Here is a 70,056-nt window from a genome sequence, read left to right as displayed (position 1 = left end):
TAAAAATGGCAGATAGAAACCAAACAGTGTCCACTGGTGATGCTATGTCTCTAGAACTCTGGGAACACACCAAAGAAAATGGATTCCATCAACACCCCATGTTCAACATGCACAAGGAATCTTCTTTTGCTGAGAAGGTGAATTATTATGTTTTTCCCTTTTCTCTCTAAACAGAGGTGAGACTGGCAGGTGGTTCGTCTCCATGTACTGGCAGGGTCGAGTTGCTTCATAACCAAAGATGGGGAACAGTGTGTGACAATGGATGGGACTTAGCTGATGCCCATGTTGTGTGCCGGGAAGTGGGCTGTGGAGCTGCTCTAAAAGCAACTCTTGCAGCTAAATTTGGACAGGGATCTGGCCCCATCTGGATGGATCAAGTGAATTGCACAGGGGATGAAGACAGTCTAAGGAAATGTCCACCAAAAACATTGACAGAACACAGCTGTGCCCATAGCAAGGATGCTGGTGTGGAGTGTGAAGGTAACAATCTATGGATTTGTACAATTAAGGAACTATGAAAATTTAAAATAATAATCACATACTCTGTCCCCGAGCCTGGAAGAATATATATTTCAGCTACTCATTTAACCATGGGAAAGTAGTGCCTAGTCTAAAACTAGCAGCCAAATGACATATAACCTTAACAGCATCAAGAACCCAAACTGGAGTGAGACCATAATATGGGCTGTGGTAGGAGAGCTTTAATACTCAGATGTTTGAGGCCTCTGTGCTATGAATTGCTTTGCAAAAAGAAGAAGGGGGGAAAAGAGGGAGAGGAAGTCTCATTCAATGTCACCCATATATATATATATATATATATATATATATATATATATTCCCGTATGCCATGAAGTTTGGGCCAAGTACTCTTTAGTGAAAGAACCCCAACAGAGATGTAACATGGCAAAACAGGTAGCAAAGTAAAGCATGGAAATATAGGCTGTAAAACCTTTAGAAATGTGCCCCTCCAACTGAGCTCCAAAGGTGACCTGCTTGAAAGCTTCTTCCAAAGTTTCCTACTAATCCTATCATACAAAAAACAAACATGTTTTTAAAGCTATGAATTGGTTTACTTACAAACCTTTCTTAAGTCACACTCATGTGCTTTTCCATACAGCAGTCAGATGGGTTGTACAGGCAGTAAAATGTAGCTTGGTTACAAAATGGTAAAAGCTCCTAAACTATTGGCATAAGGAAATGCTAATTTTGGACTCCATTCTGGTCTGAAACAAAAGAGGCTGGTGAATGCCATGCGGCTAAGCTGGAGCAATCAGCTCATATGTCCTCACACACCAAAAAGGTAGACTGAAGGAAACAAAGACTTAATTGTCCATTTTATCCCAAGGTGAGGGGAAGTGACATAGCTAAGTCTGGCTTTAACTTCTTTGTGCATTAATTAGACTTAAGCATTTGGTTAAATGAGGCTGGTTATTCCACACTCATTACAGGCTTGCTCCTCAAATCTAAATGGGTACCAGAATGAAGGGCAAAGCATGGCTGGCCTGTCTTCATTAGCTTTTTACACTTGCTGATTCCAGGAAATTAGTTTCTAGTACACCACTTAATTCACACAGTTAATTAACACTCCAAGCATTGATTAAATGCCAACATATACTAGATCCAGGAATTTAGGGAAATACAGCATTCACAAACTCTGGCACCCACAGACTCATAACACTGTGCATATCTGTAGGCATCTCAGAGAATCAAAATAGGATTGTCATAGTAGCAGAGGACAGGGAATTGGTGGAAACAGTTATGCATGAAACTAACTAAAAAAAATTGTCCATTATTTCTCAATGTTTTCCTCATTCTCAGAACCCCCTGAGCTCAGATTAATAAATGGCCCCAATCACTGTTCTGGGAGAGTTGAGATCCTGCACGATAAACTCTGGGGGACCATATGTGATGACGATTGGGACCTTGATGACGCTGCAGTCGTGTGTAGTTATCTTGGCTGTGGAACTCCTATATCAGCCCCACGAGGTTCTCGTTTTGGAGCAGGAACTGGTCCCATTTGGCTGGATGGCGTTAACTGTACAGGGTCAGAGATTGCCATCAGCAAATGCCAAGCAAAAGACTGGGGAGTACATGATTGCACCCATACCGAAGATGCCGGTGTTGTATGCGCAGGTGAGGCACACTTTCCCCCAATCAGAAATGAAGCAAAGAGCATGGGAGGATATTATTGTTCAACTATTTTGTATTAGTGGATAATCCTCGCCAATAAGAGTCCAACAAGTCTGTACTTCAAAGAATGGAATCATAGAGTGGGGAGGGGTCTCTTGTAAGTCATCTAATCCAAACCTATGCTCACTTCCCCCCGCCCCAAGGTGTTTCAGTGATATTATCCACCTATTCTTGCTCAAGGAATTCTCTGCAGGATTACTTTTTTGGTGTTTAAACTCTTTTTTGTCCCATCAGAGCTTCGCCTAGTGGACGGCACAAGTCGCTGCTCAGGGCGGGTCGAGGTGTATCACAACAAGCAGTGGGGAACAATTTGTGGTTCTGACTGGGATATGAATGATGCCCACGTTGTGTGCAGGGAACTGGACTGTGGACAACCTGTAACAGTGTCAGGCAGCGCACGGTTTGGCCAAGGATCTGGTACTATCTGGCTAGACAGAGTTAACTGCACAGGAAAAGAAGCAGCTCTGAGTGAATGCCAAAAAAGACCCTGGGGAGAGCATACCTGTGACCACAGCAGGGATGCAAGTGTGGAGTGCTCAGGTAATTTTGTACTATGTGATATAGTTCAAATCCATTCTTCATTACAGTCAGGTACTCTACCAAGGTAAATTATCTAGATGAAAGCTCTGAAGGAAGTAGGTTGTGGCCTAAAAAAATGGCAGAAGTGTTTGGCAATCACCCTGAAAGACAATGCAAGTATTTAAAATAGTGCCAGTTCCACCAAAAACAACTGCAATCTTCAGCTTCTTTCCTACCAGCCAAGGACTAGCTAGACTGAAACTTCCATAATTGTTTGTTCTAGTCTTTGTCCTAGAAGACGTGTCTGACAGAACAATAGTTCACAGCGGCAAGCCATTAAAAGCCATCTTGCATCTTCTAGTCTTCAGTGTCCACTGCAGAAGTTTCTTTCCAGCCGTTAGCAAAATGAAAGCCTTAAAATGTAGCACTCTTTAAGTCAAGAGTGGGGAACCTTCAGCTCATGGGCTTAATTGGGCCAAATGGTAGGTTGAACCAACCATGCCCACCTGTTCTACACCTGATTTCATATATGACATCAGGTGCCAGGTTGGTTCAGTTCAACCTGGTTCAATTGAAATAGTGTTTTCAGATGGCACCTGCAGAGCCCTATAGAAAGTGCTCTTCATGGGGTGTCACAATTATTATTACCAATTAAATTTGTTGGTCACTTTTTCTTGCCCAAGGCAACTCAAAGCAACTTACAACCAACAACACTGGCCCCACCCCCCATTCATTAAAGCCAAGGTGAGGAATACATTTAAAACATCCCACCCACTTCTAGGTTTGAAGCCAAAGGCCAAGAGATAGAAGAAAGTTTTTGGCTGTGATGATGATGACGACAACAACAACAACAATTTTGATTATTTATACACCACCTATCTGGCTGGGTTACCCATTCACTCTGGGTAGCTTCCAACACCTATAAAAATATAATAAAATATCAAACATTAAAAGCTTCCTGATGCAGGAGTGCCTTCAGATGTCTTCTATATGTTGTGTAGTTCTTTATCTCCTTAACATCTGATGGAGGGTGTTAAACATGGTGGGTGCCACTACCGAGAAGGCCCTCTGCCTGATTCCCTGTAACTTCACTTATCTCAGTGAGGGAACTACCAGAAAGCCCTCGGAGCTGAATATCAGTGTCCAGGCTGAACGATGTGGGTGGAGATGCTCCTTCGGGTATACAAGGCCAAAGCCGCTTAGGGCTTTAAAGGTCAGCACCAACACTTTGAATTGTGCTCAGAAACGTACTGGGAGCCAGCGTAGCTATATAATGATGGTGCTAGGAAAGCCTTCCACAAGACTTTCAGGTCTTGTGGAGCATGTTGCAAACAGCTTTGCCAAGGTCTTCACAAGTCCAACAATCAGCTGATTGTCAGGTCTTGCAAAGGAAAGACCCTTGCAAAGCCCTCTGCAAGTCCCGGCGATTAGCTGATAGTTGGTGATTTTCCCATCTGTCAAACTTAGACTGCAGTGGATGGGGTAGATAATGAGCTGGGCAACCAACCAGATACTAGTCCTTTTTGCTAACAGCTGATAAAGCATCTGCAGTGAACAGAATGTTCCATATATTCACAACCCTTTAAGAAGTCACATAGAGAGAGGTCACGATGATGATATAACAGCTTGCCTAAGGCTACCACTTAGCTACTACACATAAGTCTGAGGAAAATCAGCCAATCTTTTCCAGTTGAGCCTAGACATCAGCTGTTTGAACCACTATTTGTCCTTTTGGAGACAATAGGGTTTCAGATTTCCAGAAGTCAACCTGCCAGGCCAAAGACACAGTTGTAAAGGAGAGAACCTCTTGTTCACAGTCATCAAGATGACCAGACCCATGTACTGCACCTGCATTGCTTTCACAATGATCAGTTACACACTTGAGTAACCTTAGTATTACTGGATGGATTGCCACAAATGGGAACAAAGGCAAGGGAGGCTGGAGAACTGGAAAGTGGGAAAAAATAACTATTCCTTTGACTGTTTCAGACCCCCATGAGATCAGACTGATGAATGGTACAAGTCGCTGTGTTGGGAGAGTTGAGGTGCTCCACAACCAGCAGTGGGGGACAGTGTGTGATGATGGCTGGGATCTGAACAGTGCTCAAGTCGTGTGCAGGGAACTTGACTGCGGAGTAGCCTTGGGGGCTCCCCGAGGAGCTCAGTTTGGAAGAGGTGAAGGCAACATCTGGCTGGATGATGTCAAATGTAAAGGGACAGAAGCTGCCCTCAGAGACTGCCGCCTCAAAGCCTGGGGAGAACATAATTGCAATCATGGAGAAGATGCTGGTGCTGTGTGCTCAGGTAATGGGAGACCACCAGGGAGTGCCATACTATGGCCTTAGAAAGTGGCTAAAAGTTGAAGGAGCTGTTTTGTCAACAGTGGGTTTCTCCAGAGCTCTACTACTGATAATAATTATCGAAGAAGAACAATCTTCAATGGATCTTTCTCCCTTTCTTCTTTCCTTCCTTCCTTTCCACATCCCTCATTAGATAGGCTCAACACAACACCTTGCTAATTTCATCCACCCCTTTAAACTTCATCTATTTGTTTTTGTTTTTATGGATACATACACAATTTGTTTTCTGAGCACATGTTCCACAGAAGAAGTTCACAACATAAGTAAACAAGCTTGCTATTTCAGCACTCCAGAAACCAGCTAACTTTTTGTTCATGCTTCTTTGTTCTCTGTTTTATATTCAACAACTACACAGGAAGTTGTCCAGTTTCCAAACAAGGAAGAGGAGCACTCTGTCTGAGACATAACCAAATGATACATTAAAATTAGGTAAAAGGTAAAGGTACCCCTGCCCGTACGGGCCAGTCTTGACAGACTCTGGGGTTGTGCGCCCATCTCACTTAAGAGGCCAGGGGCCAGCGCTGTCCGGAGACACTTCTGGGTCACGTGGCCAGCGTGACATCACTGCTCTGGCGAGCCAGAGCCGCACACGGAAACGCTGTTTACCTTCCCGCTGATAAGCGGTCCCTATTTATCTACTTGCACCTGGAGGTGCTTTCGAACTGCTAGGTTGGCAGGCGCTGGGACCGAGCAGTGGGAGCCCACCCCGCCGCAGGGATTCGAACCGCCGACCTTTCGATCGGCAAGCCCTAGGCGCTGAGGCTTTAACCCACAGCGCCACCTGCGTCCCAACACTAAAATTAGGGATGGATAATCCTTTTTTCTCTCAGGGCCATATTCCCATGGGAGTAACTTGACAGCGTCTGCATGCAGCAGTGGGTAGAACCAAAATGGGCCGGGTTTTACAACATTGTAGGATTGCATAACTGTCCTTCTCTCCCTCCCCTCTCTCCCCTCTTCTCTCTCTCCCTCTGTGCCACCCCATATGTATGGGCTGAGTTAAATTAGGCCAAGAACCACAAGTTCCCCACCCCTGCAATAAATGCATGGTCATATTTCTTTAAAAAAGAGGAGGAATAGAACCAGCTGTGGAAGGCCGGTCCAGATTAGGGCTGTCTGAGGGGGTTTCAATTATTTCCTCCATTGTGTTTTCCTTATGAAAATTCCCTCCCCATGGATGGTACTTAACCCCTGTAAAACTCACAAAGATTTATCCTAAGAGTGATAATCTATGTTGGAAATGTAAAGAAAAAGAAGGTACTTTTTATCATATGTGGTGGACTTATCCCAAGGTGAAAGACTTCTGGGAAAAGATTTATAATGAATTGAAAAAAAATGTTGAAATATACATTTATTAAGAAACCAGAGGCCTTCTTGGAATAATAGGTTTGGAATTGCCCAAAAAAGATGTTAGATTGTTTTTATATGCCACAACTGCTGCTAGAATTTTGTTGGCCAAAAATTGGAAATTATAAGAAGTACCAACAGTGGAGGAATGGCAGTTGAAGATGATGGACTTTTTGGAGCTAGCCAACCTGACCGGAAGAGTCCGCAACCAGAAGGAGGAGGAGTATGAAGAGCAATGGAAGAAATTTAAAGACTATTTAGTTAAATATGTTAAGATAACTTACCGGTAAATAGAATTACTTGTGAGTATTAAATCGGCCTAGGATTTAAATATGTGATGATGTAGAATATTATAGATAAAAGTTAAAATGAAAAGAAAGAAAGATATTAATTGGACCAAATAAATTTTATGTAAAATTAGTTTTGGAAAACTGCTACAATGATTTATATGGAAACTCAGCCAGGGGGAGTCGAAGAAGTCATCTAACAATGTTAACAAAAGTGGCATTTCTACAGTTAAGAAATATGTTTGTTTGTTTGTTTGTTTGTTTGTTGATGTTTTCTTTTTATGTTTGATGATATGTTTGTTTTAAATCTGGAAAATTAATTTTAAAAAATGGAAAAAAAGAAAATTCCCTCCCCACTCTCAATTTGATATTCACCTTGGGAGGATGTAAATGGCCATTTCTGAGGCAATCATCAGCATTCGTTGAGGGAAATGCTATGGGGAACAGCTTCTCCTCATGGGAAGAAACATGACTTGATGTATTCATGCCCTTTGTGAGATGAGGCACAGCCTCCTTAGCTATTAGACATAAGATGTTCAAGAACCTTGCCAATAATGTCTTGGCTTAATGAGTGGCGTCCTTCAATGTTTTATTTCCCATCAGAACTCAGGCTGGTGAATGGCTCAAGTCGTTGCTCAGGAAGAGTGGAGATCTTCCACAATCATCAGTGGGGCACTGTGTGTGATGATCGCTGGGGCCTTAAGCAGGCTGAGGTCATCTGCAAAGAGTTGGGCTGTGGCGTTGCTTTGAAAGCTCATACAAAAGCTGCATTTGGACGAGGAACAGGGCCCATCTGGTTGGATGATGTGAACTGTCAAGGAACAGAAACAGCCCTCAGTCAGTGCCCAGCAAGCACTTGGGGGGTCAATAACTGCAATCATGGAGAAGATGCTGGTGTTGAGTGTGCAGGTAAATTGTATTCCATGCTTAATGGTTTGGAACATACATGTTCCTATTACATAAACCTGCGTCCCTCTTGCATGAAACTTTGGAGACCTTGCGCTGCAGGCCATTGTCTTCCAATCTCGGGTTGGCTGGGATGCAGGACCAAGTCTTCTTCTTTGCCTAGACTATGTATAGTGGAGAAGGAATAGCAGGGGAACATGGCTCTAGCACTTTAGAGCAGGAGCAATGAGCAGCAGGGAAACTGAAATACTTTCTTTGATCTGGCGACTGAATGATAACTAAGCTTTCAAGTTTTACAGTGGTTTGTACTGTATTTGCATAGAGGAAGACTGAAAATGAGGTAAATAAGCAAAGGGTACTTTTTTCGCTTTGAAGGAATTTGTCCTTCATGCTGCCTGTTTAAATGGTAATCCTTCTTTGCAAGATTTTTTGCATTTCTAATTTAAAGCTAAAAGTTGTTAAAACTGAACTCATTTTACAAGTTGAACCTATGTAATTAGAAGTGAGCATTACCGAGTTCAAGGGAGCCTATAAATCAGGGATGTGATTCCAAATTTCCCCAGCTGAATTCCAGCTTAACTGCTACACCATCCACTGCCAGCTTCCTATTTTATGACCGTCTGCTGACTCTCATAAGCTGGGTATTGTACTATGTACTGCTGATCTATCTCCCTCTTAAGTTTGAGAAATTCCCCGAAAGGCATTTGCAGGAGATAATCAGCAGGGACAGGAAAGGAGAATACTGTGTACAACATCTGTGCTTAAATAACTCCACTGGTCACCAATATGTCACCAGGCCACATTTAAGGTCTTGCTGTTAGTATAGAAAGCCCAGAACCAACTGGGGTCAGCTTACCTCTGGGAACATCTTGCCTTGTATATCCCAGATACTTCAATCCTTAGAAGAGGTACTCATAGTAGTGTCTTAAGTTCTCAAGGTTCATCTTATGTCTGCTAAGAGCAGGGTCTTTAGTGTGAAGGCACCAGTCCTTTGAAATGTGCTTCCACTGAACATCAGGTAAGCTCCTATAGTTTTGGCATTTAGGAATCTGCTTAAAACCCATCTGTTCACCCAAGTTCTCCTTGATGTGTTCAGCCATGTTGATGCATCAGTTCTGATCTACTGATGGGTAATGTGTTTTGTACTTATCTAAAATGTACTTTTATTGTTACTTAATGCTGTTTACCACCTTGATGGTTTCCCTTCCCCCTAATGTGGGCTGCATAGAAATTTTGCAAATAAATAAAAAGAACTAAATGTATTTATTGGCAAACACAGTTTTGGCGAAATCTTTATTTGTCAGAGTAATGGATAGCACTGGCCTCAGTCCAGATGAGATTAGGTATAACCCATACTAGCATGAGTAAAAATGAAACATGATCTTTCTTGGGAGTCTTCTTGAAATATCTGTGGCTTTGTGTTTCCATGTTATAACTTTTACCATTCCAGATCCAGTGGAGCTAAGGCTGGTCAATGGCAGTCATCGGTGTTCTGGTAGGGTGGAAGTGTTTCATCTCAACCAATATGGAACTGTGTGCGATGACAGCTGGGACCTAAACGAAGCCGTCGTTGTATGTAGGTACCTTGATTGTGGATCAGCCATAGCTGCCCCCCGTGGAGCTCAATTTGGGCGAGGAGTCGATCCCATCTGGTTGGATGATGTCGAATGTACAGGAACAGAAGCTTCTCTCACTGCTTGCAAGGCCAAGCCTTTGGGAACCAATGACTGTAACCACGGAGAAGATGCTGGTGTTGTATGTTCAGGTAATCTGCTCTGGTGCAATAAAGGTAAAGGGACCCCTGACCATTAGGTCCAGTCGTGACCGACTCTGGGGTTGCGGTGCTCATCTCGCTTTATTGGCCGAGGGAGCCAGTGTACAGCTTCCGGGTCATGTGGCCAGCATGACTAAGCCACTTCTGGCGAACCAGAGCAGCACACGGAAACGCCATTTACCTTCCCGCCAGAGCGGTTCCTATTTATCTACTTGCACTTTTGACATGCTTTCGAACTGCTAAGTTGGCAGGAGCAGGGTCCAAGCAATGGAAGTTCACCCCGTTGTGGGGATTCAAACCGCCAACCTTCTGATCGGCAAGTCCTAGGCCGTGTCCCTATGCTCTGGTGCAATATTCTACACAAAAAGGAGGCAGTAACAAGGCAAGTGGGTCATTCCTAGCCCCATAAATCCTCTCAAGGATTCCTGATCTTCACAGCAATCCCTGATTTGAGCCATTCCTTTAAAACACCAAACCGCTGTCCTACATCTTCCTTACAAAGTCTCCTCCTGGTGATGGTGGCTCCTTGCTTGAGACAGGGAGATTATATGACTCGTCTACCATGAGCAGGACTTAATTTTTGCATGCCACCTTTTGTTTCACAAACAAGAGGTATTTGATTGCATGTTTTAATTACACATACCAGCAGCAAAGTATTAAAACAGATCTGAGCTCATAGTGGCAGCATAGTAATGCAGTTTGTCATCTACAAAGTGAAACAGGATCAACTGACAAGTTACCCCTACAATCTGAAGCTGACTGCATGTTCATGATGGGGAACCATCATCAGATCCTGCTGATTTCTGCCAGCTGTTTAGAACAGCCAGGATGAAAAGGGAAAGAATTCATCCAAGTCCTGACATTGGTTTTTTTAAGAGCCACTTGGAGTTGTTCTCTGTGGAGTTAATCATTTGACCCTCCCGTTTTATTCTTAGATGATCTTAGACTAGTAAATGGCACAAATCGCTGCAGTGGGAGAATCGAGTTCCGGCCGCCCCACAGTGAACAGTGGGGAACTGTTTGTGACCGGACGTGGGATTTGCAAGATGCTGAAGTCATCTGCAGGCAACTGGGCTGTGGAAAGGCTTCAGCAGCCCCAGGCGGAGCTCATTTCGGACGTGGATCAGGATCCATCTGGTTGGATAATGTGAACTGTAAAGGCACAGAAGATGCCATCCAAGAGTGCAGTGCAAATACCCAGGGGAACAATAACTGTAATCATGACCAAGATGCGGGAGTTGTTTGTTCAGGTAACCTGCTATGGCCACCTTGTTGTTTCCAGAATGGGAGTTGGGAATGACATGCCCAGGGATGGGGTGAAGTGATGGGGGGAAATTCTCTGTTGGATGTGATGGAGGAGCAGAGGGACTATTTGCACAAGGCACTTTGACTTCCTTCCCCACCCCCATTTGTGTTGTATTGAGGTTCTTAAAATTCTTGTCAGTGTCTCTCAAGGACACCAGCTCCTGGGGGCTGAGGTACTTTGCCCTCCCCCATCTTTTTTTAGGGGGGTGGCCCCCCTCAATATTCAGAGGACCCCACATGCAATGCCAGGACACACAACATTAGGACGCCACATTACTTGGGAACATTTTTCAGCCTGAGAGGCACAATCCCTTCTGCATAGATTAGTTTCTACACACACCTCACTATTCTTCCTCTATCTAGGCGAGCAAGAACTCAAAGACATGCTGCAGTCAGGCAAAAACAGTGAGGGGTGTGGCCTGGTAGGGCTGTATTAAGACATCCTGAGGCCCTACTATAGTTTAAGAGACTGCATAGCATTATCAAAAATGTGTGTTAGTCTAACAGAAGGGACAACGGATATTTACATATACTGGTACATAGATGAGGATGCAAGTAAAAACTAGCAATCAAACTAAAACATAGATCTTGCAGTAAGCCTGATGTAGTCTGCATTTGACCTGAACCAGAGATCACCTGCCACTGGTGCTGTTTGACAACTTATGGACAGATGGCCTAACGAAATTTCCATATAAATTAATAGTTGCTGCAACTGCTTTACAGCACCTAAACCTGTGGACAGCGTGGATTTATAAACACAATATAGAAAACGACAAATAACTGAGTAGCCATTAAGTATATTTTTCTTATGTCAGTATAATGTCTGTTTCAGAGCCTGTTTTATTTTTTAACCAATTGTGTAAAAAGTGAAATTCAACACAGACACCCCTTCATGTTTGGAGGGATGAGCAGAGGCCCAAAATAATAACTTACTTAGTTTGTGCATAAATCTGGCACTGTGGCCTGGGGATAATTCTGAGGCCCAGATAGATTTGGAGACTTCTGGTCTTGCAGGGAGAATGTCACAAAGAGACATGTGCTAAGATGTGGAGTGAAAGGTGTACAATTTCAGCTTGCCTATGGTTAGACAGCAGACTTGGGACAGCAGCCATGTTTTTCCACCTCCTGCTTTGAAATTGCTTTCATTGAGCTTCTTGCTTTCCTTGTTTTTTCCTTGGTCATGAGGTTCTTTGTGTTCCCAGTTGAAGCGATGGGCCTGCATTTCCTGTGTTTTAATTTTCAGAGCTTGGCAGTTGCTGCAGATAAACTCTTATGCCCACAGCCCCCCATCCCTTATGTGGATGGGGAACCTTCCAGTCACATCCTTACACCTGCACTGATTTTTGTTCATATTGGGTTCTCTATAGAGTCATCCACCATCAATGTGATTAACATCAGACTAGAAGATGGCCCAAACTCTTGTTCTGGGAGAGTTGAAGTCATGCACCAGCAGCAGTGGGGAACTGTGTGTGATGATGGATGGGGCCTTCCGGATGCAAGCGTTGTGTGTAAGCAGCTGGGATGCGGCATTGCTTTGGAAGCCCTACACGGGGCACACTTTGGACGAGGCCCTGGCCCCGTCTGGCTGGATGATGTGAACTGTACAGGCACGGAAACATCCCTGAGAGACTGCCGGGGACGTTCCGTAGGAGAACATGATTGTGATCACTCGGAGGATGCTAGTGTGGTGTGCTCAGGTAACTCTTTCAGGGCATATAGCACATGTATAAATCCTTAAGTTGGAATGAATCTCCAACTTTTAAAAAACAAAATAAAAACAGCTTCAGAAAGCTGCAATTGTGAGAAAAATATTATCATTTAGTTTGTTGCATTATTTATAAAAGTATCTCCATACTGCCATATCATGAAATATCAGGGCGGTGTGCAAACGATTAAATATAAAACAGGAGGAGGAAATTCTGTAGTGACCAATGCAACATTCATAGCTGTCAATTTACAGATTTGAAAATAAGGGACCAGCAGCCTTGAAAATAAGGGACCGGCAGCCAAAATAAGGGACCTGCAGCCTCACCTGTTCCAGGCACTCCAGTCTTCCTGTCCTCCTGCAGTCTGGTCAAACTCATGCTGGTAGCTTTGAGAACACTGTCCAACCAACTTTGTAACCAGAGGTTCAACTGAATAGAATCTTAATCACATGCGCCACAAGGCCTATGCAGCCTCAACTTAAGATGGCTCCCTGGCCTGGCTTTGCACTGCAAAGTTTGCAGCAGCACGTGCAACAAAATGGCGTCCAGCATTCAAACCCCCCCTCAGCTTGCATTAACTAGCCACACACAAGGCATGCAAGCTCCACCCCCCAGTCGTTCTTAGACTTCTTATTGGGTGAGCAACCCAGCCAAGCAACACAGTTGGAGCCTCCCTGGCCGGCAGGGAGGGAGGGAGAGGAGCTGCTTCCTTTGAAATTTAAGGGACATCATTTAAGGGACATTTAAGGGACATCCATCAATAAGGGACAGCAGCGGGACATGGCCCTGGAATAAGGGACTCTCCCTTCAAATAAGGGACACTTGACAGCTATGGCGACATTTGTAAGCTTCTTTACATATTATCTCATTTTTTGGCTAATATTATTCAAACCCCAATTAACACTCAACTTTTTCTGTTAACTGGACTGATCTTCCCTAAAGCATAATCAATAAGTTTAAATGTTTTTTTTCTAAAATTGTGTTTAAAAGAAGATATCACCAAAATAAGAGTTTCACAAACTCAAAAATTTATCTGTAACTTAGACAAATTTTCAAAGTGCTGAAATGGCACTGAAGTTGATACCAGGGAAGCCTTTCTGGGCAGACTGTGCATCACCTCAGTAGGGAACAACCTGTGACTTCCTCCTCTTTCTTCCTGCAGGTCCTATGCAAGTGCGATTGGCTAATGGCCCCCATTCCTGTGAAGGGCGAGTGGAACTGAATCAAAATGGCACTTGGGTCTCTGTTGGTGACTCTGGATGGGGTCTTAAAGAAGCCAAGGTGATATGCCGGCAACTGGGTTGTGGTGAAGCATTGTCGGCACCGACGGGAAACCAATATGGCAACAGTGTTGGCCCAGCCTTTCTGAATGAAGTGCAATGTACTGGAGAAGAAGCATCAGTCACCGAATGCTATGCTGCCCCCACAGGCCCCCATAAGTGCATCTGCAACTCCTATGCTGGAGCAGTGTGCAAGGGACATGCAGGTACTTCTGTGATCCAGCCTATTCTTAAGGAACACTTTAAGGGGTTTAGGGGAGCAAATCTGACAATTTTTAACACTCTGACTCTTTTACAGCCTCTTCTACAGCAGCTGCAGTGATCCTGAGTCTCTTAGCTGCTGCTGTGCTCATAGGTGCTGCTGCTGTGCTTTACATGAGGAAAAGGAGAGGAAAGTCAATTTGGGTTAACCCTTTAGCTGGAAGAGGAGGTAAGAATGTGCCAACCAATTTTCCAGTCTAGCTCACCTGATTGCCAATCCCAGGGCTAGTCTGCACTGATGTTTTTGCAGAAAGCAACCTGTGCAGTTCCCACCTGATAACCATCTCCTGCCCTGAATAACTCACCTCTTCCAGGTTTCGTTTCACTTTCAGTGCACAAGTTATAAAATAGTGTTCCAAATGCTACACACAAGAACAAGAATTCTCCATTATATACATATATTTAAATTCAGTACAGTTGTACCTTGGAAGCCAAATGCCTTGGCTCCCAAACAAATTGGCTCCTGAACGACTGAAACCCAGAAGTGAGTGTTCTGGTTTTCAAACAATTTTCGGAAGCCAAATGTCTGGCTGTAGTTCCTGTGGTTCCAATAAGAAGAGAGCGCAAGGATCTGTTGTTGGAATATAATGGGATTTTGGAGTCTTGAGATCACTAGTCTGGGAGCTCAATCAATTCACTTTATTGTTCTGTTGCAGAAGCATTTATGGAAAACATCACTGTTGGATCGGATATGGTCAACGGCATTCGAGAGATGTATACCAGGGGAAGAGAGCAAATTGCATCTGAAGGTGACTCTGATGGTGACACCATCCACCTGGTGAAAAATACTTCTGACTCAGCCACAGACGACGCCAACTGAGAGACAAAGAGCAGGCAATGGTTCAGACGCTTGTGAGAGATAAGTTTCATTCTGGAAGATTGGTTCTTCCTTCTGCCATCCCCTTGCAGAAGGACATATCCTTCCCACCAGCTCTTGTGCCATCACCACAAATGTTCAGAGACTTGCTGGGATCCCTAGGAATATTCTGATATCCCAATTTCTGGGAGTAAGGGACATTAGGAAGGGACAGAAGACAACAAACTAGAAGACCTTAGAAATATCAGTAGTGTCAAAGCTTGGGGGGTGGGGAGGTTGCAGAAAGTTTGTTTCAAAACTTTGCCTTTCTTGTCATTAACCTTGTGGTAACCATTATAGCACATACTGATCACATAGTAAATAGTAAGACCCAGGAACTGTGCCTCCTGCTGCTATTCTAACGCATTTGCAGGAATTGTTTCAGTACAATTTTCCTATTGGAAAAGGGGTCAGATTCTGACAAGTGTCTCTACAACATGAAAAGTGAGGTGATACAGTCCTTGCATGAGGACTGTACCACTTTGTTGATCATACGCCTTAATTGCCATTTCCTCCCACCATCCAAGTGCTAACCGGAACAAACCCTGCTTAGCTTCTGTGTTTTTATGGGGCAGCACAGCCGCAATTCCCTTGCTTTAAAATCTAACCCATAGTAAATTGGCCAGTTGTTCAATGAGGGAAATTGCTCAATTGCATGTGCTGTTCCAGATGAGTTAAATTTTTGGATTTGCCTGTTTATTAAACATTGATACTAGACTTAAAAGTTTGTCTTGTAGCATGACCCTAAGCACACCTACTCAGAAGTAAATTGCAATCAACACAAGTAGGATTGCAGCCTTAACAGGGAAAAGGAAAAATGGGACAATCCCAATTCCCAAGAACCCAGGATGGTTTTGAACATAATCATTCTTCCAGCTATACCAAGAAGAGGAGCAACAATATTGTGCCCCTATATTGCAGTTAATGTTGACCACTGTAGACTGTGTTCAGACACTGTTTCAGCAGTGATCATCTAACCAGGAACCCAATTTAGCAGGATGTGGACATGATGCAGTAAGGTTGCCAAGCTGGCACCAAACCCCAGTGGAACCCATTACTAGAAATAGCCCAGTCATAGAAGTTTGTCCGAAACCTTTCTTTAAAAATGGGGGGGGGGGGATTCTGCTTCAACTCTTGCACAAAAAACATGATGCACCTATTTTTATTTCAGAACCTGCAAACTCTATAGGACACACTTATTCATTCATAATCAGTTTGCATAATCAGTTTACATAGTCATCCCCACTCCTGGTTTAATATACCTTGTCATAAACCAGAGGGGTGCTTGTGTGTTTCTTGTTTTCTCTCCAGCTGAACTTGCTGTCTCTCCCCATTGCAGATGCCACCACACAGAATCCCCAGCCTTCTTACTGGAATTCAGGTTGCCTCCATATATGTATTTATATTTCAATCCAAGGAAGTAGATTAGAGGAGAAGCAGCAAAAACAGGAAAGTGCCTGGGTAAACAGCAATTCTCCCTTTCCCCACCTTTACTTTACTTCTCCCTTGTTTTTTTAATCCTTGGAGTTGCTCAGGGTGGAGCAGGGTCACCAAGAGCTGCTTGACCTAGCCAACTTTTTTTGACAGAGGCATGAAGTGGCAACAAGAGGCAGAAATGCAACTGGTGCAGCGCAACAAATGTAGGGTTGTGCAAGGGAGGCGGAGTGTGGCTACTCTCCCCATACTTCCTAAGAATATTTATGAATCAAGTGAGTTCAAATCCACGTTGGTGAATATTGGCACAGAACAGGGAGTGATTCTGGATTACCTGATGCAGAGCTTGCATATATGATGTAGCACGCGGGTGAGGCTAATACATAATCAGAGACTTCCCATATAACACAACCTTTCTTTCTTTTTAATAACTACACAGAATTCTCTCTGGAATCATTGGTGCTGAGGGTAGTTCATTCTGTATTCATAAAACCAGTGCTTTTTTTCCTAAAAAAATGTTTAGGGGTACTCTCATTTTGACTCAAGAAAATCACCATTTTATACTTCAAATCAGGAAAAATAAATACAGTAAATGGACAAAAGTAGAAAGATTCACAAAATGTTTAGGGGTATGCGTACTCCTGCGTACCCCCAGAAAAAGCACTTTGTAATACAGTAATTAAACAGACCAAATCACTGTTTCACACATAAACATTATTAGACGAGAATGGGTGGTTGGGAGGGCAGGATAATTTTTTCTACCTATTCTCAGATGATCAAGATTACATTTTTAAAAAACTTTAAAAAGCTATTGGAATGCTAGAGCAGTAATAGCATACAGCAACCAGCAGGTGGCAGTCGTCATTTTCAGTGCTAGATTCTCCTTAAATAAAATGGATGCTGGGGTGAAATGCTATTTTAAGCAACCACATCTCCTTTCTATATGTCCCAAGGCACAGCATCCTGCACAGGAAGTATTGACACCTCCCAGTATCCCAGGGATTCAGTATTCTCTCAGTGCCTGCAAGGAAGGATCATAAAGAAAGGGAGGAGCAGAGGGAGCCTTACTTTGGGGGTGGCTACTGGCTGCTCTGGGTCCATCAAGACCAATTCACCCTGCCTTCAAATTATTTGCCTGACTAGCACAAAGGGCTGCAGTGGTTGGTATTCAGTAGCAACAAGGTGCTGAGGACATTTCACATCTTCCTTCTATGAAATATATGGACAATTAACCTTGCCTGTACAGTGGTACCTCTGGTTAGGAACTTAATTCCTACCGGAGGTCCATTCTTAACCTGAAACCGTTCTTTACCTGTGGTACCACTTTAGCTAATAGGCCCTCCCGCTGCCGCCACGCAATTTCTGTTCTCATCCTGAGGTAAAGTTCTTAACCCGAGGTACTACTTCCGGGTTAGCGGAGTCTGTAACCCGAAGTGTTTGAAACCCAAGGTACCACTGTATGTCTTTTTAAGTTAATTTACTAACTCAGGCTGGTTCTCTGCAACAGCACCAGGTGGAAAAAGACAGCAGGGAACTTTACTTTTACACACACACACACACACACACACACACACACACACACAGTGGGAGAGCAATTGGAAAGCAACCTTCAGCCTCTCTGCTTGGAGCTAGTGTGCTTTCAGAATATCACGAAGGACATGCTGCACGAGATCTCCAAAGTACAACAGGGGAAATGCAGGCCGAGGTAAAAGTAGAGCAATGTTGAATCTTAAAATAAAGTGAGACACAATCTTTGTATGTTAAGTAGGCTCACTTATGCAAGCACGGGCAATCTGAAGGTGAGGGAATGGACTGAGAAGCATCACTTTTTTAGGAGACTTGCTAAAATATAAACAAACCGTGTTTTATATTGAAATGCAGTCAGCTACTGAACAGGCCACAATTGGTAGGGATTTCACAAAATTTTGACACTCGGTGACCTGTTAGCTTAATGAAACAAAATATGGGATTGGTGCTTACTTTATGCCCAAATTGTGAGGCACTCATTTGAAGCAAGTGTTATATTTTAATTCTGGACCAAGCCAGGAGAAGAAAAATAAATAATAACAAAGAGACAGATTCCTGGACAATTTGAATCGGTGGGCTCCAAAATTAGCAAAACTCTTTATATATGTCAACTCTACAGGCAACCCTCATAGGGACTGGGAGCAAAGTATTGTCATCCCGATCTTTAAGAAAGGAGAGAAAATCTAACCTGGCCAATAATCACCCAGTTTATTGGACATTATATCCAAAGTCTATGTTTGTTACTTATTGGAAAAGTCTGAGAATTGAGCAGAGCAGAACAATAACATTGGGGATCAACAAGCATGCTTTTGTCAGGGGAGGTCAACCAAAGAACAATGCTTTGTCTTAAACTATTTAAGACAGAAATATGCAGGTGCCCTCAATAAATATCTATATACTGTCTTTGTCGATCTGACCTCAGTCTTTGATAGAATCAACAGTTGTCTAAAATTATGGAGGCTGGGAATGAATAGGTGACCGCTGACCTTAGTTAAGATCCTGTACACTAGAAACACAATGCAAGTTAGAGTAGGCAGAGATTACCTGGGGCGGAAGTTTGAAACCAATACAAACACTTCAACAATCCAATGATGTCTTCATTATGTGACCACTGTAGTCGGTGCTGCTTGGTACTTGTGGCATCGCCTGGGAACCACAAGGTAACGAACCTCTGTGTTTCAGGCTTCCGGTTTGCCCGCTCCTCTCAGCCATTCTGTGCCTCACGACACAAGCAGTGTATTTATTTAAACTACTGTTATTCTACTCTTCAGGCATAAGGGGCTCCCAAAGCGGCTTGTAATAATCAAGAATAAGATGGTCCCTGGTAAAAGGTGTGGCACAAAAGGAACAAGGATTTTGAGGGAGGAGGAAAAAAGTAAACTTGAAGACTAGATCTTAGCTACAAAGGTCTTGTAAGCGTTCCTTCCGCCAAGGAGGGGCAAAGCAAGTTCCCTGCAGCTGCTCCTTTTCTGACCAATGGATGTGACCAGGTTGGTCCCCCCTTGCTTTGTGGTTCTTCCTGGAATGATGGGGTCGCAGCCCCCCAGTGGCACATAGACCCCTGGATAATGGCAGAGGCCAGAGTGTGCTGCCCAGTCTCTAGCTCAAACTCTTGTTACCTACCTTCACTGTCAAGATCACAGCTCCCATCTCTACAAATTCACTCTCAATAATCCTTCTTCCTTCTCTCCAGTTTCCTGCCCTCAAGTCCAACTGCGACTCTCCAGCTTTAACTGACAACATTCCAGTCTCCTTGGCAATGGTTGCCTAGAGCAATTCATGGTCTTCTGTTCTCTCCAGGAACATCTGCCCACATGGTCTTAGTCCCCAGCTTAAGTGTGCATAGGATGCCTTGTTTAGCACACAGTCACACAATGCATTTAAAACACATTTAAAGAACATGACTGACTCCAGCTGCATAACTAAACATTGATTTATTGCTATTTCATTATTATTTACAAAGCAAATCTAAAAGCTGCCAATGGTTTATTTAAATCAGAGGATCCCAAGGTATCCAGGGTGTGTCAAGGTTATAAAAAGTTTGAAGTCTTTAAACAACTCCTAACATTAATCAATGTGTACTTCACAGAATCTTAGTTTTCAGTCTCCGAAATGAAGAGCAGTGATTCCATAGACTGTGGAAGATGTACAACTCATACAGGACACAGAAATGCCTGTAGATTTGATCACATGTGTGTGCACGTGCTTCAGTTTGGGCAGAAGTACATGTGAGATCCATAGGTGAAGAGTATGTTTGCTTGTGTGTGTGTGAGTGAGTGAGTGAGTGAGAGAGAGAGAGAGAGATGTGGGGAAGGGTACTGACAAATCAATTTCAGAATATGCAGGCCAGAGCTCCAGATCACACCTAATGCTGCTAATTCAATGAGCCCCACTGTGCAGATGCATGAGCCATGTGAACATGGCAGGACTTTTTAAGCAGAATCTCCCAGACATCACTGCTGATGTGGTTTCTGACACCTTCGCTTCTGTGGCATCATGGGAAAGATGCCGTTATCATTAAGCGATGGCTGGTTGGTGGATGTATGGATCATGGCATATAGATCTCTGGATATGAGTCATTTACCCTGGTCCTGCAATGGGATTCAGGCATGCAAATAAATTGCTACGTATGGCTCTCCTTGGATTTGCTGAAGTGTGTTTGGGTGGTGGGGGAGAGTAAGGAGCCACATCCAGTACAATGGGGCTGTGCAGTATTCCTATCCCACAAATGCACAGCTACACAAAATTTTGACAATGCTGAACAACGGTTGAAGAAAACGGATCTAGGTGCTCCTGTCCCCCAACAGACCTTATGTTACTCACTTATTTCATACAGATAAAAGGTAGGAGACCCCTTTTATGATGCTTTTTATTTGTGGCTATCTCTGTGTAAAAAGACACATCAAGTTTAAATACTAGACTTGAGAATTCTCAAAGATTTTCGGCCATTAACAGCAACCTCCATGTTGTTCCCTCTGCTCCTACATACTCATCCAGGGTAACTTCTACTCTGTGGCTGCAATCCTAGAAACATTCACCCAGGACTAAGGCCCATGGACCTCAACGGGATGCGCTGCGGAGTAGACATGTAGTAGACTACTCTAAGGTTTAGGGACTATTTTTCATCAAAAATATAATGGACAGAATAATCTTTCCACCCCAAATAAAATATATACATACACACAATAACTGCTGTATCAGTTTGAACTAAAAATGACTATATATAACTAATAAAAGAACAAGTAACATTAATGGGAAGAGGTTCACCTGCCCCTCTCGCAAATGCTGCTCTGCATTCAACAATGGCCAAATACATACCCTTAGGAAACCCACATGGGAAACATGATGGCAACAGTCATCTACTGACTATTTCCAGCACCTGTAAAAGCAGATCTCCTGCTGTCTTTGGTCCCTCCTTCCTACAGGTCCAGCTATGCAGTGAGAAACCCAGTCTGAAGAACTTTTGTGGGCAGGCCCTTAATCTCTATATTCACAGAGATTTTGCTTAAAAAGCAGAGAAGCATGATGACACAGATCAGCCCCGAGAGTCCTCCCTGCTTGAGCTCCATCCTGGGAAACGTTAGAGCAGTACGGTTCATGGAGCAAATTCCCATTCGCCTTTGCTACATGGTCAGCAATGTCCTCTGAACAAGCCTTGCAGGCAGAGCCAGCGACTTCTTTTGGACAAGAGTCCATCTGACAGGCTGAAAATTGGAAGAAAGCAAGGAACTGGGCTTTGAATTACGTTTCCAGTCACTGCAGAGCGAAACAATCTTTCCCGAATGCCCTGGTGAGTCTGTCACAGTAGCCAAATCACAGGGGGCAAGGAAAAAGCAGGTTATTCCCACCTTCTATTATGTCCTGAGCTAGGTTGTCCCCAAACGAAGTAAAGCTATGTCCTTGAGAGGGGCCAGGTATGGAAGAGGAATGAGACCTATCAGCAAACCCAGAAGAAACCTCAGCACAACCTCTAGCATTTGCCTTCCTTCGTAAGGTTGAAAGGAGTCAGGAGCTGGGAGAACACGCTGAGCCTGGCTCCTTCTAAGCTCTTGACACCTCTTTCTTTTCTTTATCTGGAACGTCTACCTTCTCTTCAGTCTCGCTTGCTTTCAGTTTGCTCTTTGCCTGCGACTCTGTGGATACCAGAGGCTTGCTTTTCTCGGCTGCTTTCTCCTTTGTGTGGATCCTCTGATGCGTCACCAGAGCGCTCTTCTGCCGGAACCTTCTCCCGCACTCGAGGCAGCGGTATGGCCGCTCCCCGGTGTGGATCCTGCGGTGTATCAGAAGATCCGAGAACCTGGTGAACCGCCTCTCGCACTCGTCGCAGGGGAAGGGCTTCTCTCCCGTGTGGATTTTCTGGTGCCTGGTGAGGTCTGATGGGTAGCTGAACCTTCTCCCGCACACGCCGCAGCAAAAGGGCTTCTCTCCGGAATGCGTTCGCTGGTGAGAGATGAGGTTGGAGCGCTGGATGAACCGCTTCCCGCATTCCGCGCAGGAAAAGGGCTTCTCTCCCGTGTGGATCCTCTTGTGTATCTTCAGGGTGGAGGAGGAAACAAACCTCTTCCCGCATTCCAGGCAGATGTAGGGCTTCTGCCCCGTGTGGATGCGTTCGTGGACCTTGAGTGCCGACTGGTGGCTGAAGCACTGCTGGCAGTGAGAGCAGCGGTAGGGCTGCTCCCCAGAGTGGACTCTTTGGTGGCTAACCAGAGAGGCCCGCTGGGCAAAGGATGCTCCACACTCAGTGCAGATGTGTGGCTTTTCCCCCGTGTGAATCCTCTGGTGTCGGGTCAGGTGAGACAACTGGCTGAATCTTGTTCCGCACTCCATGCAGCGAAAGGGCTTTGCACCGGTGTGGATGTTCTCGTGCTTAGCCAGGTCAGATGGACGTGCAAAGCATTTGCCACAGTCGATACAGATGTGGGATTTCTCCTTCCTAGGAACCAGCCCGGAAGTAGAACGTGTTCCCTCTTCCTTGGCCCCTTGATGAAATGGACCACCAGCTCTGTTTGCATTCTTGGCACCTGTAAGATTGGGGAGGGAGGGGAGAGAAATCCTGAAGTCATCTGTGGGTTGCTCAATGCACTAATGTGACTAACATTTATAGATGAAAAACCATGTGCATTAACTATGTCATCAGCACAACTCATTCTGCTTCTGGCCAAGGCTGTGTGTATGCTGCAGTTCTGTCTGAGTACAGAAGAAATGCAGAAGAGTGTGGCTGTAGGCATGTACAGAATTCAAATTTCCCAACACTCAGCTTTCTTTTGTTCTAAAGCAAGTTTCTAGTCCTTATGACTGTGAAAATATGCTTGAAGGTAGATGGACAAAGCACATTTTTCCGGCCAATGTATGTTTTAAGCAGCCAGAGAGGTGGCTGAATAAGATGTCCAGTGTCTGCAGAGCAAGGCTTTCACTTCCCTGCACAGTTCATTGCCCCCTACCTAAACCAGAATAAATTATTGCAATATGTTGTGATAATTTACATAATTTATAAATACAACACCAATAAACTATTCATGGTACAAGCTTGCAATTAGCAAGGTACAGATTTTCATTTTTTTAGTGTGCCATACCAACAGGAGGAGTTTGGATTTGAGGAGTTTGGATTTGATATCCCGCTTTATCACTACCCGAAGGAGTCTCAAAGCGGCTAACATTCTCCTTTCCCTTCCTCCCCCATAACAAACACTCTGTGAGGTGAGTGGGGCTGAGAGACTTCAGAGAAGTGTGACTGGCCCAAGGTCACCCAGCAGCTGCATGTGGAGGAGCGGAGACGCGAACCCGGTTCACCAGATTATGAGTCCACTGCTCTTAACCACTACACCACACTGGCTCTCTACAGCTCAGCTTATAGCACTCTTGTAGAGTAAACAGAATGATAGAACTGGAAGAAACCTAAACAGCCATCCAAACAGCACAGCCCTCCATAAAATCTCTCTCCCCTTCCCTGCAATAGAAACCTAAATAAAACCTGAGGGGGAAAATCAACTTGCAATTCAGAACAAATAGGTTCACATGATTTGTGTAAGTAAGCCAGGCTACAAGCTACAAGCTGAAGCAGAAGTCGTACCCAAAAAAACCTTAGGGTAAGCCAAGTCCATCCACTGCATATTCTAGAGAAATGTTAGCTGAGACAACCCCATGAACTCCTAACATCAGCTGTAACCGCCTTGGTGCTTACTTTCCACTAAGCAGATGAGTGAGGCTCAAACTGCACGTGTTAATTACAGCATCGCCACAGAACAGGAATGGGAATCTGTGGCCCTTCAAATGTCAACGGACTCCAACTCCCATCAGTCCCAGCCAATGACCAGGGAGGACTGACTGCTTACAACAGCTCTGGAGTCTTTAATCGTTTTTGCTAAAACAGCTGATCCTTCAAAAATGTAGCGTTCGCCACTAAATTCTAGAATTTCAAACCACTCCTTTGAATACTTTCCAACTCATCTAAATTCCTCCTTGAACTATGGCACTCAAATTGGGCATGGAAGTTAAGCTGTAGCCTTAACCTGTGCTGAAGAGCTGTGCTGTGTTCACAATAGCACAAGTGCAAGACATACCTAATAAGCTGGTCTTCCCATTATCCTGCTGTCGGGCCTCCTTAGCAAGATGCCTCTGTCTGGCATCAGACACAGCCCTCTGACCTTCAGAGAGATTCGTGGCTGTCTCTCGGAACGAACCAGAGTCCTGAAACAACAAAGAAAGTTGACACTGAAGGCCCTACCTGCCCCCACCAACAAAAACTTCATGGTTAACAAAATGAAGCAATGTTAAGGCAAAAACCAGAAGGTGAAAGCTCTGCAGAGCAGCAGCATACCTGACTTGACGGACTTGCAATTCAATTCAACCCACCTGTGATTCACTCTGCAAACTCTCCTGCTGCCTCAGAAGGAATCCTTCGGCCAGGGCCACTGCCTGGGCACAAGTCTCGGGTCCACGTTCTCGGACCCGGTTCTGGATTTCCTTTGGCAAGACGGTCAGAAACTGCTCCAGGATCAGCAGTTCCAGGATCTGCTCCTTTGTGCGGCTCTCCGGTTCCAGCCAGCAATGGCAGAGTTCCCGTAAGCGACTGCAGGCCTCGCGAGGCCCCTCCACCTCCTGGTAGCAGAACTGGCGGAAGCGCTGGCGCTGCGTCTCGGCAACACTGGAGCTGCCTCGCAAGGCAGCTGCTTTCACCTTCCCGTGGTCCCCTCTGTCTCTGGCATTCAGGCTGCTCAAGGCCTGCTGGGCTTCGGCGCTGAGAGTGGGCATGAGGCGGCTCATCCCTTCTCTGGACCACTGGCAGGCACCCACCACGCGGTCAAAGGTGGCCAAGTCATCCCACAAAGCCAAGTCCGGCAGCTGTGGCGTTCCCCACCCTGAAGAGGGATACTGGACAGTTTTCAAGTACTCTTGCCACTGGGCTTCCAAGCGCTGGGGTATCCCTTCCTGCCGTGGCGTTGCCCATCGGGACAAATCCCGGGGAGTACCAGACTGGACTGGAAAAGCGCCTCTTCCTGATCTCCCAGATCCTTCTCCTGGCTCGGCGCCTGCTCGGGTTTGTTCTTCCATTGCCACAAGGTGTTGTCCACAGTTTAGCTCCTCATAAGTATTTCCACACCTGCCCCCTCGTCTTCCTAGGGTTGGTTCTCTCTCAATTCAAGTGCTCAAGCCTGGTATCCCCTTCAAAATTCCAAGTTTTTTACCTCAGACCAGATGAAAGGATAGATCAGCACCTGGGCATACGTAACACCTCCAGCCACTTAACATCTGCCACTGTGGGGACTGGATAGACACGCTTTCTCATGCAGCCCAGCAGTCATGGCTAACTGAAAGAAGCCAGCTGAACCTGCAGCCAACAGGTTTCCCATTCAAGCAGCTTCGTGTTGTTCCTGAGGGAAGACAAAGGAAATTAGCCAAAGCTAGATTTTGGGCATGGAAAAACAAACATACCAGCCCATTGGTAAGCAACTGAATTACAATCAGCCAAGCTTATTGAAACTAAATTGGCTCCAATTACATTAAGAAACATAAAGAATGTCATGAAAACACAACAGTGGTTGCTGGTAATTTCAGCTAAAACACCAGAAACAGTTTAGATGGGCAAGCAAGGGGTAGAGCATATACGGCAGTGTTTTTCAAATGTTTTATCTTAAGGCAACAGACTCCCCATGGATTTGTCTGCCAAGGATTCTGGAGAATGTCATTGGCTGGACTAGTCTGCTTACCCACAGCTATGGCGAAGCCTATTGGGCTTATTGTTGCTCAGTGTGAATTCACAACCATGTGCAGAACCCTTATTCCCCTGCTCTGTGCTTTCCACAAGGAAAAGCCGCCTTTCAAGAAAGCTTGTCCGCCATCACTGATCTCAGACAGAAACCTCAGTAAGCTCTCAAGAATCCTGAAGATGCCTTGCAACATTTGAAAACTGCTGAGTTTGCACGACTTCCAGCCATTCTTCACACCTCTCCTGCCCACAATCCCTCAGAAACCAAATTTACATGAAGTGTTCCCCTTCAGTAACACAATACAGATCTATTTTTGCCGGTGGGGGTGGGGATTTTAAGAGCAAGTCTTTTTGTTGTTGTTGAAATTCCTTTAGGGAAAGCTTTCTTTCATTTATTTTCTTTAAAAAATCTGTTAGCCATATTTGGGCCTTCAAATCAATATCTAAAGTATCTGGAAAGCGCTGCAAAGATTGGCCAACTCTTCTGAAAAAATAGAATCCTAATTGCAAATATAAGATTGCATTTGTGGGAGCCTCCAGAAAAATAATTATGGTACAGCATCTTGCACTACAAGCAAAGGTGGGCATGGGAAATATAGAGCGGGGAGGGCCCAGGATATGTCAGGGGTATTTTTCCACTAATGCTTTATTTGAAACTGCAGCCTCAGAACATGGCTGGCTGCTGCAGGGAGAAGAGAGCCTCTTCGGAAAGAAAACAGAGATGTTGTTGTGCGGGGTCCAGAGAGGGATAAGCCGAGCTCTTAATCGGCTCAGGAGTTAAACACATTCTGCAGAGAATCAGCATCCACAGCGCTTGCTTGCCCTTCCCCCACAGGCCTTGATTCGCTGGGGGTCTCTTAATCCCCCACCCCACCCCATAAATCCTCAGATGCTAACAGAATGGAAAGGCTAGCTAGAGCTCCTGCTAAAGTCTGCATTTTTCTCCAGGGTCTCTCTTTTTTCCTCATTCTCTCTCTCTCTCTCTCTCTCATCTGCTTCTCTTGTCCATCTTGACAAGAAGGTGGAGGTGAAACTATATTCAAGAACTAAAGCAAGTGGAGGGGTAGAAAATCGGTGAATAGACACACACAAACACAAGTCCTTTAGGAAAGCTACAGCTTCCTTAATTATGCTGCATGTACAAAATCCACATTAATCCACACCACATCCTGATCCCATGCTCACAATCATTAACTTGGATTACAAAACCTTCATCAACCCACACTGGAGGGATGGCAGCATTCCAGTCCTTTCACCCCTGATTCTACCACACCCTTCTCACAAAGAACTCTGAAGTCCTGGCTCCAAGTATTCCTTAACCCACCCCACCCCACCTCCCAATCCTCTAGTTTTTCTCAGCGTGGGTATAAACCCAGAATCTCAACCTCAGTGCCTCCACCCCTCTGCCCAGACACTCTGTTGCCACATACACTAAGGTCACGCCACGGCATTCTCTTAATTAATATGAACTAAATGCTAAGACTCCTTTGCCCCCATACAAATGAAGATGGGGAATCCCCACTTTACACACAAGCCTGGATTGGAAGGGTGGTACAGAAAGCCACTCTTTAAGCACTCCTGTTATGGGTAGAATAAGGAGGCTAAAGGATGTTGAGGGGCAAGAAAACTAAAGAGAATAGTCACAGTCCCCACCACACAAAAAAGAAAGAATCCTAAGGCAGGATGTGAAGGCTTCCCACAGGTCTCTCTCAAAGTGGAACCCGGCTTGATCTTTTAAAGCTGCAAGCTTTCGAAAGGAGAGGAATAGTGAGTTGAAAAATGGGAGATAGAGTTAGGGAACAACGTTGCTTCTGAGCTCTGGGTTCAAATCCAGCCATGGAACCCCCATGTGCCCTAGGGAAATTCACAAGCTTGCCTCTTCAGCACTTTCTCTCCTCTTCAGAGAAAACTGAGCACTACTTCTTCACTTAGCTGAGGATAACGTATGTAGGAGGGGACTCAGAGATGTAGGGGGGGGGCAGGAGAATCTGGGTTCAAATCCCTGCTTAGCCAGGAAACTCACAGGGTAGCCTTGGGCCAGCCACTACGTCTTAAACCTACCTCATGGGAATTCCTAAGGCTGCCTCTCCTGTCCTGAGTGCCTTGGAGGGAGGGCTTGGCACAAAGTCATTACCTCGGATAAAATAACGGTTTCTGTGCCATCGTTTCGTCCATTATGCTTTGCACAGAAATCGTTGCAAATTTGGATTGCGGCTCTCCAGCCGCTCGGATCTCACTTGAAGCCAACCCTACAAAGGCCTTTGGGGAAGAGGCGCACACCCTGCAAAAAGCTCCCTTCCCCCTCTCCCGTTTTGCTTTCCTACCTGCCTTGCAGGCTCCTCCAGATGTTTCTCCCTTTCCTCCTCGGCAGCTGGATCTGCCTGCGCCCTGCTCGGACGGCTCTAGGCTCCTCGCCCCAGCCAGCGCTCTCGCTCGGCGCTTCTACTCCGCCCAGCCCCACGGCACAAAGCCCCGCTGCGGAAGATCTGCAGCCCTGCAGAGGCAAATCCCCCCCTTATTAAAATTCAAATCCCAAGTTTTTGATCCTGGGAAGGGGAGGAGCAGGAAGGTGCCCTCGGCTAATGCATCCCCCCTCTACTCCGGCCGGGTTTTCCTGAGCCTCTCTAGGGCGGAGAGCGCACGCTCGGCTTAACCCTTGGCGTTGCGCAGACCTCGGCTGGCTCCGCAGCAGGAGAGAGAGGAGACTAGGAGAATAATATTTTTTTAAAAAACGGAAGTCGTTTCCTTGCAAGGTGCGAGGATAGCTCAGCTGGATAGAGCTTGGTGCTGATAGCGCCAAGGTTGCAGCTGTATATTCCTGCATTGCAGGGGGCTGGACTAGATGATCCTTGGGGTCCAAACTCTTACAGATCTAGGAAACAGCCTCCCGCGTCAAGACTCCGCAGGGACGCGAGATTCGTGCCAGAGGCTGTTCTCACGTGAGCGACAAGCCATCAAGTGATGTGAAGCGAAAGCGTGCAAAGGAGAGCAGGTTGTTAGATGGCAACTTCTATCATTGCTTACTTTGGAAGAAGCTCACAGGTTCCCTGCCCTAAGGAAAAGATGCACGATTGAAAATTGTATTGCCACATCTTCCAGGGTGGTGTCCTGGTCTCCATCCAAATAGAACAGGAAGGAAGGAAGGAAGGAAGGAAGGAAGGAAGGAAGGAAGGAAGGAGGGAGGGAGGGACAACCTTTGCCCAAAGGCTCAGTATTGGAAAAGTTGGCTGCCTACCCATCATATAGCAGTAGACATATCTGCAGAACATCAGTCAAGGGAGGGGGGGTGCAAACTTTGCTTTCATATGACAGGCAACTTCAACGTGTGCAGTTGCAGATTAGCTATGCTCAGGTTGCAAGCCTAAACACATAAGTCCCATTGAACTTGGAGTTTACTTCTTGGGCTTCCACTGTCAGACACAAAAGGAAAACACCAACATCCTTGCAAACCTCCCAAATGAATCTTAATGAAATACTGGTCTTGAAATAGAATATTTCTCTCTCCTCCTCCCCTCACTCCCTTAGTTTCTTTTTTAGGTCAGGTATTGGAGGGGGAATATTGAGTTGGGAGTGAATGGGAAAGAGGGATCTTTGAAAATGACAGCAGGAGGAGGAACAAGTTTCCATGTGGTTAATCATTATTTGTGACAGTTCAATAACATAAAACAAAAAGCTATAAAAACCAATAAACTGGCCTTTTTAAAAAGTCTGTTACTCCTAATATTTAACACTCTCATTTTTACCAAGTGGGATTCAAATTAAGTGAGCTGTACTTGATAACGTTTCACATTGATTTCAGTAGGACCGAAGTGCAACTAACCTGGCTTGGATCCAGACTGTTGAGTTGGTCTTGACAAGAGAAGAGTGCTGGTGGATCACAGCTAAGGTTGCTCTAGTCTAGCATCCTGTCTCCCAAATGGTCCAGCCAGATGCATCTAGAAATATCCAATGCCCTGTGCGCCCCCCCCCCAGCAGTTGACCGTTGAGAGACCAACTGCCTATGAACATGGGAGATTCCACTCAGCTATCATGCCTAACAGTCACTAACTGGCAAATCCTCTGTAGATTTGTCCAAACCTTTTATAAATGTGTTTATACTTGTGGGTACACTTTGTGTAATTGTGAGGAAGTACTTCCTTTTGTGTGACCTGAATGTACCCCAATTCATCTCTCCGAACCCCATGTTCTGATATTATCAGAGGGGGAGAAAACAGTCTTTCAATCCATTTTCTTATTTCACCATGTAGAATTTCAGAAACCTCTATTATGCCTCCGCATCACCCCTTTTATTTTTATTTTAAAAATGAATTTTCATTGGTTTCCAGCTAAAGGAGAAAAAACCCCTTCAAGCCTTAACCTCCTCTTCTTGGGAGGATATTCCCATCCTGCAATCATTTAAGTTGTCCTTTACAACATTTCCCCACCCCCTTTTGCCAGCTCTACAATATCCTGTTTTTAGGTTGGATGGCTAGAATTGTATGTAGTATTCCAAACATGACCACATCCTGCAAGGTAGCTCACTATTCAGCACAGCCTTGTAAGGTAGGCAGCCCATTATTTGATTCCATTTTACAGAAGACAGAAGCTGAGAGTGGACTTGCACAGAGGCCAGGCAGGGGTTTATTCGCGTTGTCAAAGCCATTAAGGCAAAGGGGGAAAGGGAAACATCTTCCATAAACCTGTGCAATTTTACTTAGGAGTAAGCCCTACTGAAGTCAGGGTGGTCTCCTTCCTGAATATATACTCGTAGGATTGCATTGTAAGCGTTCCTGGTGGCATTCTCGAGGTCGGTTTATGCACTAAGAGAAAAGAGACAATGTTGACAAAAGGGATTGTGCGATCTAGTCTAAAAAATGGGCACATCCACTCCCTTCTTAAAACTTGGTGTCTCTGAGCCTGCAGCAAGGCGCTTCTCCTAGTCCAGATTATGAAGGGTTAAATAGGTTGATCTTTCTGGGTCCTAGAGCCCCTCCATATCTTTAGAGACAGGGGGAAGGAATAAGGTACGGAGCTTCCTCTCTCTCTCACACACAGTCAGCTCTTGGGGTTTTTTTCTCTCTTCTTCCCAGGAGCAGCAAAATCAGCAAATCGAGACAGTAGAAGCCCCCAAGCTGGGCAAAGCAGCAGAGGTGAGTCGATGGGAATTCTGCATACGGAAAATTGCAGTTTCCGAGATGTCTGGAAGTTGCGGGCGTTTGCTTTATTTGACTGACAGGGAAGATGTGGCTTTTGCAAATAAGGCAGGGTCATTCTTTCAGTGGAGCGATGATCATCAGCTCAAAACATGGGATGCAAATCCACATGAGGGACTAGCTGGTACTGATAATCCTTCAACAAACCTTGCTGGAGCTATTTTATGAAGTGCTTTGCAGTCTTTAGCTTGTTCTCTGTCACAACAGCCTTGTGAGATAGAGTACACTTGTTCCCATTTTGCAGATGAGGATAACAGAGGGTGTGTTTAGTCCCTGCAATGCCCAACAGTGCTTTCTAATGCATAAAACAGCCTTCCCTAATCAGAACAGTGCAAACAGAGATTTTGTATCAAGTACTGTAGAGGATGTTCACCTGTGGGTTGTAAGTCATTAACGAATAATAATGATGATGACGATGATGATGATGATGATGATGTATTATTTATTCCCCAGCCACTCTGGGCGGCTCCCAACAGATTAAAAACAGAATAAAACATCATATGCATGACTGCCAAGAAGCAAGCCTCACTGAGTTCAGTGAGACTTATCCCAGGTTAGTATTTATAGGGTTGCACCTAAGAGATACTCATGCATGTGTATTAGCCCACCTTGAGACTGAGAGATGGTTTGTACTTTATTATCTGCACAGTTGCTTGTGTGATTGGTCCACTTGCAATGAGCAGTGGCAGAACAGAACACTTTGCTGAGTTACAAGCAGGTTGTCACTTGTTGTCTTTGTAGCTGTGTGTTCTGCCCCATTGCTCAAGTGGAGATTAGGGTACCAGATCCAGCATCCTGAGGATCGGCTGTGAAGATAGATCTGAAAGTATGTGAACAATGGCAGAAGATGCACATAAGTCAGAATAAAAGGTGAGAAAGATTAAGGCCTGAGTGCCTTAAATAGCTCTTTGCCCATGTGCTCACACCAGAATAGCACAGGCAAAAATAAATAACCAAAAATAAAATAAAATTGCACTGGTTCCAGAAACCTGCATTTCTTTATGAATCCTGCTTATTTCAAATCAGTGTTTGAAATGTAGGGTCTCTCAGTAATCTATATCTTCTCTCTAAGATTATACTGACCAGTCTGATTTCTCCCTCGACCATCTCCCCAGGCTCTTGCAGTGTTTAATCCCTCCTATTTCGAGTCCCTGTGTGACATTTTTGCCCCTTCCAGACACAACTGCCTTCCATTTACCTCAGAGCAACGACACTGATTTTTCAACATTCCATTCCTAGCCCTTATTCTGTGACATCACAGCAGTGCAGCCAATGGCTAGGAGCGAGGCATGAAGTCAATGGATAGTTGTGAGCTCACTATGTGTATAAATGTCTGGGTTCTCTTTCCCTCTCTTCACAGGTTCTTAGCGCATTAAATTGGAATTTTGCTGTGCTCTTGATGGGAGTAGCACTGTTGATGATAAGCCCTGTTCTGTTCAGCACAGTCCTGCCAATTTTGGCATGGGAGTTGAGGGGTTGAGAGCAGCGTCAAGGCCAATGCCAAGGAGACAAAATGGCTGCAATCAAAGGGAAGCAATAACACTACAGCTCTAACTGCCTTTGAGAGCAACCCAGAGGGAAGAATGGAGGAGCCAAACCCAGGACATCCTGAACTGGGAGAAGGGGTAGGCAAGTCTCCTCGGGCTGTTCAGGCTGGGGCAATCAGTGAATTTCTGAGGTGGGCCACACCACACCATGGAAGGGTTGACAGACAGGAGGGAATGCGCCCTCATGGCGAAGCCCAGTGGCAAGAAATCCTCAAAACGGTACAGTCCTCTCACTCAGGTTGGGCAACTTCCCAGCTGCCAGAGTTGCCGCCTTGGGATGACCTGTCTACATTTGAGCGGGTGGTCGATGCTTGCCAGTGGCCACGAGGAGAGGGCATGGCCAAACTTGTGCCAAATCTCGCTGGGGAAGCACAGCAGGCCTTCAACAGCCTAGAAACCCGAGAAAGAGGAGACTACGGGAAGGTGAAAGTTGCCATCCTGCGCGAGGACTTTGCAAACGTGGAGACCCAGCGTCAGCACTTCCGCCAGTTCCGCTACCAGGAGACCGAGGGGCCCCGGGAAGCCTGCAGCCGGTTGCGGGAGCTGTGCCATCGCTGGCTGGAGCCGGAGAGCCGGACGAAAGAGCAGATCCTGGAGCTGCTGATCCTGGAGCAGTTCTTGATGATTCTGCCAAAGGAAATCCAGATTCGAGTCCGAGAGCGTGGGCCAGAGACCTGCGCCCAGGCGGTGGCCCTGGCAGAGGGTTTCCTTCTGAGGCTGCAGGAGGGGGGGAAGCGGGGACAACAGGTGAGGTCATTTATTCACGGTGGTCTTAAAGGGATGGGGGTGGGAGGACCGAATTGGAATTCTTCGGGTTGTTGAGTTTTAAGGAAGCACTGCTTTGACATGTGTCAATCATGCGACTACGGTGTCATAGGATTGGCAGGTGGGTGGTTTCATCTCCTGTCAAAGTTGGCCTGCAGTAGTAGGGGAGATAGTGAGGGCACTGTGACCTATGGCTTGAGAGTTATGACCTCTCACCTGGAAGGCCTGTCCCCTAACTTGACTTGGATTGCTGTGACTACCTTGCAGCAGCGTTCAAACTTAGCCACTTGTGACCAAGTGAAGGTGCCTGGGCACCAGGATGGCACCTCGACCGTCTGAAGGTGTTTGCCTGCGGATCCTTGGATCGTGACTGTTTTCACACACTAGCAACATATCCTGTAGAATTCTATCTGTTACATTTTATCTGCACAGCCAGAATGAATTTCAGAAACTAAAAAGTCATATTGAAAAATACAACTTTCAAGCCATCTGGCCCAAGAATGGCAACCAGGCATTCTGATTTTGCATTCTATTTTGTAACTCTGGCTTAAGGAGCCACTTGGTGCCTGAGTTTCTAACGCTGCCTTGCAGTGAGTAAAATGCACCCTGTACATACTTGGAGGCATATTATAAGACTGAGCCCTAACACTGACAACAGATGGCTGATCTAATCACAGAATATACTTCGGATAGAGGGGTCATTTTCCTGCTGCAGCAGCTGAGAGAAATGCTAAAGTTTTCTGCATTCAAGCTGCATTCAAGTAGACTGCAGAAAGTCTGTGGAACAGAAAACAGTATATGTACTTAGCTCTGCACTTGACAGTTTTTTTCTAATGATGGCAATTAAGACCATTTTCACCTGGACTGGATTATCAAACAGCCTAATTAAACCCTAATTTAGGGCCCATGATTTTCATAGTTCAGTCTGGTGCAGTCTATAATTCCTCCCCCCAACTATTTACCAGTTTAAAAGGGCTCTTCTCTGTTGCCAGGCCACCATCAAGTCCAAACATAGAAGCAGGATAAATACTGGAGCTAGCCTGAGGCTTAAAGCAGACCAAGCTTTACACCTAACATCACAGAATTTGTTCACACAAAAAAGCAAGTCTGTGGTTATTGTCATATTTATGATATGTGTAGGGTTTGATTTGTAGGACAAAGGTTTATTAAGTGGTCCATCAAGACACTGCCATTTTTGAGTGGCGGGGGTGGGGAGAAGAAGATACTTGAGAACTTCTGTCCTATGGAACAATCCTCAAGCTGTAGAGAAGAGAACTTTGCAGTTTCTTAGCAACAGTTTAGAACAGTTAAGGAAGTGCATCCATAGTTGCCCAGCAACCACTCACCTGCTTTCTCCCAAGCCTTCAAAAGTCTTTTGTTCTGGTCTGTTGTGAGAAGGCAGCAGCCAAGAGATCCAGCAGGGGTCTCTGCAGAACTTCATGAAGAAGTTTATGAAGTTGGCTAAGGGAGAGAAAGCTGTGGCTCTGCAGATGTTGTTGGACTCCAATTCTCATCAGTTGTAGCCAGCAAGGATCAAAGGTCAAGGATGCTGAGAGTTGCTCCCCACTTCTGTGGCCACACCACTCCCTACATTATTTCCCCTCCAGTCTTCATTTCGTTAAGGGTGTTTTGGTCTGAATGTGGCCCATTATCATTAACTCCTATCAGTGGCCAGAATAAGGCAGAAAAGTGATTTCTGCCTGGCTGGCTTGGAATGAGCTTCAAATGGTTGTGTCAGGCTTCACTTTTGAGTGGTTGTGAGTTTATTGCTTCTCACAATGGATAAACACTCAACACCACCACCCCATTATTTGTTTCTCTCTTGATACCACAGAGGATATCAGCCTGTGTAGGCCCAATATTCCTTCTTCACTTCCAGTGTGATTGTTGCTGTTGTTACAGGTATCGGGAACAGCCCAAGAAGGGCCTCCAAATTGCTCTGAAGCTCATCGGCCTCTGGTCAACACCAGGCAAAGGCAAACCTATAAGGAAGTCAGGCAGCAGGACAATGGGAATGCCAGCTCCCCCGGTAAGGAACCACACCACTCCCTACATTATTTCCCCTCCAGTCTTCATTTCGTTAAGCGTGTTTTGGTCTAAATGTGGCCCATGATCATTAACTCCTATCAAGGTGATAGAGTGATGACAGTTCATCTGCAGATGCTCTTGCAGGAAACTGATTATGTTTGACACATTCTGTGGCGGGAGCCACCACAGAAAAGGCCCATTCTCATATTGCCACCCTACAGACCTTTCATGAAGGAGGCGTAAGAAAAAGTGCCTCAGATGATGATCCACAGGGTCTGGGTTGGTACTTACCTACCCAACACACCAGAGTAAGCATCTGGATTGGCATGGAGGTGGGGGAAGCTCAGTGGGTCTTTTTGGAAAAAAATCCTGCATTTAAGGGCAAACCACTTGCTTAACATAACACAGTTGGACCCATATGTGGTGAACTGATGCTTGTAGCTAAAATGTGAGCTGGAAAGTCTCTAACTGAAATCACTCTGTGCAAGTTGTGTTGTGGTCTGTCAATCTAAATTTGATTTAAGTCTAGTTACATGCAGGAATTTCTGAATGTTAGATTTTGTGGATGTTGGATAATTTGTCAACATTTTGCATTGTAGCATCTTGAGTACAGTACAGAATTCTTTGGAGTACATAATTTTTTGTTAGGGTTCAACACAGAGTGTGTATGTGTGTTTGTGTCTACCTAGTCATGGCATTGTATCTGGCTCTTCTTTCCCACTCGACAGGTGCCAAGTTTTTGGGAAGAGCTGGACAGTATTTCCAGTGTCCGGACTGTGGGAAAAGGTTTAGGGGAGAGGAGGAACTTCGAGCTCATGGCGGTATCCACAGGAAGGACCGACCTCATGCCTGTGCTCAGTGTGGGAAAAGATTCACCCGCCCATCGGGCCTAGCCAAACATTTGAAAACTCATTCAGGGGAGAAACCTTACCACTGTGCCCAGTGCCCAAAAAGCTTCATTCAGATGTCGCACCTCACCAGACACCAGAGAATTCATACTGGGGAGAAACCCCACCCTTGTGCTGCATGTGGGAAGCGCTTCAACTGCCCGTCGGACTTGGCCAAGCACCAGCACATCCACACGGGTGAGAAACCCTTCCGTTGTGCCGATTGTGGGGCAAGGTTCAACCAGTTCTCACATCTCACAAGACACCAGAGAATTCACACAGGAGAGAAGCCCCATGCCTGTACAGAGTGTGGCGAAACCTTTAGCCAGCGAGCGCATCTTATCAGCCACCAGAGAATCCACACGGGAGAGAGGCCCTACCGCTGCACCTATTGCCAAAAATGTTTTAGCCACCTCTCGGCTCTTACAGTACACAAGAGAATCCACATGGGACAAAGACCTTACGGCTGCCCTGAATGTGGGAAAAGATTTATCGCCTCATCTGCTCTAACCAGGCACCAGAGGACCCACTCAGAAGAAAGGCCCCACACCTGTGATGAGTGTGGCAGGAGGTTCAACCAGCTCTCTCATCTCCACAGGCACCGACGGACCCATTCAGGTGAGAGGCCCCACAGCTGTGCAGAGTGCGGGAAAAGATTCAACCAGCTCTCATCTCTCACCAGACACCAGAAAATTCACACAGGGGAGAAGCCTTATCCCTGTGACGAGTGCGAGAGGAGGTTCGTTCGGCTGGCCGACCTCATTATTCACCAGAGAATCCATACGGGAGAGAAGCCGTACCGCTGCACCGAATGTGGGAGGAGATTCCGGCAGAGACAAACGCTCGTCAAGCACCAGAGACTTCATCCAATAGTGAATTCATAATCTGTTAACATGAAGCAAAGCAAAGCCTTTCCTGCTTTTGGGTTTATATCCAAGCAATTGACAGTATAAAACTGGATTTTTTTAAAAAAAAAAAAAAAAAAGAAGAAAGATGAGGGAAGACATTTAATTCCAGCATCCCAGTTTCCCCTGTTACTTTATCTGCTGCCTCTCTCTATTCCTCCCAAGGAAACGGATGCAATAGGTTATAAAGCCTTGTTAAAAGAGGATCTTCCGGTAGAATTCTCCCCCAGGCACAAAATAAATTAAAATTAAAAAGACAGGCATGCATGCAGACACACATGCATGCTGGAAATGGAAGCTGTTGGATTTGGAAGCTACCTTCTGCAGTGTTCCAGTGCTGTGCAGACATTTGGATGAAATCAACAGTATGTTATAGGCATGATGAAGATACTTTAGTGTTGGGGAGAATGGATTTCTCCTTAAAGAATTGGAAATATAGAGATCAAAGGGGTTGAATGATCCGAGCCAACTCTTTCAGCATAGATTTTCTGGTACTAAGATGAGCATCTTCTTTTGTTAGCACCATTTTGTCCCTCGACCATCCCCCCTTGCCTTCTTAATACTATGAGGAATGCCACACCATCTCAATTTCTGCTCAGCTGTTGATTTCAGGCAAATCTTTTCCTCCAGCTTAGATGGAACTTCTGTTTTTATTTATGTATTCCTTTGAATGTAACAAAGGGCCTTACTGTCTAAATCAACAACCCTCAGGTGGGTCATTATCATTCCCACTTTTCCAGATGAAGGGGCTGAAATAGACAAAGCCTCATGCCCAAGACCATAGAAGGGAATTCATGGTGGATCTAGAATTTGAATCGGGACACTCCAAAAGGTGGCTGGCTCTCTGCATATATTACGTTGTACCAGCTCACATTCCCTCCCTCCCTATTTTCTCATCGCACCCTTAGCAGAAGTAAACAAGAGAAGAAAACAAAGATATGGCACCTTCACAGAATTGTGATCTTTACTTGTTATGTAAATTTCTATGGTTCCTGTTTTCCAGATGAGAAACTGTCTGAGACAGAATGGTTTGTCCAAGGTCTCCCATTGAGGCATGGCAGAGTCAGAGGTCGAGAACAGGTCATGCTTGCTTTCTCGATCCATCTTCATAGGTTTTAGCTTGGAGACGTCAGAATAGAATTAAGGTCTTCTCCAAGGTGTCAGTATTTTGCAGGAGGGGTTCAAGTGTGTATTAAAAATTTACTTCTTTGTGCATCCCCTGCCAAACCCCCCCCCCAACAGACTGTTTGCATTTAGAAAGGTGATGGGGAAGTGCACTGAAACGAGTAGTATGAACAAATGATGAATGGGAAGGTGTATACCTGCTGTGAAAGCAAATCAGGATGAATTCAGGATGAGTGCTCATTGTTGTATAACCACCCTGCAAACCAATCAAAATGAATGCTGAATAAGGATTGGGCATAGTCTAACCTCCCTGTAAGCCTTGTGGAAGCAAATCATGATGAATACTCAATAAACACATCATCTGGAGGAGCCCCAGATTTATTTCGTGTGTGTGCCATTACTGCAGCACCTGCATTGTGTCTTTTCTGCGGTCTTTCTCAATGAGAGCCTTTCCTCTTAAAGACAGATACTTGGAACTCTCTTGTGCTGTCAAAAGCCAAGTTTGGAGGGGGAATCACAACCAACAGGCCTTTTTCTCTTCTCAAGCAGCATGTGATTTTCAAGAGAGCACCCTGGTCTGAAGAATGTACGACTCTGCCACTTGTTGAACTTGACCGTGTAAGCCAGGGGTAGCCAATGTTGTGCCCCCCAGATGCTGGACACCAACTCATCCCTGGCCATGTTGGCTGCAGCTGATGAGAGCTGGAAGGCACCATGTTGGTTACCTCTGATCTAAGTACTTACATTTCAACTCTTGTTGGGTTTTGTCATTGACTGCAATGCTTCAGGAATGCTCTAAATCTGGAGGTTGAATAGGAGCCTTCAGGTCTACCAAACACATGTACTGTCACTATTCTTCCTTGTCCTCTCTCAGCCTCCATCCTGTCCTCATATTTATCTCCAAGGCTAGAAGGGAACCTGTTTTGTAATGGTGGAGAGGGAAGCACTGTTTAAAGGAAAGCCATGGATCTCATCCATGCTTTTTGTTGACCGCCTTGGTCCTCAGATAAGGCTATGCTTGGAAAATCCAGTCCACTGGTAGCCTTCCATGTTGTAGCTGCATCTATAAAACTTGTGGGTGAATATGGAACATGGTGAGAATGGAATTTGGCCATTTGGTTGAGATAGGAAGTGGAGACTAAAGAAAGCATTGCTACAAGCTTTCTCCTAGGAGGCTAGGAGCCATGATACGAAACCTGCCCCGCCCCCCACTTTCTAGCCTTGTGGCTTCCCATTGATTCCATGGAGACTGGTGCAATGACTACAAAAGGCAATGCAAATATAGGTTGTGCCAACCAGATCATCATTTCATAGATGCTGGAAGGGATGGTCCTGCTGCCCCCAAGTACTGCCTTGATCTCATATTGCAACTCCAGCATCCCATTTTTGCAAATTCCTTTTACACACAAGCTCCAGTGGAGCACTGCGAAGATCAGAAATGATCCACAGTTCAAATCCTATAAGGACAAAATATGTTTAGATTGGAGTGGGGGGGAATCAAGTGTTTCGGAGGAAAGTTATTCAAGGCAGACCATGACAGGCATCCTTTGCTTGCCCTCAGCATCTGCTCTGTTCCAGCTTCCAGGCCAGAGGGTGGGGTTTCTATTCCTGTTAAAAATTATTAGTGGAAGTAGGGGCTGGTTCTGGGAATGTGTACCCTCTTTCAGATGAGCTGATGCCTTGGTCTGAAACAGTTCTCATGCAAGTCCAAGGAAGTGGCTACCCACCTGTGTGCAAAGTTATCTATAAAAATGCTTTGGAAGCAGCTGGGAAAGGAAGAGGGGAATATCACTTTGCTGTTCTAGGGTTTGATGTGAGGGAAAGATGCAGGCCAAGCTGAAATACAGAATGGGGTAGGGTTGAATTGCCTAGCAATTATGTGAAATCTAAACAATACATCGGGGAAAATACTGGGAACAATTAAGTATCTTTGTTAGGGGTAACACAAAAATAGCTTGCTGCATTTCTGTGCTATGATTTTATTAAAGTACAACTTGCCTGATGATGAGGATTCCTATTGTGGTGGCTCTCTTCATCCCTATTTACATGCATGTGCAAAGAGAGGCAAAACTTCACACCCAACTACCCATAAAGGAAGCATTTCTCGTGTTTTTCTCTCTGTGTGTTTCCACCTCACAGCACCAAGACAGGAATGCCAACTCTGAAGGTATTGCCCACGTGCTCAGTTGTTCTTATTGGCAACGTGTAAGTGCCTGCATTTGTCACAAATAAAGTGATGTGGCAAAGAATTTAACTGTCTCTAAAAATAGACTAGATATGATTTCAGTACTTACCGACCAGTTTTTGCCAAATTCTGCTTCCATCGACAGGCTGCCACTATAAGACCATTTTGCGTCCATTAATTTTCAGCCACCTCAGGGGGCAGGGGGCTAGGGAGGTAGAAAGTTTGAGAATCCTTATTATTATGAGAGCACAACCTGCTTCAATATAAGTTACACCGTGGTAGACACTAACTTTCTACCTTGGCTCTGATGGAGTGACACCTGTTTTCTGCCCTGCTCATGCCAGTTCTTCTTTGCTATCAATGGCAGATAGTGTTACATAAAAATGTGTCGCTTGCCACACTGAATATGCAAAGTCCATTTTATAGCTCTAAAATGTGGCTTGTCATTGAAATGAGTTGGGAGGGTGCATATTTGGAGACAGCCCTTGAAACCCCACACATTAATGATTTCCAAATGCCATATTCACTACAGGAAGAAGCTGTATCAGGGTTCTCTTTGGATCACAACTCATTTTAAATGAGGAACAGTGCTTGGTATGCTTCTTTGACATTAAAAAATGACATCTGGACATGCATAAATATAGGATCCTCCTCCCCTTAAGGTTGTGATTTGACAGCAACAATCACAGGTAACAATGGCTCTCAAAGTGAATCATTCACAGTGGGATCAGGTGTTAAATAGGGTTGTGCTATTGCCCCAACTCTATATATTATTTTCATTGCAATGATCCTATATTTTGTCAAATGGAAACATCCCACTGGAATAGAAATCATATACTGAACAAATGGAAAGTTCTTTAATCTGAGTAGGCTGAAGACAAAGAGTAGGGTTATGCTAACTTCCGTCATAGAGCTTCAGTATGCTGATGACAATGTAGTGTGTGCACACTCAGTGGATGACCTCCAAATCATCCTAAATAGCTTCACAGAAGCTTACAAAAAGCTTGGCCTATCGCTCAAAATCCAAAAAACCCAAAGTGTTGCACTAACAAGCACAAACAACCCCTCTGCAGCGTCACAAATCCAACTCAATGGTGTAACATTGCAAAGTGTCGATCATTTCTCCTACCAGGGCAGTTATCTTTCCACAAGGGCTCTCTGTGAGTGCAGGTTTCTCCCAATTGAATAGCAGAGTGTTTGAGGACCAGGACTTTCGCAGGGAAACCAAAATGCTTGTTTACAAAGCTATTGTACTACCAACCTTTCTGTGCTTCTGAAACGTGGACCACTTATAAATGCCATCTCCAACTCCTCGAAAGGTTCCATCAATGGTGTCTCCAAAAAATTCTACACATCACTTGGGAAGACAGGCAAACTAATAACAGTGTACTGGAAGAAGCAAAGATTACCAATGTCGAAGCAATGATTCTGTAACATCAACTTCGTTGGACTGGTCATGTTGTGCAGATGCCTGATTATCGTCTTCCAAAGAAACTGCTCTATTCCGAACTTAAAAATGAAAGCGTAATGCTGGTGATCAACAAAAGAGGTTTAAAGACTCTCTCAAGCAAATCTTTTAAAATGTAGTATAAACACTGGCAATTGGGAGACACTGACCTGTGAGCACTCCAGTTGGAGAACAGCCTTTACCAAAGGTGTCATGGGCTTTGAAGACACTCGAACTCAGGACGCAAGGGAGAAATGAGCTAAAAGGAAGGCACGCTTGGCAAACCCTCACCATGACCTTCACCAACTCCCGCCCGGAAACCTATGTCCCAACTGTGGAAGGATGTGTGGATTCAGAATTGGCCTCCACAGTCACTTACGAACTCACTGTTAAGACTGTGTTCATGGAAGACAATCTTACTCAGCTACAAGTGGTCGCCGAAGAAGAGATTTTAAGTGCTGTATCCTGTGAAAAAAGGCAACAGGAAGCTGCAAATCTGTGCTCATTGACTTGAAAGTAAAATTAATTAAATTCAGTGCGACTCACGTCTGAGGAAATATGAGTAGGACTAGGCTATAGGTGAATTTTCCTTTAAACCCCACTTTAGGAAATGGCTGTAGTTCTCTGCATTGCCAGCTTGGGGAGCCACAGAACTGGTACATAGCACTCTATACTGTATGTGTGTGAGTAATTTTCTGTTTTTCCTTTTGGTACATCTGACAGTTGCAGCAGCTGCTTAGTCAGTTTCTTAGGTGGTGCAGCAGTTGCAGACCCTTCAAACATAAAGCTGACTTGTTGCATAAGTTGGCCAAGAATGTGTGAAGCACTTTCCATTGTTGTTGTTGTTGCTGCTGCTGCTGCTGCTGTGGCAGCATTCAGGAGAATTTTAGCAAACCCATTATGATTTACATTTATAACCTGCTTTTTGACCATCTTGAAAGCACCTAAGAAGGGAGAGAGAAACTGGAAAGCAAGTATGATGTGGGCAATAGCAATAGCACTTAGGAGAAATCTGTGTTCAAATTCCTTTATTGTTGTGATGTCTGGTCACCACTTTTCAGCATAATAAATTTACCTCACAGGTTTCTTATGAGGATAAAAATGGGAAAGGGGGAGACCACATACACCTAAGAACCTTTTTCTAGAAATATTAATTGAGGGAAAGTTGATATGAGAATGTAGAAAAATAAAAACAGAACATTAATTCTGAATCCTAAAGTAAATTAAATATAATTATTACACAGTAAGGAAATAATTAAAATTTTCAGCTTTGGTAGGCTCAGTGTGCTCGTATAGCTAATGTATGCATATATAGTCATAGCTTCAGCCTCCTAAAAGAGCCAATGAGGTTCTTCTTGCAGGCTTCCCATAGGCCTCTGTGATAACCAGATGCCTGACTAGGTAAGTTTTTAATGTTATAACCATGTTCCTAATGACAGGTCTCCTTTGGAAGCTTGTTTCACTTTATGTTATCCGTGTTTTTGTATACGTAACCACTAAACAGTGGTTTCATTTTCAATACGGTCAAGCACTAATGATACTTTAGTGTTTTCCTAGAAATGCTACAAGCGCTCATATTCCAGTAATACAATACTGTGAGGTCAGCCAGTACCATATTTTTAATCCCAATAGTGCAGATGAAGGGGGCCTGAGAGTCTGAGGCCTATCTGAGGCCACACAGCAAGTTCTGGTTGACCTAAAATTCAAACTGGGACCTCATGCTCTGAATAACCATTGCTAGAAGCAGAGGCTAGAGCACATTGTGAACACTGTGGTGGTTTTAGCAAAATCATCATCATCATCATCACCACCATCAACAACAACAACAACCCACAGCGTGCCACATAAAGTCACTGGTTTATCTTAGTCTATACATGACGCTATAACTCCAGCTCAAAATACCAGCTGAGTGTTGATCCCCTCATTACTGTGCCAGGATAATGACCAACAGAAAGCACCCTTGCCAAGGTAAACAGCACCCAAGTCTGCAGCTGTTGCCTGGAGGTTCATTAGGCAGGAATGTGCCACCCGCCAGCTGGATGGGCTCCAGGGCAGCAAGACTTACGGTTAAGGAGGATCAGTCATGGAATATTCAGAACAATGGGCATCATAATGGGGCCAGTTCCTGACCCATCCTGGACACACACACCCCGGGATGGAAGCTGCATGAGCCATCTTTGGCTATGGCAACGGAACAATCTTGACTGTAAAGGAGAAAAGTGTTTATAGGGAGGGGGTTGCCATGGCTGCAGGCCCCAGAGATGACTGGCCTGGATAGTTCACAGGTCGGTGACCAACCTGGGTGAGTTTATGTAACCCACATCAAAGATGGAGGAGGTGAGGCAATATTAATCAAATGGAGTTATAAACCTCCTGATTAATTAGGCATGGTGGTATGAAGCTGGGAGGTTTCTGACAAGGCTCACACCCTAAGGTGCAGCTCAGAAAAGTCTTCAATTCGGTTGGGAAGATGTTATACACAGCCCACCAAGACGCTTCGTCAAATAACAAAAAAGAACCCTATTTCCCATACTTTGGGCATGACCCAAACACACACTGGATTGTGATGTGGTAGACCGTTGTGGGGTTTTTTTAGGTGTCTTGCTTGTTCACATGTAAAGTGGTGTAGGTGGGGAGGGGGTTGAGTCCTACTTTTCTAGAAAAAGAGGTGCTGAAACTCACCATTAACACCTGCCTCGTTCTCTTAGAATGGCAATGGCACCCACCTGAGAGGTGCCAGAACTGAATCCCAGCAAACTCCAGCTGAAAAACACTCCCCCACTGGGAGAGAGGAGCTAAATTTCTCTCTTCCTGCATCTTACCTTTCCACTGTTGGTTGTTTCAGGCACTTAGCTCCCTTTTCCACCTCCAATAACTGAAGAAAGGGAGAAAACACCTGGAACAACAGACTGTGAGGTGCTAAGATGCAAGAGGGGGAAAGGTTTAGTGCACGAATGGCTGGTGCTCAGCCTGCGGGGTGTTTGTTGGACTACGGCTCCCATCATCCCTCCTGACCACTGGCCATAATGGGACGTGGAGCCCAACAACATTGAAAGCAGGCTCCCTCAACCTCAGCCCTTCAGATGTTTTGAGACTACAATTCCCAGCATCCCTGACTACTGGTCCTGCTAGCTAGGGATCATGACAGTTGTAGGCCAAAAAACATCTGGAGGACCAAGGTTGAGGAAGCCTGATTTAGAGGGCCATTGGATCCCTACCCGGCTCAATTGATTTCTCCTCCAAGCTTTACTGTAAAAACAGCAGCAGCATCAACAGCCTTGATATGTGAATAATGTCCCTTTCATGTGTAATTTTACATACTGAAGTTGACACTGGAGGGGTAAAATTTCCAATTCCCTCTTGAATCTGCCCCCTGAAGCAACTGTTGTACTTTCCTTCCATTAGTTTCCATAACACCATTACTTATTGGTATTATGGATGGGAGGGGGAGAATGCTCTGTTGATGGCAATGTGTTTTACTTCACTGACTCCAAATTGCCTCGTGAGGGGTGGGATAATGTTATTTGAATGCTCGTAAGCCTGTCCTGCTGCATATGAGGGAGTTGTTTCTGAGCAGGGCTCTGGACTTCTGCCCCCAAATCCTGCCCTGACAGCACACCTGACAAGCCCCACTAAGGAGGAGAAGTTATTTGCCTTTTTCTAGCATTATGCTCCCAGACAGGCAGTAGTGCCTGCTGAAAAAGCTGAGCTCTGCACACCAGGAGAACTTTTCCTCTGCTCCTCTCTTTGCCCCCTTCTCTCCAAGAGCACTAAAGAATTTCAGCGAGTGACTCTCTATGGAAACCCAGACCAAACAAACAGCACGCTGCCCACCTGCCTGTGTAAGGCCCCCCCCCAGCCCTTCCCCAGAGGGAGTTTATTGCATTTGTACATCAGTAAGCCACCACTGGCAAAGGGCAAGCCACACGCTAGGCAAAGGCTGCCAAGGAATAAGCAAAGGTCAGGACAAAAATCTGTTCAGGGAAAATACACATATCAGCAGGCCCTTTTGCAGAAGGCTTCCTGTTGATGCACATCAGGTAAATAGATCTGGTGAGAAGGGGTACTCAATTCTAAGCTTTCAGGGTTCAGCCTCAAAATTGCTTAACAGTGGCTGTGTACGCATCAAAGTGTTGATGTACACATCAGTCACACGGATCCGATTTTTCTGCATGAGCATTTGTGCATGTTCATCTACACATGACTGCTTTCAGTTGAACACTATCTCCATGTTTCCCATCCACCACAGGAGCAAACTCCCAGGGACCAAGGAGTCTTTGGCCCCCCTAATAAAATAGTTGATGGGCACTGCCATTCAAATGGTGTGCATGCACTGTGTCTTGTGTTCAATTATGCTGGGCACGGCTTACCTGACCCCTCTCCCAATATTTTATTCAAGTTGGCACTCCTGCCATCCACGCTAGTAGGTAGCCCTTGATGGGATATATTTGTGCAGATATATTGTGTGAAAAAGCAACGGCATAGTTGCCATTTAACATCACCAGCCTTATTCTTCATTACGCAAAGTAGCCCTTGCTGTCTAGGTTTTTGTATGGCCTGGTATTTGATGGGCAATGGCTATTCCAAACTTCTGGAATGTGTCACACCCAGATGACTTGGGTGGAGCTGGAAAGGGACACTTTGTGCAATTTGAATTTAGCCAGGGGAAAACAGCATTGCTAAAAAGTACTTGGCTGGCAAAAACAGTTTCAGGGTACGCACTGATGCTTCTTTGGGGCTAGCATTGCCAGCCTCTGTGACTGCTTTCTTATTTATTTTATATACCATTTATATGCCCAAATGCCAGTAAGTGGTTTACAGCTATAAACATAATTAAAATGCACAAGAACATGAAAACATATTCCTTGCAGGTTCAGCCTGTGAAGAAATAGATATTGCAATATGTTGTCCTCTAGTGGAAACTATCCTTGTCAAAGCTTCCTATGCCTTGCTGAAGTGAGAAATTTGAAGCAATTGTGTGATTTTTTTGGTATATAATATTGGTATATATTCATATACCAAATACTGGTATATATTCATATACCAAATATATAATATTTGGAATATAATATAATATAATATAATATAATTAGTTTTTAAACCTCAGTGCCTCTCCATCCCTGCTTTTCTCAATCTTTTGCATTATTTAAGTACAATGAGATTGTGGGAGGGGCCCCAAAATTAGTAAGACTGGAAAAAGGACTCATAGAAGCCTGGAGCTTTAAGAAAATGCCAAGAAAAAGTTTAGAAACTGCCAAAAAAGCTTTTGCTATGCAAGCACCCTTTCCCATGGGAAGAGAAGAAGCTAACATTTTTTATCACAGAACATACGCAGCTATACGCGTAGTTTCAACAAAGCACAATTGATTTTGCTATAAAAATGTAACACAATATTTCTATATGGAGGCCATATACATGAGAGCAAAACAGCCGGTGCTTATGCTAAGCTTGCACAAGCGCACTAACATGAAATGTATCCAACAACTAGAATGAGGTAATGGGAAAATATTTCTATGCATATGATCAGAGAAAATTGAAATGTTTTCTGTAAAAACTTATATCACCCCCAGGCCACGGAGTCACGGTTGCAGCTTTTGCAAAAGGATCTGACTGTAACCTATTGCTTGGAAAGTAATAAATCAATGGACTCTTTATCTCCTCCTGGCTCCTGAGTTTTATTGGCCTCAGACCTAGGAGTTTTTAATAGCCTTTGAGGACTTGCAACAAGATGAAAGAGACCTGAAAGATTGGAAGGCTGTTTTAAATTTCTACTTCTTCTATTCCACAGCTCTCAAATACTCCATAGTACTATCCCATAATCATATATTTCACTCCTGGTATCATCTGTTGTCTTCAGCATGAAGTTCCAGCTTCAGTGTAGTAATTTAGAACAGATACTTTGTCAACAAGCAAACACCCATATATGTCCAACATCCATCAACTGGACTTAACATTTTCTAACTGAATAAGCTGACAGGATTGCTCTTAACTAAGATTCTATTCATTCTATTCTAATCATCTTAAAGATGCAGCGACTTATATCAGCATGGGGTGGGATGCCCAAAAGGAGTTGCAGAATATGAGAGGAGGAGGAGGCATGGAAATTGAGGGTGGTCTGTGCACAAGGGAGACTTGAAAAAAGGAGGAAGAGCTAGGGAAAGTGGGTGAAGGCAATTGCGTGTGTGTGAGCCTGTGTGCATGCACACAAATGGGACTGCACAGCTCTGGAAGGTGTGGAAATGAGAGCTCTCTATGTGCAAGGGAGAGCTGAGGCAAGTAAGGAGGGTCGAGAGAAAAAATAATGAATGAGGGTGCAAAGCAGGTTGCAAAACAAGGAGGGAGCAGGATACATGTGATTGGGTTGAAGATGAAAGCAGGGGCATGAAGGGGTCTGCAGAACAGGAAAGGAAGGTGGCTTCATAAATAGGTGGAAGAGAAAAGGGTGTTTAGTACAGTGGTACCTTGGGTTAAGTACTTAATTTGTTCCGGAGGTCCGTTCTTAACCTGAAACTGTTCTTAACCTGAAGCACCACTTTAGCTAATGGGGCCTCCCGCTGCTGCTGCGCCGCCGGAGCACAATTTCTGTTCTCATCCTGAAGCAAAGTTCTTAACCCGAGGTACTATTTCTGGGTTAGCGGAGTCTGTAACCTGAAGCGTCTGTAACCTGAAGTGTATGTAATCCGAGGTACCACTGTAGTTGCAATGGGTGGGAGAAAGAAGATGCAGGGTGGTTTTTGTGCAGGGGGGGGGTTGCACAAAAGGAAGAGGGGAGGAGGCATGGACATGGAGGTGAAGGGGGAAATGGGTACAAAGCAGTACTGCAGAATTGAAAAGTAGCTTTGAAAATGGGGTTGGGCAAGTGCAAGCAAGGGAAGCTCTAGGGGTTTGGTGTGGGAGGAATGATGGGAGTTAGTGAGCAGAGTGAGCTGGTGCACAGCCCCTAGTAAGTTATATATTATCTCTCAGGCTTAGTGCTTGTCACCAATAATTATTATTTGGTTTGATGTGCTCTGGAATGGGTTATAGGTTGAGGCTGGGGCTGGGGCAGTGACCAGCTGCCTGGCAAGTTATGAAAAGATGGATCTCTAAGGGCACAGTGGCCTTTCTTCTCTGGCCTGATACACTTTGTCTCATCAAAGCTCAGCCACCACCGGGCCTTTGAAGAGCGAGAAGAGAGAAGCACTTCTTTCCAGGAACATCTGGGACACATAGACATATGCGTAGAAGCAGCTGGGCAAGCGTAGGTAAAAATAACCTTGTTAAGTGGCTGTTAATCCTGCCCCATGGAACTGCCTGGACTCCAGAGCCCTGACCTTTTGGGGCAGAGAAGAGATGAGAGGGGGTGGCTTGGCCGCCTTCCCTATTTATGCAACTGGACTGAACCAGATGGGAAGTGGCTGCTATAAAAGGCTCTATGAGGATCTCCACGTGGCAGGTCCCAAACAGACAGACAGACAGACAGCAAGTCAGTCAGCAAAACACTCTGAAAGGAACAAGCACAAGTGCCCCAGCGCCATTGTGGCAGGTAAGTGTGTGTCTTAGAGGCCTGGCAGGTAGGTAAGCCTAAAGGTTTAGAGTACTCTTTGCAATTCCTGTAACTGTAATTCAGGTGCAAAACTGACAGGCTAGGAAGTGCATTTGACTTTAACTGTGTAATCAGAAGCATGTTCCACTGAATTCAAGACTTACTCCTATGCATGAGATTGCAACCTAAGTATCTTTCTCTTGCTTTATACCCTGCACCAAGGGAGGAAGACATATAGAGCCACTTGCAGAAAAATGTATTTTTTATAGGCACTGCTATTTTTCTAGAAAATGAGGTGCTGGAACTCACCATGAATGTCTCCCTTGTTCTCGAAAGGTGTTGGAAATGAATTCTGGTGAGTTCCAGCTGAAGAGGAAAAAAAGCCCTGATTATAGGAATGCTTTTGTGTTGTGTGAAGCTAAAACATCCTTAAGTTATTCCCCACCCCCGCCATCCCAGTCCTCAGTTTCGTCTAACATAAGAGGTATTAAGACTGAAACACAGCTGCCTGTTAATCAAACTCTCTGCCCTCTAAGTGTTTCCGCCAGATCCCAAATATGTGAGCATTGGTTGTGGTTGCTCTGTGAACAAAAGCACTCTGCACACTGTTAGAGGTGCTCCTTTCTTTACACTCTCCAAGTCGGAACTCCAGCATCATAAACCTTTTTGCAATCATCCCTCATCTGGCACAGGACTCTGCACTGAGTCTCGTTTTGTGACTTGCTCCACCAGAGTTGGGCAGCATCTGGCTGTCCTTCAGAGGCAGCTGATGCAAAGCCCAAAACCTGGGGTGTCTGGTTATGTAAACACTCTGGTGTCATCATTTCTGATTCCGTGCCAGAAAACGGAATCATTGCTCTCACATGGCAATACATGCTGTTTCGGAATGACCAAGGCATAGCAGGAGCAAGGAAGTGTGGGGAGGGAAAACATCATGTTGGGTAACAAATGACCCCACTTTCCATAGGAAGGAAGGGGCCATCTGTAGTAGTGAGATAACATAATTACGGTTGCCTTGCGCTGCCTGAACCTATCAAGGTGAATGGGCAATTGTGCAGTCTTTATAGTGTTGCAGGCCTTTCCCCCTGTGTTATGCAGTATGGTTCATTTTCATGAGAGTCGGTTTCATGGAAATGGCTATTCCTTGATCTTGTGTTTATTTCGGAAGGCACAGGAAAAATACCTCTCCAATTATTTCTTCCTCATTGGACCTTTTGCCTTCAATGCGGAAGGGTGACCCCTGTCCCAATTCCTGCTATGCATTTTAGTCACCTGGCACCCACAAAAAAAAGTGTACATGCAGAAGGGTACATTGGCAGTTGGTCAGTGGTCTTTTTGCATTCACCCCAAGTCTCTTCTGTCTCTCCTCCTGAGCAGCCATGAAGCTTGTTTCCGGTGACATCGCAAAACGGCTTGAAGAGATGGTGTTGTTGACTTCTCAGAACCTGCCCCAGGTGGAGGTGGCTACGAGTTACACTGTCCTCCGAGAGCTTGGCAGTGGCTCCTATGGGCATGTGTTGATGGCAGTCCACCAACGCCAAGGTAGGTCAGAATCCAAGAGGATGGAGAGGCAGAGAAGGCTACAAAACAGATCACTGAAACTATGAGAAAACTTAGGTGTAAGATATGTGTGTAAATCAGTCCATGTTATTCTACCTGAAGGGGCCGAGAAGGTTCTTCTAGATGGTTGGTGAAGTGGCCGTTAGAAAGTGTCAGTTGAATAGATTTCTGGGGTGAGAGTGGAGAGTCCATCTAAAGAGAGTTAACAGGATCCTTTCTGAGGAGAACAGAACTCATCCGTTCCCAGCTCTGGGAAGCTTGCATTCTACTCTGAAGAAACGTAGATCTGTCTGTCTCCCGAAAAAGAAGAAATACCAACATCTCTTTTTTTGCTAGTCTATACAACACAAGGAAATGTACGTGCCACTTCCATTTTCAAAGAAAATAGGGGATGTTGTTATACCTGCAGAATGGTGAGCGTAGTCTCCTATAATCTTTGAATTATTCTCTCCATTATTGTTTCAAGGGTGATTTTCAAGTATTGGGATGGACCCTATGTAGTTGCAATAATACTCTAATCCTGTACTTGCTTACATCATTGGGATTTATTTCTTGTACTGAGTAGACATATATAGGATTGCTCTGTAGATCCTTCTAAAATCAATGGGAAATGAAGTCGTGGTTGAATTGTCTGGTTGAAATAAGTTATACTGGATCTAAAGCAGCATCATTTAAATCGATAGCATGTTGTTGTTTTGCTGAAAAGAATTGTGTTCGCTTTTGCACCACAAGAGCAAAATGTGAGACTAGCTTGTTTGATGTGGAATGTCCTTGGGGGACACTCAAGCCCTTTATATTTTCTCCTCTCTTTCAGGGGCCCAGGGTCTCTTGGCTGCACTGTTCTGTGGGAGGGATCCAAACACATTTCATAAATTTAGTTTGGCACATTTAGGTGGACTGAAGAACTCTGTTGCCCTAGCACAATAAATCCACTTTAAATAAGAAACAGACTTTTCCCCACTATGAAAGTGGCAGGGAAGAACATTGGAAAGTGTGGAATAAAAGAACAATTAATGGGAAGGCAGATAAGGACTCCATAAGCAAATCAATATGAATGCAGAATAATTGCTCATTGTCCTATAACCGCCCTGCAATCAGCACAAATGCTTAATATGTAAAGATCAGACATAGTCCAACCTCCGTGTAAGCTTTGTGTCAGCAAATCAGGATGAATGTTTAATAAATTGGTCATGTGGAGGAACCCCTTATCTTCTCTCTTGCAGGAACACCCATGGCACTGAAATTTGTACGCAAGAAGGCTACAGAATTGCTAGATTTCGTGAATGAATACTGCATTGCGCTGACTTTGGGGGCTCATCCCTGCATTGCCACTGCCCTTGGGATTGCTTTCCAGACCCCCAAACACTACGTCTTTGCACAAGAGTTGGCTTTGGCCAGTGACCTCTTCTCGCTCATGGTGCCACAGGTAACAAGCCCACCAGGCATGGACCTAGACCACTTATGCCTTCTGTAGTTGGCAGCTTCCCACCCCATTCCATGCTTTTCGAAAAGTTATGGTGGGGGAGAAAGATGTGAGAGAATGGAGTTTCTTTGCTTGCATGCTCCTTTCCCCGCTACTCCCAAGTCATTTCAAATCATGGAATAGTACCAAGCTGGTTTTCACTGCCAGGACCACCTGTAGTAATAAGATTGCCTATGAGTTGCAGCTGATTACTCTGTTGGTTAAATCTGCATATAGGTCAAAACAATATCTCTGAAGCGAGAAGCATGCTGTCTTTAGTTTTCAGTAGAAAACGTCTTTTAATAAGAGGCATTCCTCCTGCATGAGATGGGACAATGCTTCGAATATGGTACTCACCATATGTAGTTTTTATAAACACTTGTATTTTTTGCATTTTTAAACAAGTCTTCTGCTTGTTTAATCAAGTGGGCTTTTTAGTCAAAGGTACAATTGAGCTTTCTAACTACTCTTCATGCTCGAGAAATTCGAAACATATTTTAAAAGCTTCCCTGCATGCTGTCTTTTTTATGTGATACCAAACACAATACTTACAATACATGATCACAGAAACACAGGACACAGCCAGGCTTACAAGTGCATATGCACTATTTTCTTCCTCATCAGCTCCTTTTCAAGTTGCTTTCTGGAAAGCTGCCTGAGAACGAGTGCTTCAAAAGACTAGATAGAGTGCATCCACTCATCTTGACTTAGGCAACTGAGCTGAATGGAAGTTGTTAATGCAAAGGGGATCAATAATGAACCTCCAAAGAAGACCCCAAGCATTGTTGTTGTTGTTTAGTCGTTTAGTCGTGTCCAACTCTTCGTGACCCCATGGACCAGAGCACAGAAGGCACTCCTGTCTTCCACTGCCTCCCGCAGTTTGGTCAAACTCATGCTGGTAGCTTCGAGAACACTGTCCAACCATCTCGTCCTCTGTCGTCCCCCTCTCCTTGTGCCCTCCATCTTTCCCAACATCAGGATCTTTTCCAGGGAGTCTTCTCTTCTCATGATGTGGCCAAAATATTGGAGCCTCAGCTTCAGGATCTGTCCTTCCAGTGAGCACTCAGGGCATATAACTGCCCTAAGATTTCCCACAATATAATCTCTCCCTGCTTGAGCACACTAGAGAATGGGGTTGGGCAATATATCATCCAAAACCAGTTTGAATCCATATTGTGATATTAGTTCCATAATTTTTGAGCTGAAAATATATTGTGAATCATGATGTGTTTGTGTGCTATGCAAAAATCACAATGTGGGAAAACCCATGATGCCAGCCAATGCCTCTGCATACATTTCAGACAATGTGATATATCACAGTGTTGAAAACCAAGTATCCCTCAGCCCTACTCTTTATCTCTACATAGTTTCATCCTTATTTCAGACATTGTGATATATTGGTACAGTATATCACAATATTTAGCTGGTGATATATCATGATGTTGAAAACCAGTTAGCGCCTAGCCCTACCAGAGAACTGAGGAATGGAGCCTGGAGATGTTTCTACCTTAAGGGAATTTGTGTAGCTGCACACGTGACTTTCAACTCTTCCTTTCTTCCTCCAGGTTGGTGTGCCTGAGCAGCGGGTCAAGCGCTGTGCCCTGCAGCTTGCCAGTGCCCTTGAGTACATGGAAACAAAGGGGCTGGTGCACCGCGACGTCAAGCCAGAGAACGTGCTGCTGTGTGACCCCGAGTGCCGCCGCATCAAGCTGACTGACTTTGGGCTGAGCTGCCCGCGAGGCCGGGCCATTGAGGCTTTGCCAGAGAGCCTGCCATACACGGCCCCCGAGTTGAGTGCGCTGGGCCCCAAAGCTCGTTTGGAGGCTCAGCCCAGCCTTGACACATGGTCCCTGGGAGTGCTGCTCTTCTGCGTGCTAACCGGCTACTTCCCCTGGCTCACAGCTGTACCCGCCGACCGGTACTACCGCAGCTTTGTCTGCTGGCATCGCAGCCCCCGCTTTTCCCCGCGCCCACCCCATTGGGGGCGTTTTACTCCCCAGGCATTGGAGATGCTGCGGGGACTGTTGATGCCCAACGCGGCTCAGCGTAGCCCAGCCAAGGAGGTGATGAATTATATCAAAGTGCCTTGGTTGCTCCCAGAGGCCCAGAGCTGTGTTCGGCCTAGCAGAGATCTTCTTGGAACCAGCCGGCGCTGCTAATAATCTAGGCCATATGTGTGAAGCAGGGAGGGATGGCACCAATCCCAAACCTAGCCTTAGCCATTGAGGGACCAAAGACACCATGCACATCACCAAACCAAAACACCTCCTTGTTCTTGAGGGCAAAGAGAAAGCACAGTCAAGCTAGCGAAACAGAAAAAAAAGACTCTTATCCTCAGAAAACAGAGCAAGCTGCCAGCAGGGCAGGGCAGGAAAAACTTTAGGGAATCATTCCTCTCCCACATATGTGATTTTCATCTTAGGAGGGTCGCTCTCCAGTCCCAATTCTGGATCACAGATTCAAAAGACTTGATTTCAGTCCCTCCTGGGTCAATAACTGGCCACTTCATTGAATGGAAAGGAACCAAATAGACTTACATCTAAAAGGCAACGAAACCTTCTGTCACTCACCCTGAATTAGACGAAATGGGGGTGGACTAAAATTACGTGTGACTAGATTGGGAATGAGGGGCCAGCAACAATGGTCAGATTTATGAGATTTCTGTATGGTTGTCAATCATGGTGACCACAAAGTCTGCTGATGTGACAGTGGAGTTTGCTGAGCAGTTAACACTGCTCTTTGTGCTCTTTCCAGCCACCATGGATGGAACCATGGATCGACTGTCTCTTGACAAGTCATATCCAATGGAGAGAGAGAGTGATGCAGAAGAGATGTAAGGAACAATTTGATCTTTGACTGGCAGAGTCACCAAGGAGACAATTTGGAGGCCTAGAATTGATGTTACTGTGGGTCTAGCAATGTTTTGCTGGAAAGCCGCCCAGAGCGGCTGGGGCAACTCAGTCAGATGGGTGGCATATAATTAAGAGCATTAGTAGTAGTAGTATTGCCTGCCTAAATGCTTGTTTATATGCTGCTGTGATACCCATTCAACTTGTACATTTGTAAATAAAGAGATTGTATTATGAAAACATTGTAAATAGTCGGTGCTCTCATTTTGCAAAGAAACACATCCTGTAATGCAGCCTGCAATGGTGAGCTCCAGCTGCTTTGGACTACAAGTTCCATGAGTCTCAGCCAGATAGGGCTGATGGGAGTTGTAGTCCAAAACACCTGATGGGCACCAGGTTGGGAAAAGCTGCTGTAATAGTTGACTCTGACTTCCCACTGCTTGGGAACTGGGGAGTGCAGAATTAGATTTAGAAACTGACAGCCAAAGATATGATGGGTACATTTGAATCAATACATGTCATTGATAGGTATGCCCCCTAGCCTGGGCAACTGGCTTCTGCATTGCTTCAGGACAGACATTTCCTAAGGCAGTCTTAATGATACCCATGTTCACCAATGCCAATCACCAGGCAGGGCGAGCCCTTGCCAACATGGCTGCTCTTCTGAGAGCAGGCTTATGGGGGATGCGCTCTTGCTCTGCACCCCAAAGGCTTCCTGGCTTCTTGAGCTGTGTGTCGCATGAGGCTCCATAGGCTTCGAAACATGAACATCCAAAAGCAGCTGTAACCGGAAACGATTAACAAGCGGCCAATTTGGCTTGGCCCCGGCGTCCTCTCACGCACCTGCTAAATATAACCCACAGCTGACAACAGACACAGCGGGTGGGTGGGAGAAAAATACTCTCATCCCACCCTATGCTTCCTCTTTGTTGATTCTCTAAAGGAGAGAGAGCTCACATTTGGGGTCACAAGGCTTTGAGGAAGATTGCACAGCCCTTTCAAACAATCACCCTTTACACATACATTTTGGTTTTTTTGTATATAATTTTTGTTAAATTTTTGTTTTACAATTTAAGATACTTATTTTTACATCCTTAAGATATCAATGACTTCCCTTCTCTTTCCGTGGTTCATTTTACAAATCATAAATCCCTGCATATTTTACAAAAAAAAACCCTATACCGTTCAGTATTCCATTATTGCATCCATCAAAGCTTATTTACACTGTTGAATTTATCTTAATGTTGCCAGCATTTTCAGCTGTACACAATTGTTTCCCATATATTCAATAAATGTTTTCCAATCTTCTCTAAACATATGTTCTTCTTGTTCTCATATTCTATATGTTAAGTCTGCAAGCTCTGCATATTCTGTCAACTTAAGTTGCCATTCTTTGGTTTGGACCTCACTTTACAAATAAGTATATTTTTCTGTGTATAACACGATATTTTTTCCTTTGAAATAATAGGCAAAAATTGTGGGCATCTTATGCATGGATAGCAGTGGGGGGGACGGGCGATTGGTGCCAGCAGCCAGCAGGAGATTGGCAGCAGTGATTGGGTGTGTGATTGGTTCCTGTGGCAAGGTCTGCTGACGATTGGCTGCTGCTGCGGCAATAGGGTGGGCTATTTGCAGTAGCAGCGAGGCGTGTGCGCAATTGGCTGTTGTTGCTTTGTGTGTGCAGATGGGCTTTTGGCAGTAGTCTTATATATGGGGGGTGTTATACACGGAAAAATACGGTACATTTTGGATGCTAACATCCCATAAGAACTGTTTTTAAAAGGTATATGTTAATGTAAAGTATATATATTCATTTGCTGAATTTAACTAGCTACTTTTGCAATTAATCAAACACTTGTAAAAACAGGCCAATATTTTGATTAATCCACATAAATACAGGTGGTACCCATTCACACCCTTGTACACACGCACTCTACATGTGGCTGCAACAGCAGTCAACAGCTGATTTTGTATCAGCATATATTTAAATGAATTGAGTGATGTGCAAATAAATATCTCAGGGTGGGGAAAGTGATGACTTTCTCTCTGCCCCATGCGCATGGGCCATCCATTGCCAGTGTCACTGTGTCTCCTTCAGCTACTCTAAAATATATTATTTGCAAATGGGGCTGGCAGACACTGGAGAGAAGAGTGACATGAAGGAGTCATAAAACTGTCAGCCCCAGGAGTGAATTACTGGAACTGGCAGGGCAGGGAGAGTTATGTTCAAAACATAGTAAACTAAGTAAAGCTGAGTAAAGCCGCTGGCTGGTTTTAAATGTACCCAGATAATTTTTGTTCTGCAACCAGGGTGATAGAGGTGTCCCCGCCCTTGGCTCACACCAAACTCAGCTTCAGTTTAAAATGTACGGCTTTAGAGAAAGTGTCAGATTAGTGGGATCATAGGTCTTCATTTAGGACTTATCTACACTTATTTTTCCCCCCACTCTTTCCAGGCAAAGCTCAAGTCCAAGAATCTGTCCCTCCCCTCCCCAAGATTTTCCTGCTGAAAGCTGCTCTTTAGTGCTCAACTGAAGCAAATGTCAGTTTGGGCTTTCCGCAGATTGCTATTTGATCCAACTGAGCTTTAAAAAGCAGGTTTTCATGGGGAAAGTTCCAGTGCAAAAAAGGGAGGGGGCCCTCAGACATGAAGATTTAAAATATGGACTGAGGCTAGAAAGAGTGAAGGAAATGTAAGTGTGAATAAGCCCTTAGTAGAGCAGGACTTACAAGTGTCCCAACCTAAGCTGGATTGAAACACTTGTATTACCACAATTTTCTATTTTGTTTGTTTAAGGTTGTTATTTTTAAGAGAAGGACAGAGGAAATAACTAAGGAAGACAGGCCTCCTGAACTGTTAAGTGCTGTGTAGAAAAGAAATTTTCCGGGTTTTTTTACAACTGAATACCAACCTATTACCAAAATCTAAACAACCGTATTTGCGTATTTCTATTTATATCATAGGGGACGCAGGTGGCGCTGTGGGTTAAAGCCTCAGCGCCTAGGGCTTGCCGATCGAAAGGTCGGCGGTTCGAATCCCTGCGGCGGGGTGCGCTCCCGCTGCTCGGTCCCAGCGCCTGCCAACCTAGCAGTTCGAAAGCACCTCCGGGTGCAAGTAGATAAATAGGGACCGCTTACCAGCGGCAAGGTAAACGGCGTTTCCGTGTGCGGCTCTGGCTCTGGCCAGAGCAGCGATGTCACGCTGGCCACGTGACCCGGAAGTGTCTCCGGACAGCGCTGGCCCCTGGCCTCTTAAGTGAGATGGGCGCACAACCCCAGAGTCTGCCAAGACTGGCCCGTACGGGCACGGGTACCTTTACCTTTACCTATTTATATCATAGGGACATGGGTGGCGCTGTGGGTTAAACCACAGAGCCTAGGACTTGCCGATCAGAAGGTCGGCGGTTCGAATCCCCGCGACGAGGTGAGCTCCCGTTGCTCGGTCCCTGCTCCTGCCAACCTAGCAGTTCGAAAGCATGTCAAAGTGCAAGTAGATAAATAGGTACCGCTCCGGCAGGAAGGTAAACGGTGTTTCCGTGCACTGCTCTGGTTCGCCAGAAGCGGCTTAGTCATGCTGGCCTCATGACCCAGAAGCTGTACACCAGCTCCCTCAGCCAATAAAGCGAGATGAGCACCTCAGCCAATAAAGCGAGATGAGTCTGCGACTGGACCTAACGGTCAGGGGTCCCTTTACCTTTACCTTTATTTATATCATACTGATATGTGTTATGGGCGAGGAGTCAGCTTCGCCTGCTGAACAAGCAGCCTGAAGGGGGAGAAGGTGGAGGGACTCCACCTGCAGCTAATCAGCCATCAAGGGCACAGGGGAAAAGGTCTGATGAGAACCAGCAGGCTTCAGCCTTCTTAAGCAGAGCTTCCAGCAGCAGTCTGAAGCTGTTAATAATGCTTGTAGTTCCTGGTCCTACCTTGCTGCTTCCTGCTTGTCTTGATCCTTGACTCCCTGATCATCGGATTTCCCAATCCTTGGACCGTCTGACCCTAGGACTGCACCTTACTTTGGATGCTGACTCTGCCCCCAAGCAAGTACGTGTCAGAGACAATTCTGATTGGCTGGCCTCCCACTCCACTAAGTTTTGCTCAGCAATGAGACTATGACAATACACCACTTCTTGGATGCACAAGGGGCCCTCAATGCACCTGATGAGAAAGAAAATAAAATAATAAATAAAATGTGGAAATCAATAAAAACAGCCACAGTTACGTGTTATTATGCAGCAGCATAAAATGAATAATTCAGAACACAAAACTATACTTAAATCTTTCTGGAGACAGGAATGAAATGGGTTGAATCAGATTGGACACCTGGGGAAGTATTATCTAACGAGAGAACACTTGGTTACTTTCAGGTAGAAGTTTATTGTGGAATCGAGGCTGCTATATCCCATGAGTAGCAATTTATTTGGTGAACAGCTTTGTAATATGTTGAATGATTCTGAAATATTTCTAGTGGAAGCAATGATTTAAAATGCAAAACAGTGCAGAGGAAATATCAGGCCACTTGTAAAAAATACCAGTGTCTTTTAAAAAGCACTTTTGATTTAACAGTCCAGGTTTTGGAAGGTTTCATTAACATGCAGAGGAGCGAATTCCTAAGGAGTGCGATCAACCTTAAAATTTCAGAGAATTGGCAAGTCTGCATCTTTGCACATCACCTTCATGGTATAGCAAACCATAATTGCTAACACCCAGATTCACAAACACCACCAACTTAGCAACGCTGCTGACGCAGGAGCTCTCCCCATCATGCCTAGAAATTTGGACAACTCTTGAGATTATCAGCACTGAATAGCTGAAAACCATGGCTTGCCAGGGAAGAGACCTGCACTATGAGATACATGGGACCACTCCATTAGCACCCTTGTAAAGGAGTGTCTGTGTTTTGGAGTGAAAAGATCACAATTTGTTGGAGAGTACTGAATGTGCTTTGGTGTGTTAATCTTCCTGACCTTTAGACAGATCGTGGGGAGTTCTAATCCTCTGCCCCTTTAAAAGGCTCTTGGAAACTGATAGCTCAGGTGTGAAGATCGGAAGAGTGATTATCTTAATTGCAGGACTGCAAACACCTGTTCCTAGAAGGAACTACTTCTTCAATAAACAGATTCTGATTTGTAGAAGTAATGGTCTAAGCTTTCAGTGACCAATAAACTGTAAATTTTTATATTGAGGTACCAGATTTAGCTTATAAACAAAAGTTGACAATCCTACACAGGTGCCTAGGAAGCAGTCTCATCATTCGCTGTATTTGTTGTAGAAACGAGAGGACACATGATTTGGTATGATGTTTTGTAAAGGTTGTAGGAAGAGCTGAATTCTGGAATTTATTTACAATTCTCAGTTTCTGTTACTGTTCTATCTGAAACTTTCAATATTTGATTATTGATTGCATGTCACCAACATCTGACAGGTCAGTTGTCTTAACTGACTGGTCAAATACCGAATACAGCTCAGAGAAGAGGGCGATGGGAAAGCTAGAAAAGGAAACAAAATATTTTTATTAATTGCTGAAGTTGCTTAGACTATGGAGGCTCCTCTGCTAAACTTCATCTTTTTCTGGACTCTGAGCCTTGTACTTACATGACATGGTAATGTGTTGCTGCAATCAGACAAAACTATTGTGTGGAACCGACGCTGCCCATTGTATGCCTTTTGACCATCAACTGTTGGTCAAACATCAATACAGTACTAAGAAGGAACAGATGGGGGGGGCTGAGGAAACCCTTGATTCGAAACCCTAACAAATTGAAATTAGTGTTTTGCTAGTTGGTCTTACCTTGGACAACAAATGTCAGTGGAGGCCCTTCAGTTTTGATACATATAGCAATGTGCCACAGCAGAGGGAGGTCAGGTAGTGAGGAAAAGGCAGGTGAGTGAAGAATAGGAGATGTGTTCTGTTATACTCTTATTGCTCAACTGCAAGCAGAGTGAGTCATCCAAAGACAACTTCTATAGACACTGGGCAAAACAGCTAATGCTGCTGAAGACAGTTGATGGCTGGCTTGCCACTATGACACTATGACGCTGATGTCATCCTCCCAGTAATGCCTTTCCATGGTGACATCACAATGTAGTCATATGTCTAAATGGATGGCATCACAAAGTGTGAGCACATGATTGGCTTATCATGCCTGTTAACAATTATCAGCGTACAAAGTGTGTCAAAGGCTTTTCTGAATACTCGAGTGTCCTGCGGTATTAGCAGCAATTAGACTGCGCCAGCCAATTCAGCAGCTGATGCACAGCTTTACAGAGGACGCTAGATGTGAAGACATCCATTCCCTCTCACCAAAACCTCCACACATTATCACTAATTTTCCAACACAGGATTGTTCTTGGCTCGGTAGGAGCCTGAGCTCAAGTATCCCAGTGCGTCAGAGGCCCAAGAGAGTCTCCTAACAATACCTCTCTAGAATTTGCAGGATGTTGTACAGAGAACCATTACAGTCTCCGTCTCAATTTGAGGCACAGCTTATGCCCAGAATGTGCCGTGGATGTCAGGGCTTAGTCCTTCAACACAGGATTCCATAATAAAGGAAAGATTCCTTTTGTGCATGTTCAAAAGGAACACATACATAGGGGCATAGGGACCAAGGCTGCTTAAGCTTCCAGTTCTCTCTTTTTTTTTTTAATATTTTTATTAATTTTTCACATTTTATAAAGACAAACATACACACACAAAGACAAAGACAACACGTATAAAAATTTCATAACCTTACTTTCCTAACCCCAGTTCTTGACCTCCCCCCATCCCCCCTTCATACATCCTAGTTCAGTTACATTAACTCAGCAAATTCAAATCTCTCATCCATTGCGTATTATTACTATATCTATATATATATGTTTTTTTTTTTAAAAAAAAACCATTTACTTAGCCAGATTTTACTTATCCAATTTTCTTATAAAACATTAAAGCCTTTCCTAAGGTCGTCTCGAGTTCCTTCCACGAATTTCCCTTTAATCTTAAAAATAGGTCATAATAATCAAACACAAAAGTCATAAAGATTTAAAAACAAATTCTCCTTCCCCCCCCCCCCAGCCCCGGTTTCTGTCCCTTCCAAATGTCCCCCCATCCATAACAACAGTTTTTAGCCTGGGTTCCTCACATCTGAGGCCTTTAAGTCCTTGTCAGTCTCTCTTTGCCGATCTTGTTGGTAACCCTCCTCATTGGTCCTCAGGTTTCGGGGAAATTTCAGCTCAGTCTCATCAGAATTTCTTCCATCCAAAGTACTTGACACCAGCTGCTGCAGAAGATCAACCAGTCCATACTCAAATAGGAAGCCCCAGTCGTATTTCTTATTTCTTTTAAAATCAGGTATTCCAGATGTTCCAGGGGCTTCCTCCCTCCTCTTTCGCATCTTTCGCAGATTTGTAATCCAAGGGTCTTCTTCTTTGTATTCTAACAATGTAGGCTTGTGGTTGGTAGTCTCCATCTGTACTAGCCCTTGCTCGCTCTCCCCCTGTTCCGAGGTTATCTCTTCTGATTCAGCTGCAGACTTTTCCCCAGTCAAATCCATTGTACCTTCAGCAGAGTCATTTATTTTAGAGTTCAAGGTTATGAGTTGTTTACTCATGACCGTAGTCTGCTCCTCCAGTTTTCCCACAAGAAAAAACATTCTTTCTAGCTCTGCCTGTAGTTTTCCATCTGCAGCCATTGCAATGTTTCAATGTTTCCCCTAGGGGGATTCTAGTTACTTAGTAATCTTTTCCAATAGTCCTTTACTTTGTTATTTCCCTACTTTGTTTCCAACCACTTTAGTTCGAATGTAACAAATTAAGTCCAAAAAGTGTTAAATAATAGAGTTTTTCACTTTCGCTGCCCGTTTGACAGCTCCTTTGACAGCTGTCAAACTCCTCGTTCCTTGTTCTCCAGCTCACATAAAAGGACACCCCCGGGTCTGGGGGGGTTCAAAAAAGACAAACTTCTAAAAAATCACTCTTACTCTCCAGCACACATCTTCTTCTGTCAAATTCATGCAAATCTTATCTTTTACAGAACACCAAGGAAAGAACTCTCCACCTTAGTTCTCTGATCTTTGCTTTAAATTTTCTGTAGGCAGGGGGGTGCGGACTTCCCTTTAGCACATCCCCCGATCGTGCCGAATTCAAGGATAAGCTTTTTAAAGTCCAAATTCCAATCTACTCACGGATTAATTAGAGTCCGAATTTCAGGGAAGAAAGTCAGCGGTCTCCGGCCATGGCTCGCGGCTTCGCTCCACTGCAGTAGCGGTCTACTCACAGCACCACGCCACTCCCCGTACCCTCTCCGCAGCCTTTAAAAAGGCTCTTCGTGGGTCGGGGGGGCGCTTTAGGTGCCCGCCGAGTCACCAGGTCCGCAGGCTTCCGCGCCTGCGGTTTCTAAGGGTCCCCGCGTCGCCGTCGCGGTGAGACCCGTCTGCAATGGAGCCGATTCCCTCCGGAGCTCGGAGGGAATCCGCCATTACTCGGATCGCGCTAACCCGGAAGTCCTAAGCTTCCAGTTCTCTTCCCCTGCCCCCCTCAGAACTTTTTAACGATGTTGTTGCCTCACCTCTGCCACATCGAGATGTGTTTATTCTCAGCCAGTTTACAAGGACCCAACCCTTTCCTTATTTACAGAAAACTGGCTGTCCTTTCAAGAAATGGTCATCAATCAGGGGTAAATAAAGATGAAGCAGGAGGGCTGAGGGAAGGGCATCCTTGGGCTGCTCCCATGGCCCCAGATCCCTAGCAAGGACTTCTGCTAAAGTTTACCCCAGGCCCTAAATTTAGCCTTTTCCCCCTGGTGCTTGGTTCAGGGTTGGGCTGCTGTGGCATTCTTCCATTTAAATTTCCTATGATGTCTCAGAGTGAGAGTACATCAGAGGGCATTGTGGGAACCTTAAACAGAAAAATAGACCCAGAAGCACTGCAGCCTACCCCTGTAGTAGAGGAATTACTAGAGTGCTTAGTACACATTCAAACTTGGGACCAGCTCCATTGTAAAATATATATATAAGGATCCATGCCTCGGTTAGGTGTTCCTGCATTGTTGCAATGCTGGAAGGAAGTGCTGGATGCAGATTGTTCTGTCAATGGATGCAGATGTAATTTGCGATTTCATGGTGCTTTGGAAGGTTGGGAACACTGAAATAATTATGCAGTTTCAAAAGGATCTATTTTACTGGATCTGACACAAGTATCCCTGTGTGCCTAGCATTCCACTCTATCCCTCCTGTGACACCCCACTTTATCTCTCGCCCTCCACATGACTTTTTCTCCCCGCAGTCTCTCACATTTCTCTCTTTCTTCCTTCTCTCCACGTTGCTCTGCTATCTAGTCAGATACAATCCCACTTGCTTCCCCCTGTAGCTCTGTGGTAGATTGACCCACTATACCCAGTGTCCACAAAGCACTTCTAATTCTGCTTCTGTCACCAGTCCAGACACTTCTTCCTATCTCTCTGATTTACATCCCTGGTCTTGTCCAGAGCAGCTGTGACAGGAGTTGGCAGTACTAGAACACCATGCAGTAAATCATATGCAGAAACCTAGATTTGTCAAACCTTGTTCAATGTCTGCCTGCCCTTCACCACCCCTCCTCCCATGCCAGAACTTATATAAACTTCATACCTTCCATCTAGCCCACTTTGATGAGATGCTACCCAATTTTAGGACAGGTCCTCTAGCTTTGACACTGCACAGGGCATTGCAGAGTTTTCAAATTCTCTGAAGTTTGTTGGTGGATATTCAGGTAAACTGCCTAGCTGCTGAATTCGTTAGATTGACATCCACTGTTAAAGGCTACCCAGGGTCTTTTGTCGAGTAATTCAAATAAGCCTTGTAGATCCCAAGCTTCCTGCAAAGCCTCTGGTTCACTGCAAAGAAATTAAGAATTACAGATTTTGGTACACAGCAGCTCTACATTTTTTAGTCGGTACAGTTGGTCTTTATTGCTTCACTAAACTGGAGCTACTGTATCACTTCAACCCAAATGCTACTAGCAGATCATTTGACAGCTTGTTATGTAATACATGCTTAGATTAGGATTTTTGGAGCGGGAGAACAAAAATACAACCCAATCCTATGCAGATTGGCCTCATAGCCATGCCAAACTTGCATAGAACCGAGCTGTAAAATTCAGCCATAAGGCATAATATTATGAGCATTAAGAAGTATTAAGTATAGCAAGGTGCAAACCCACATAATTTTTTTGCTAAATGTAAAGAGACAACCACTCCTTACCACTGCTACCACTACTACAGGGTCTGTGAATGTTCTTTCTCTTTGCCAAGAGTAAGAATGGTCACACTCTTTTATTCTGAATATAATAATCTGGGATATTTACCACTCCCTCATCTTGACACAAGAGTTTAGAATGTCTACTTAGTACTTAAACATGCACAGAAAGAGCAAGAAAAGTTTGTTCCTTGTAAACACTGTACATCTGAGCTACCCATGTTGCATGAACAAAAGGACAGCTATCTAATCAGAAAATGCACAGCTTGGTTTTCTTTTTCTATTAGGAGAGAAAGGGACACCTGACTCGCTTAGGCTGTCAACGATTGATGTTGTGACTTCCCAGCTGGCAGTTCAGGAGAGCAGCCAAAGGACTGTTGTGTAACAGCGAAAGTGTTTGTGTAATCTTTCACCAACAGTGCTTGGAATCTGCTCTCGCACCTCGATTCGTATGCTGGACCCACTCCAGCAGGCTAGCAGTTCAAGCTGGCCCCCCAAATGCCATTCAGCTGCTGGGACATATCAACAGGTGACCCAGGTCCTCTTCCCCCTGGCCTGTGGCAAAAGGACATTATGATCGTTTAGTTAGGGTTCCCTCCTCCAGTTAGAAGTGGGAAACTGTTAGTGTGAATGAATATAAAGTCAAAGCATAAGAAGAGACCAGGGGCCATTGAATTCATTCCCCCTACAGTAAGACAGCAATCTCTGCCCATCCACATCAAGAGGGCCAATTTACGCATTCCATATCACAGCAGGAAACAAGTTAAATTGCAGAAGGGCATTTACAGGGCATAAAACTTGAAACAACACAATTCTACCTGCTACTGTTGCTAGTATAACTATATTGACAGAGGGTGAATATACTGGTACTGTGTGGAGAAAGAGAGATGACTAACTTAGGTGCTACAGGCTGCTGGTTTTTTGTTTTTCTTTCTTTCTGATATTGCGGTTTCTATTGTCTATGGAACTCCTTTCACTTAAGAGATATTTGTCCCCATTTTCTTTGATATGGGTCTTAGAAAACTTTATTCCCAGCCCACCTTTGATTAGAAAATTTGGGGTGGTTTTTTTAATCAGTTATTATATTGTGACTTGATTATGTTAACTGGCTGTTATGTTTTGGGTTTTTTTAAAAAAAAAAATGCTGCTGTATTATTTTTGGGATTTTTAAAACATGTTTATTTGCATGTGATTTTAAAGATGAGGTTTACTTGTCATTATTATATTTTCATTTGTAACCCTGATTGTGAACAGGGACTTTTGACATGGTTTTGAAAAAGCATATAAGATACGTAAATAAAAGAAATATTGTTTTTTTAAACCAGTGCTTTACATGGTTATCAAGAAACTTTGTGGATTCTGATGGAAAGAATAATAAAAAAAACCATTGAATTATATTTGCAAACTACCAAGAGCTGTTATCAATACCTTTTTGAGACATGAAAGCAAATGTAGGGTAACTTATGCACGTAATAAATGAACCGTGGAACAAGCCAAGGAACAGGTCAAGCAAAACATTTTATTGGATAAAGTTGTTCTAGGAAGAAACAAGCTAAGCTCATGAACTGCACTGGTACCTTTTGACAAGAAGAACAGAAAGGATGCTCATTTTATGTAAAGCAGCCTACAGAGATCCATGCAGGCTGTTATTACAAATAACTATACTAGTCCTTTCTTCCTAAATGAACAGACTGTATTTCCTACCAGGTACAGCCCTCTCTAAGCAGCCAATAATTTGCAATTGCGCTTTTCCTAATCATCCTTTCAACCAGAGAGGGAGCGAGCAGGATCTCCTTTAGTTGTGGCAGACTTAACGCATACAACTTAATGCTGCCCCCAGGTGGATAAAGGATAGCTGCGCCATTGATTTTCTTAAATAAGAGATAACATACCTGTCTTTTAATAAGGGGAGAAAGGATGAGAATAGAAACAGCATGACAGTGGTATGACACTTGTTCTACACAACTTCACCAAGGCAGTTTAATTTTTTTAACAGATCCAGACTTGAACTTGATACACTCTTGTCTTATTTGGCATCATATTTCTGGGAACTCTTTGGGACTGAAGAGCAGGCTGTAAATATGTGTGCCATATATAGATAGATAGATATTACAATAAAGAGGGTTCAAACTCCTTTTTGAGAGTTCAAAGAGAAAATTCTTCACGTTGCTGTTTCTCCCATTCCTCAGCTGTCAGTGAAAAGGCCTCACCTGATAAAATTCCCCTTTCTATACCCTCCCCCCACAAATCCCCCAGATTGTCAGCAAGCCCCATTCAATAGGAGTTACTTCTCAATTGCTACCTCCTGATACAAGTTGATAAACAAATATATTAATTTTCAATTATTTCATTTAATACCAGCGAAGTTAGGATGATGTCATTATAAACCGTGAAGTCAGTACAGTATTAACTAAGGCCACATGGAAGCAAGAGCTGGTCAACAACTTAAATTACCTGAGCTTCCTATTCTCCTTCCTATTCCCAGGGGAACTGAAGGAGGCAGTGGTGCACCCGCTCTTAAAGAAAACATCATTAGATCCTTTAGAACTATCCAATTACCGCCCGGTTTTGAATCTTCCATTCCTGGGTAAGATGATTGAGAGAGCTGTTGCTGAACAGCTTGGTGGGTTTCTGGATGAAACATCGGCTCTGGATCCATTCCAGTCCGGCTTCCGTGCTGGTCATGGGACCGAGACGGCTCTGGTTGCCCTAACAGATGATCTTCATAGACAGCTGGATCGAGGCGGGTCAGGGCTGCTGATTCTTCTAGACCTGTCAGCAGCCTTCAACATGGTCGATCACGAACTCCTGGACCACCGCCTTGCCGACGTGGGGATCCAGGGCACAGTCCTTCAATGGCTGCGCTCGTTTCTCTCTGGTCGGGGACAGAGGGTGGCACTTGGGGGGGGGGGGAATTGTCATCGCATCACTCCTTGGTGTGTGGAGTACCTCAGGGTGCGATACTCTCACCGATCCTTTTCAACATCTTTATGCGCCCCCTCGCCCAGCTTGTCCAGAATTTTGGGCTGGGTTGCCATCAGTATGCCGATGACACCCAACTCTATCTGTTGATGGATGGCCATCCTGACTCGGCCCCAGACACACTGACCAGATGTTTGGAAGCTGTGGCTGGATGGTTACGTGGGAGCCGGTTGAAGCTAAATCCTTCGAAGACAGAGGTCCTGTGGCTGGGACAGGACGATATGGGATTGGGGGGGCAAGTCCCATCTCTTGCGGGGGCGCAATTAGTGCCAGCACCATCCATTAAGAGTTTGAGTGTAATCTTCGACACCTCCCTTTCCATGGATGCGCAGATTGCAGCTATAACAAAGGCGGCATTTTTCCATCTCCGCCAAGCTAAGCAGTTGGCTCCTTACCTCTCTCGCCCTGACCTAGCCACTGTGATCCACGTGACGGTCACCTCCAGACTGGATTATTGTAACTCGCTCTACGTGGGGCTGACCCTAAGACTGACCCAGAAACTCCAGCGGGTGCAGAATGCTGCAGCGAGACTCCTTACGGGGTCTTCGCTGCGAGATCACATTCACCCGGTGCTATACCAGCTGCACTGGCTCCCGGTGGAGTACAGGATCAGGTTTAAGGTGCTGGTTTAAACCTTTAAAGCCCTATACGGCCTAGGACCCTCGTACCTATGGGACCACCTCTCCTGGTATGTCCCACAGAGAAACTTACGGTCTTCAAATAAAAACATCTTGAAGGTCCCAGGCCACAGAGAAGTTAGGCTGGCCTCAACTAGAGTCAGGGCTTTTTCGGCTGTGGCTCCGATCTGGTGGAACGCTCTGCCACAAGAGACTAGGGCCTTGCGGGACCTGACATCTTTCCGCAGGGCCTGCAAGACAGAGCTGTTCCACCAGGCCAGGGCACAGCCTGACTCCCTCCCTCGGCAATCTTCGTGGAGCTCTGGCCCAATGGTTGCCAGTGGCTTGATTTGAATTAATTTTATAATGAATGATTTTAGAGTGTTGTTTGTGCTGTACTTTTGTACTGTTTTATTGTTGTTAGCCGCCCTGAGCCCGGCTTCGGCTGGGGAGGGCGGGATATAAATAAAATTTATTATTATTATTATTATACATTATAATACATAGATAGATAGATAGATAGATAGATAGATATGTATATATATATAATGGTGTTATCAGTGATGTATGGAAGTGAGAGCTGGACCATAAAGAAGGCTGATCGCCGAAGAATTGATGCTTTTGAATTATGGTGCTGGAAGAGACTCTTGAGAGTCCCATGGACTGCAAGAAGATCAAACCTCTCCATTCTGAAGGAAATCAGCCCTGAGTGCTCACTGGAAGGACAGATTGTGAAGCTGAGGCTCCAATACTTTGGCCACCTCATGAGAAGAGAAGACTCCCTGGAGAAGACCCTGATGTTGGGAAAGAT

General features: G+C 44.8%; 4 protein-coding genes and 1 long non-coding RNA gene across 13 annotated transcripts in view; 3 read left to right on the top strand and 2 right to left on the bottom strand.

The window, feature by feature from the left end:
- LOC307201416 (scavenger receptor cysteine-rich domain-containing protein DMBT1-like) overlaps positions 1–15,515 on the top strand; it is a 24,485-nt gene extending 8,970 nt beyond the window's left edge. For both annotated transcript variants that reach the window (XM_079950601.1, XM_079950602.1), the window contains exons 3-13: positions 175–480; positions 1,819–2,133; positions 2,425–2,730; positions 4,699–5,013; positions 7,307–7,612; positions 9,060–9,374; positions 10,319–10,633; positions 12,056–12,385; positions 13,557–13,880; positions 13,973–14,104; positions 14,592–15,515. In XM_079950601.1, the coding sequence (XP_079806727.1) occupies positions 175–480; positions 1,819–2,133; positions 2,425–2,730; positions 4,699–5,013; positions 7,307–7,612; positions 9,060–9,374; positions 10,319–10,633; positions 12,056–12,385; positions 13,557–13,880; positions 13,973–14,104; positions 14,592–14,755 (3,128 nt within the window). In that variant the 3' untranslated portion in view covers positions 14,756–15,515. The remainder of the gene's footprint in view (positions 1–174; positions 481–1,818; positions 2,134–2,424; positions 2,731–4,698; positions 5,014–7,306; positions 7,613–9,059; positions 9,375–10,318; positions 10,634–12,055; positions 12,386–13,556; positions 13,881–13,972; positions 14,105–14,591) is intronic.
- Positions 15,516–19,669: 4,154 nt separating this feature from the next.
- LOC307201421 (uncharacterized protein) lies at positions 19,670–29,913 on the bottom strand. 4 transcript variants are annotated; one of them, XM_079950623.1, is made up of 6 exons: positions 29,779–29,900; positions 28,983–29,010; positions 28,283–28,452; positions 24,605–25,623; positions 24,313–24,439; positions 19,670–22,773 (listed from the first exon to the last, which is right to left on the bottom strand). In XM_079950623.1, the coding sequence occupies exons 4-6, from the start codon at positions 25,301–25,303 to the stop codon at positions 21,794–21,796; spliced, it is 1,806 nt and encodes a 601-aa protein (XP_079806749.1). In that variant the 5' UTR covers positions 25,304–25,623; positions 28,283–28,452; positions 28,983–29,010; positions 29,779–29,900; the 3' UTR covers positions 19,670–21,793. The 4 variants fall into 4 exon arrangements, with proteins under 4 accessions (XP_079806749.1, XP_079806748.1, XP_079806750.1 ...); XM_079950622.1 differs by lacking the exon at positions 28,983–29,010 and having other exon boundaries at positions 29,779–29,913; XM_079950624.1 differs by lacking the exons at positions 28,283–28,452; positions 28,983–29,010 and having other exon boundaries at positions 29,779–29,904.
- Positions 29,914–29,998: 85 nt separating this feature from the next.
- On the top strand, positions 29,999–38,776 carry LOC307201420 (uncharacterized protein). 5 transcript variants are annotated; one of them, XM_079950619.1, is made up of 6 exons: positions 29,999–30,500; positions 31,031–31,087; positions 31,604–31,703; positions 32,511–33,444; positions 35,365–35,491; positions 36,219–38,776. In XM_079950619.1, the coding sequence occupies exons 4-6, from the start codon at positions 32,734–32,736 to the stop codon at positions 37,259–37,261; spliced, it is 1,881 nt and encodes a 626-aa protein (XP_079806745.1). In that variant the 5' UTR covers positions 29,999–30,500; positions 31,031–31,087; positions 31,604–31,703; positions 32,511–32,733; the 3' UTR covers positions 37,262–38,776. The 5 variants fall into 5 exon arrangements, with proteins under 5 accessions (XP_079806745.1, XP_079806744.1, XP_079806742.1 ...); XM_079950618.1 differs by having other exon boundaries at positions 31,028–31,087; XM_079950616.1 differs by lacking the exon at positions 31,604–31,703.
- On the bottom strand, positions 37,353–47,040 carry LOC307201424. Its single transcript, XR_013832709.1, has 2 exons — positions 39,704–47,040; positions 37,353–39,478 (listed from the first exon to the last, which is right to left on the bottom strand). It is a non-coding gene; the product is annotated as an uncharacterized lncRNA (long non-coding RNA).
- Positions 47,041–49,323: 2,283 nt separating this feature from the next.
- LOC307201423 (serine/threonine-protein kinase SBK2-like) lies at positions 49,324–55,675 on the top strand. Its single transcript, XM_079950631.1, has 4 exons — positions 49,324–49,564; positions 50,942–51,106; positions 52,348–52,550; positions 54,152–55,675. Exons 1-4 carry the CDS (start codon positions 49,372–49,374, stop codon positions 54,743–54,745), a joined length of 1,155 nt encoding a protein of 384 aa, XP_079806757.1. The 5' UTR covers positions 49,324–49,371; the 3' UTR covers positions 54,746–55,675.
- Positions 55,676–70,056: the final 14,381 nt, after the last annotated feature.

The sequence above is a fragment of the Podarcis cretensis genome, assembly GCF_951804945.1.
Source record: "Podarcis cretensis genome assembly, chromosome: 13".
NCBI lineage: Eukaryota > Metazoa > Chordata > Lepidosauria > Squamata > Lacertidae > Podarcis > Podarcis cretensis.
This window is presented reverse-complemented; position numbering and strand designations above follow the sequence as displayed.

Bases quoted from the DNA above. Each gene is read 5' to 3' on its own strand.
- LOC307201423 (XM_079950631.1), top strand. From the start codon at position 49,372: ATGAGAGGGGGTGGCTTGGCCGCCTTCCCTATTTATGCAACTGGACTG. The intron at 51,107-52,347 runs GTAGGTCAGAAT...TCTCTCTTGCAG, and splicing joins GGCAGTCCACCAACGCCAAG to GAACACCCATGGCACTGAAA. The intron at 52,551-54,151 runs GTAACAAGCCCA...TTCTTCCTCCAG, and splicing joins TCTCGCTCATGGTGCCACAG to GTTGGTGTGCCTGAGCAGCG.
- LOC307201421 (XM_079950622.1), bottom strand. From the start codon at position 25,303: ATGGAAGAACAAACCCGAGCAGGCGCCGAGCCAGGAGAAGGATCTGGG. The intron at 24,440-24,604 runs GTGGGTTGAATT...TTGTTGTTTCAG, and splicing joins GTTTGCAGAGTGAATCACAG to GACTCTGGTTCGTTCCGAGA. The intron at 22,774-24,312 runs GTATGTCTTGCA...CCAATCTTACAG, and splicing joins TGGGAAGACCAGCTTATTAG to GTGCCAAGAATGCAAACAGA.
- LOC307201420 (XM_079950616.1), top strand. From the start codon at position 32,734: ATGGAGGAGCCAAACCCAGGACATCCTGAACTGGGAGAAGGGGTAGGC. The intron at 33,445-35,364 runs GTGAGGTCATTT...CTGTTGTTACAG, and splicing joins GGGGGAAGCGGGGACAACAG to GTATCGGGAACAGCCCAAGA. The intron at 35,492-36,218 runs GTAAGGAACCAC...CCCACTCGACAG, and splicing joins TGGGAATGCCAGCTCCCCCG to GTGCCAAGTTTTTGGGAAGA.